This window comes from Gobio gobio, assembly GCF_949357685.1.
Source record: "Gobio gobio genome assembly, chromosome: 18".
NCBI classification, from domain to species: Eukaryota; Metazoa; Chordata; class Actinopteri; order Cypriniformes; family Gobionidae; genus Gobio; species Gobio gobio.
The window spans coordinates 2,103,402-2,175,490 of record NC_137111.1 but is presented as its reverse complement, the minus strand read 5'-3'; the positions used below and the strand labels follow the sequence as shown (position 1 = coordinate 2,175,490).

At 44.6% G+C, this 72,089-nt stretch overlaps 3 protein-coding genes and 1 long non-coding RNA gene across 4 annotated transcripts in view; 3 read left to right on the top strand and 1 right to left on the bottom strand.

Moving 5' to 3' along the window:
- Window positions 1–10,481, top strand: part of LOC307142559 (GTPase IMAP family member 8-like) — a gene marked incomplete at both ends in the record, with an annotated part of 10,566 nt that extends 85 nt beyond the window's left edge. The window contains 3 exons of the mRNA XM_079843528.1: window positions 1–561; window positions 9,128–9,665; window positions 10,427–10,481. The exon at window positions 1–561 is cut by the window's left edge and continues 85 nt beyond it. Coding sequence (XP_079699654.1) covers window positions 1–561; window positions 9,128–9,665; window positions 10,427–10,481 — 1,154 coding nt within the window. The remainder of the gene's footprint in view (window positions 562–9,127; window positions 9,666–10,426) is intronic.
- A 13,783-nt stretch (window positions 10,482–24,264) lies between these two features.
- On the top strand, window positions 24,265–25,156 carry LOC307142678. Its single transcript, XR_013818504.1, has 3 exons — window positions 24,265–24,403; window positions 24,482–24,561; window positions 25,035–25,156. It is a non-coding gene; the product is annotated as an uncharacterized lncRNA (long non-coding RNA).
- Window positions 25,157–36,466: 11,310 nt separating this feature from the next.
- On the bottom strand, window positions 36,467–41,016 carry LOC307142558 (uncharacterized protein; the record flags this gene model as incomplete). The annotated part of the gene is made up of 4 exons (XM_079843527.1): window positions 36,467–37,228; window positions 37,323–37,440; window positions 37,966–38,476; window positions 40,944–41,016. 4 exons carry the CDS (start codon window positions 41,014–41,016, stop codon window positions 36,467–36,469), a joined length of 1,464 nt encoding a protein of 487 aa, XP_079699653.1.
- Window positions 41,017–43,639: 2,623 nt separating this feature from the next.
- On the top strand, window positions 43,640–50,853 carry LOC307142557 (A-type potassium channel modulatory protein KCNIP1-like; the record flags this gene model as incomplete). The annotated part of the gene is made up of 8 exons (XM_079843526.1): window positions 43,640–43,958; window positions 46,578–46,702; window positions 46,903–46,972; window positions 47,135–47,205; window positions 47,428–47,535; window positions 47,651–47,755; window positions 50,273–50,335; window positions 50,806–50,853. The coding sequence occupies 8 exons, from the start codon at window positions 43,640–43,642 to the stop codon at window positions 50,851–50,853; spliced, it is 909 nt and encodes a 302-aa protein (XP_079699652.1).
- Window positions 50,854–72,089: the final 21,236 nt, after the last annotated feature.

The window sequence follows — 72,089 nt, the reverse complement described above, 5'->3', positions numbered from 1 at the left end:
TAGGTCAAAAGAGTTTTAGGCAGGATGCTTCACTTGTGTCCATTACTAAAACCTGTGAGAGTGGAGAAGTGCAGACTGAAGAAAGAATCATCTCAGTCGTCGACAATCCAGGCTTGTTTGACACGGAAATGTCCAAACGGAAACTGAAGGAGGAAATAGAGAAGTGTGTCTACGTGTCTGCTCCTGGTCCTCATGTGTTTCTGATGGTGATCAGACTGGATATGAGATTCACTGAAGAGGAGAAAAACACAGTGAAATGGATTCAGGAGACCTTTGGTAAAGAAGCTGCTCGATACACCATCATTCTGTTCACTCACACTGATCATCTGAAGGGAAAACCATTAGATGTGTATATCAGAGAAAGTAATGATCTCCAGGCTCTTGTTCGTGACTGTGGAGGCAGATTTCACTCATTCAACAATGAAGACATGAAGAACCGCTCTCAGGTCACTGAACTGCTGAGGAAGATTGATGTGATGGTGGAGAAGAACGGAGGAAAGCACTACACTAATGAGATGTTCCAGGACGCTCAGAGAACGATACTAGACAGAGCCAAGTTCTGTAAGTGTGTTTAAAACATAACCCTTACCAAAAGAACATATTTATGATCAATGTATTAAATGGTATATAGTCCTGCATCAGTCACTGTCTGTTTCACTTCATATTCTATTAATTACATTACATTTAGTCTACGTGTGAATTGTAATCAATAGTTCCCTTTCGTTCAGTCACTCCGACGTACGTCAGTGACTGACGAATGGGGGTTTCGCCTAGAAGCCAATTACCTTCGAGGTGTTTAGCAGCGCCCAATGGCGTGCCAGTGCCATGGGCATGTGGAATTTGCATGCGTAACTCCGCCCCACCTCGTGGGTATATAAGGAAGTACGCTAGCAACATCGCATTATGTTTCTGCTTTGGAGCCAAGAGAACCTCTTCACTCCTTCAAGCCTGCTAACTGAGTCTTTGTCAGCCTTCGAGACGAACAGCTTTCCAGAGGCGTTGGTGTCTACGGCGCGTTCCAGTGATCGCATACTGCCTGCCTGCTGATCTGCGCAGTGGTCCGTCTGACAGCTGGTGTGTGGTCCCTGGGCGCTTCGGCGTTCTCTGCGAAGCTTCCTCTCTAAAAGAGCTTACACATGGCACGTCCTTTTCAGGATGTCTCGCCCGTGTACTTCTGGGTGTGGCCGGTCGCTGACTTCCTTTGATGGGTACAATCTCTGCTTGGTATGCTTCGGCGTTCAGCATGCTCAAGCAGCGTTCGTGGATGAGTCATGTTCCCACTGCGGGAACATGACCATCGCGGTGCTGCGGTCGAGACTTAAGGATCTTCGTAATGAAGTGAAAGTCCCCTCAACCACACCCCGATCTACCGTTCCCCCCGTGGTCGGTACTTCAGCTGGTGGTCAGGGTGACCTGAGGGTTACGGTGTGGAACAAAGCCCCGACGCTCATGCCTCGGGCCACACCCCCCTCCGCAACCTGCGAGTGTCCAGGCTGAAATCGCGGGGCCGGCTCCGGCTCCCCCGCGCATTTCGTTTGGCGCTCCAGAGGATGATGCGATGTCGGTCACCGCATCACAAGGTGGGCTCGAGTCCTCTGAGGATGATGACTCGGCTGTGCTGCCGCCTTCGGGCGCGCCAGCATTGCCCGAGTCGGACCCAGAGCTGACAGCCATGTTGTCTCGGGCAGCCGCGAGTCTAGGGCTAGAGTGGAACCCTCCACCCTGTCCCGAATGCTCGCGGATCGATGATTGGTTTTTGGGGGCCCGCGCTGACTCACGTCAGTCCCCGCCCCCAATACCTTTCTTTCCCGAGCTGCATGAGGAGATTGCCCGGTCCTGGAAGTCCCCGTTGTCTTCCCGTGATCGGTCTGCAGTCTCCTCCGCCTTCTCCACCCTTGATTGCGAGCGAGCGCGCGCAGTCTCTGCTGACTTGCCTCCGTCAAGTGTGCGAGAGCAAGAGTGCGGTACCACTGAAAAACTTTCAGAGGCTCCTGGGGCATATGGCATCTGCAGCCGCGGTAACGCCGCTCGGATTGCTACATATGAGACCGCTTCAGCACTGGCTACGCGATCGAGTCCCGAGATGGGCATGGCAGTCTGGCACGCTCCGGGTCCAAGTAACCCAGGCCTGCTTACAGACACTCACTCCGTGGTCGAACCTCAGCTTTCTACGGACCGGCGTGTCCTTAGAACGAGTTTCCAGGCATGTTGTTGTATCAACAGATGCCGCCGCCACGGGCTGGGGTGCCATGTGCAATGGACAAGCAGCCGCGGGCTCCTGGACAGGACCCCAGCGCCTTCTGCATGTCAATTGCCTCGAGTTGCTGGCAGTACGGTTCGCCCTGCACCGCTTCCGAGCGTTGCTGAGGGGTCAACACGTACTTGTCCGGACAGACAACACGGCCACTGTAGCGTACATCAACCACCAGGACGGTCTACGCTCCCGCCGTATGTCTCAACTCGCCCGCCATCTCGTTTTATGGAGTCAGAAGCACCTGAGGTCCCTTCGTGCTGTCCACATCCCGGGAGAACTGAACCGTGCAGCCGACGAGCTCTCGCGGTTTCAGCCTCTCCCGGGAGAATGGAGACTCCATCCCCAGACGGTCCAGCTGATTTGGGAACAGTTCGCCGACGCACAGGTAGATCTGTTTGCCTCCCACGACTCTTCCCACTGCAGCCTGTACTATTCCCTGACCGAGGGCACGCTCGGCACGGATGCACTGGCGCACAGCTGGCCCCAGGGCCTACGCTTATATGCGTTTCCCCCAGTGAGCCTTCTCGCACGAGTACTGTGCAAGATCAGGGAGGACAAGAAGCAGGTCATGTTGGTCGCCCCGTATTGGCACGGCCTGACCTGGTTCTCAGAACTACTACTCCTTGCGACAGCCCCTCCCTGGCCTATCCCTCTGAGACCGGACCTCCTCTCTCAGAGACGGGGCACTCTATGGCACCCGCGTCCAGCGCTCTGGAAGCTCCACGTGTGGCTTCTGGACGGGACGCGGCAGGTTTGAGTGGCCTGCCACCTACGGTGGCCGCCACCATCACTTCCGCTAGGGCAGAGTCTACACGACACCTATGCGTTGAAGTGGAACCTCTTCGTCACCTGGTGCTCTTCCCGCCAAGAAGACCCCTGGAAATGCCCGATCGGGTCTGTGCTTGAGTTTCTCCAAGAGGGGCTGGAGCGAAGGCTGTCTCCCTCCACCCTGAAGGTGTATGTGGCTGCAATATCTGCCCATCACGACCTCTTGGGAGACAAAAAGGTAAGTCAGCACGACCTGATCATCAGGTTCCTGAGGGGGGCGAGGAGACTGAATCCTCCTCGCTCTCCTCTCGTTCCCTCTTGGGACCTCTCAGTAGTCCTAAGTGCTCTGCAGAGTTCTCCCTTTGAGCCTTGCGGTCGGCCGATATTAAGTTTCTGTCGATGAAGACGGCTCTGCTGACCGCATTGGCCTCAGTCAAGAGGGTCGGGGACCTGCAGGCATTTTCGGTTGACGAAGCGTGCCTAGAATTCGGGCCGGCTAACTCTCACGTGATCCTGAGACCCCGGCCTGGATATGTGCCCAAGGTTCCTACCACTCCCTTCAGAGATCAGGTAGTGAACCTGCAAGCGCTGCCTTTGGAGGAGGCAGACCCAGCCTTGGTATTGCTCTGTCCAGTACGCGCTCTCCGCGCTTACGTAGACATGACGCAGTGTTTCAGGACCTCAGACCAGCTCGTTGTCTTTTATGGTGGAGAGCGGAAGGGAAGAGCTCTCTCAAAGCAGAGGTTGTCACACTGGATAGTGGACACCATTGTTTTGGCTCACCAGCAGCAAGGTCGACCATGCCCCTTGGTGTGAGGGCACACTGCACTCGGAGTGTCGCCTCCTCTTGGGCTCTAGCGCATGGCGCCTCGCTAACAGACATCTGCAGAGCTGCAGGCTGGGCGACACCCAACACATTCGCCAGATTCTACAATCTCCGAGTGGAGCCAGTGTCCGACTATGTACTCGCCCCCCCGAGGGGCCGGTAATGGACCAGGCTCTGGTGTCTTCGCTTGCTCGCCACTCCACTCCACGGACTGGATACGTGCGATATTCTCCTCAGGTGAGCTCCCCGAGAGCCCTGAGCTCCTCCAGCACTGCTTACGCCGACATCAGTTCAGTCTGCCCCTTCGAGCCCAGACCCTCATATCCGGCCAGGTGTCACGTGTGCATGGTTCCCTCCGGCGACCCCCACACGAGTATTTCCACCGTAAGCCTCCTCAGTGAGCAGGTGTCTTTCCCTTGGCAAGCCCCTGCCACCCCTAGGGTTAAAAATCCACCTTCGGCTGGTACCCTAGAGTTTCCCATATGCAGCCCACAGCGGGTCATATGTGTACTCTCTAAGTCCTCCCTACGGTAGGCATCATTGGCATTCCCTCACTGGGATATGCTTCCCAGTGTACCTTGGTAATCCTGTGATAAGTGGGAGTCCTACGGCCTTAAGTGGCGGGATCTCACACTTACGCAGGGCACTGGATGACAGCTGAGTGGCGCGGTTATACTGGAACCCCCATTCGTCAGTCACTAACGTACGTCGTAGTGACTGAACGAAAGGGAACGTCTCGGTTACGTATGTAACCCTCGTTCCCTGAGGAGAGAACGGAGACGTACGTTCCTTAGCCACATCAGCTGTGCTACTGGAACGCGGAGTTCAGATCTTGGCTCCGCAGCAGATACATAATGCGATGTTGCTAGCGTACTTCCTTATATACCCACGAGGTGGGGCGGAGTTATGCATGCAAATTCCGCATGCCCATGGCATTGGCACGCCATTGGGCGCTGTTAAACACCTTGAAGGTAATTGGCTTCTAGGTGAAACCCCCATTCGTCAGTCACTGACGTACGTCTCAGTTCCCTCCTCAGGGAACGAGGGTTACATACGTAACCGAGACGTTTCTTGTTTTTGTTAAGTAATGTGCGGAATGTGATTGTCCCAGTTATTCCACAAGTTGACACGTATCTTCTGATCCTGTATTCATCACTAGCAGTCCATAGTTTCCTTTGACAGGATTTATTTTTCAAGTCAACAAAGAATCACATTTCATTCAGTCTTCATACATCATAACCCTTTTAACAACTTGTTTGTTGAGATACCATACTTAATAACCACTTGAGAAACCACTTTACCAAAGCTTTGTGTTCTCCTGCTGTGCATCTTAACTCATCGCATATGCATCAATATATATATAATGAACAATACAATGCATATTCATTCAAAAGTAAAAATTAAAAAGCTATAACTAAAGTAAAATATATATATATATATATTTTATTTAACCTTTATTTAACCAGAAAAAGCTCTCTGGTGTCCTGGCCAAAATGTGCAGCAATACATACAGTTCCATCACAAATAAACATCACACAAACAGATTAAAAAACACTTAAAAGCAGTTGCATAATGTTAGATCAACTTCCATTTGCCGGATAACTGATTTGAAACGATCCAGAGTCAGCAGATTTTCTAATTTTAATTTAGATTGGAGGAGATTCCAATCAAACGGCGCTGCGTACATAAAAGACTTCTTACCTAACTCAGTTCGAGTAAAAGGAACAGAGAGAGTATAAAAGTTTTGCGAACGAAGAGAATAATTCTTGATAATTTTCTGCTGCATAAAACAACAGAGATAAGAAGGCAACAACCCCAAGATGGCTTTGTAAATAATTAAGTACCAGTGCATTTTTCTTCTGGTAGACAGAGAAGGCCAACCTACTCTATGGTACAAGGTGCAATGATGGGTTGAAGATTTACAATTTGATATAAACCTTAGAGCACCATGATAAACGGCATCTAAGGAAGAAAGAAGATAAGAAGGTGCAAACTGATATACAACATCACCATAATCAAGGACAGGGAGGAAAGTAGCAGAGACTAATTTCTTTTTTACATTAAAAGAGAAGCAAAACTTGTTCCTGAAATAAAACCCAAGCTTGATTTTCAGTTTATTCTTCAGTTGAGTGATATGAGAACTAAAAGATAGGGCATCATCAACTATGATGCCTAGATATTTGTACTCTTTTACTAATTCAATCACTGTACCTTGAAAGGTCTGAAGAGATACTGAATTATTTTCAAGTTTTTTTGATTTGGTAAATAACATATACTTGGTTTTATCAGTATTCAGAACAAGTTTTAAACTGTGAAGCCTTAACTGAATAATATTAAAGGCTGACTGAAGCTTAGACATGGCTTGCTGTCCAGAGGAAGCACTGCTATACACGACAGAATCATCGGCATAAAAATGAAAGTTGGCATCCTGAATGTCATAATCAAGGCTATTTATATAAATGGTGAATAATAGGGGCCCCAGCACTGATCCTTGGGGAACACCTTTGAAGATCTCCAATGAATCAGATTTTTTACCTTCGGCTTGAACACACTGGGTTCTTCCACTCAGATAATTTTTAAACCAAGGAATAACGTGACTTGATAAACCAACAACCTTCAATCTGTGCAGCAAGATTCCGTGATCCACTGTATCGAAAGCCTTTGATAAATCAATAAAAAGCGAGGCACAAAATTCACCATTATCCATTGACCCTACAATATCATTTAAAACTTTCAAAATAGCCGTTGTAGTGCTATGTTTTTTGCGAAACCCAGATTGATTGATAGACAACACCCTGTTTGCATTCAAATAGCATGTCAACTGTTCACTAATGAGGCTTTCTAATATCTTTGATAAAACGCAGAGCTTTGAGATTGGTCTGTAATTATTCATTATAGTGGGACCCCCCCCTTTTAATAAAGGAACAATAAATGCTGATTTCCAGATTTCTGGAATAACACCAGTATTTAAAGAAAGATTAAAAATATAAGTTAAAGCAGATGTAATATAATCTACTGCTAGTTTCAGATACAAAGGCTCCAAACAATCAGGACCTGAAGATTTGTTTATGTCAAGCAGACAAAGTGCTTTATAAACGTCAGTTCTCTTAATTTGTTTAAATCTAAACTCTTCCTTTTTCTGTGGTCAGAATAAAATCAGAATCAGAGCCTGTAAGATTTAGTGGTTGAAATAGAAACCCAGAGGCAACAAAATGCTTATTAAAGCAATTGAGCATATGTTCTTTATCTGATATGCTAGTGGAATCCATTTTTATACATGATGGAAAGCTAGACTTGTTTTTACTACCTGATATCAGTTTTATATTCTGCCAGAATTTCTTGGGATTATTTGAGTTAATAGTGGTTTTTTCAATAAAATAATCAGCCTTTGCTTTTCTAATAGCGACTGTGCATTTATTCCGGAGCTGCCTAAAACGAATCCAATCGGAGCCAACATCAGATTGTCTAGCTTTTGCCCAAGCCACATCCCGCTCACGAATTTGGACAGAAAGGGCTTCAGAAAACCAGGGATTATCCCTACCTTTAACACAGAATTTTTTAAAAGGTGCATGCCTGTTGATGATTGATAAGAATCCATTATAAAAGTAATTCCAGGCAGACTCAACATCGGGAATAAGAAAAATCCTGTCCCAATCATAGCGTGCTACATCAAAAAGAAAGGCTTGTTCATTAAAGTGCCGTGTACATCGTCTAGTGATAATACGTGGTTTGTGCTTGGGTAATTTGGTATCTCTGACTATAGCAACGACGCAGTGACCACTAACATCATTAGCAAATACAGAGGCCAAAGAGTACTTATGAGGCAAATTACTGAAAATAAGATCAATTAATGTGGACTTTTTGTAATCCTTCGAGTTGGGTCTAGTAGGTGTCTCGACTAGCTGAAAGAGATTTAAAGAGTCACAAATTGCTTTGAAACAATCAGATACTGACTGTAGCCAGTTCACATTAAAATCACCGAGGAGAACAAGCTCCTTGTAGTTCAAAGATGTCACCGAGTGCATCAGAGAGGAAATGGCATCAGTACTAGCTGATGGGGGTCTGTAGCAACCAACTACAGTAAGATGTAAGGTCTTGGTCACGATAAGATTTAAAGCTAATAGTTCATACTTTTTAACTACTGACTCAGAGAGCAACACAGTAACTTCAAAACTGTCCTTAACATAAATTGCTACCCCCCCCTCCCCTTTTTGGTCTATCAGTCCTATAAACGGTCTAACCATCAATGTCTATGGCGTTATCTGAAACTGTTTTTTTAAGCCATGTTTCGGATATCACTATAACATCAGCACTGGTGTTTTTTGCCCAGATACGCACCAAGTCCAACTTAGGAAACAGGCTTCTCACATTCATATGAATAAAACCTAGTATAGTATATAATAAGTATATAATAAATAGTATATAATAAAACAGTACCAGCGGACCATAACAAAATTATAATAGACAAAAGAAAAGGTATACAACATCATCTGCTTACAATGGTATAATCTCTAATTGCCTTTTTACTTGTGCAATTAAACAAAACAGAACAATAAAGCGTGACATTTTTAAAATTAGGTTTCATTTTATGATTTCATTTTATTGTGTATTATATTTCTAATGTAGTTATGTGAGACTCTATTTTGTAAAATATTTACAATAAATATTTTACGCTGTAAATTTTATCTGTAAAATGTAGATCTTTCTCTTGTGATGTATTTCTCAGAAGCATTGCATCCATTACAACAGCATATTCCTTAGGTTTAAGCGGTAGTTTATTCAAACATTCCCTATATGTTAATCTATGTATATCTATCTATGAAATCTCTATATGTTAATACATTTCCATTGTTGTTTAAAAGCTGAATAACTAATATAATATTGTTTTCAAAACAGTAATCAAAAAAAGAGATTTAATTTTGTATAGGATGTCTTTGTTGTTCCAAATACAATTTTTGTAGTGCATGTGAAAAGTTATTGACGCACATGCATTTGGAATTCCTTTCCCAACTATCAATACTCAAGCAACTCGATGACCTTTCATTTTTATTTTCATAATTTCATAAACAAGCTATCATGGACACTTGCCTATAAGCATAATTTTTCACCAAGGAGATATGACATGCGCAGTAAGAACAAATGTAAACCAAAGAAATGACTAATGTATTATACCAAATTTACACAATAGAAAATGTAAATATACATTCTGAAATCTGAAATATGGCTGTTACACTCAATATCTGGATTGTAATTGTTTTATTTGAAATTATGATTGACAGGGTCTGGGCAACCTCGGATTGTGCTGCTGGGTAAAACTGGATCGGGAAAGAGCAGTGTGCTTAAAACCATTGTGGGTTCTGGTGGGAGAAGTTCTGCTACTGAAGCCTGTGAGCAAGAAGCATATGTGGGGGGGAAGATCATGAAATTAATCGACACTTCAGGACTGATTGATGCACCAGAAGAGAAGAGGAAGAAAAAAATAAAGAAGTTTGTTGTGAAGTCTGCTCCTGGTCCTCATGTGGTTCTGCTGGTCATCAGACTGGGATTCACAGATGAAGAGAGAAACCCAGTGAAATGGATTCAGAAGAACTTTGGAAAAGAATCTGTAAATCACACCATTATTCTGTTCACTCACTATGATCATCTGATGGGTAGATCATTAGATCAGTACATCAGAGTGAGACCGTTCCTACAGTCTCTGGTCAACAGCTGTGGTCACAGATGTATCTCATTCAACCTCAGTGACAGAGACGAGCCCAACCAGGTCACAGAGCTGCTGGAGAAGATTGAGAAGATGGCAGAGGGAAATGGCTGGAGGTACTACACAAATGAGATGTTTGAAAACATTTTAAAAAATATGAGAAGGTGGGAAAATTTTAAGAAAGTGTTAGGTGTGGTAGGTGGCATTGCTGCCGAATCGGTACCGGGAGTAGCCATGGTCGCTGGAGGCATTGCTCTGGTAATAACAGAGGCGGCCTTTATACCATCACTACTGATTGCAGGAGGTTTCATGTTCTTTTATTTTGTCATGGCTCGGAATCTAACCAACAAAAATGATTAATATACTTTTGTAAGCTATTGTTGTATATGATTGTTGTGATGCTCAATGTTTCTGGATGAACAAGATCACTAATGTAACTGTGTAATTCCTCATTTCCACCTAAGGGCTGTTGACATTATTACTCTCTAAAAAAATGTTGTTTTAAGCAAACATTTAACCCAACCGCTGGGTTAAAACAACCCAAATGCTGGGTTAAAACAACTCAATTGCTGGGTTAGTCCAATTTCAACCCAACTTGGGTTATTTTTAACCCAGCATTTTTTAGAGTGTAATGTGCATAATTATGTGATGGATTCTGCTGTGTAATGAATCAGAATGACAAAGAATGACACAACACAGATAATAGAAATATATAAAAATGTTTTAAAAAATACACTGCAAAAACAATGCTTTTCTATTTTTTTTTAAAAGTTTTTTTGTCTTGTTTCCAGTCCAAATATCACAAAGTTTTTACATTAAGAAGCATTTACTATAGACAAGTGATAATTATTTCTTTATAATCTCCTTGTGTTTGCAGTCCTGTGCTGGATCGTTGTTTGCCTTCTGCTCCCTGTCTTTGTTCCCGTCCTTGATTCATGTCCCTGGTTTATTTTGTGTGATGCTCTGTTTTCCCCCTCGTGGGTATTTTGTTTTGTTTTATTTGTTTAATAAATCTAATTCCTCCTGCATTTGAGTCCTCGCTCCCTTTTCTCCCAACCGTTCCTGACAGTGTATGTATATATACAAATGTAAGGGAATGCAAATAAGAGATATGGTGTGCTAAATAAATATGAGAGTATAGTGTTCTGAATTGTATGTTTATTGACCAGTGGTCAGTGGTGGTGTTTAGAAACAGTTCCTATGCCTACACAGACGGCAACATAGTGTCAGCTCAAGCTGTCGTCCGTCTCTCACATTTATTGATACAGAACGAACACAAACGCAATCGCACGCCATAAAGCATGATGACATCGTCAGTTATAACCGTAATTACACTAAACTATCCCTGTTCTCTCTTCATCAGCAGATATTCTCTGGCTCATCTTACCCCACACCAGCGCTTTATGGATTAACATGACAGAATATGCTAATCAATGACTGAAGATGGTTAACTCATAAACTCATCAACTATCCCTTCAGAAAGGTCCTGTCTCATTCTACATGTTGTCTCTTCTTCTGGAGTATCTCCATCATTGTCCGACTCCGGTTTGATTAAAGGCTGAACAGTTTCTCTGTGTGTGTGTGGTAATCAGAGCTGCTAACGCAAGATATTGAAGCTCCGCCCTCTTCCTGAAACTCATTTGCATTTAAAGTGACACAATTGCCAATATTAACATGCTATAAAACATGATCTGTGGGGTAATTTGAGCTGAAATTTAACACACTCTGGGGACATCAGAGACTTATTTTACATCTTGTATATAAACCTATTTATAAAGAGCATTCGAGTCATCTCCCACCACAGGTGTAATCCACGTCTTGAGAGTTGTCACTATCCCACTCTTTACTGGGGATACAACTTACTATATTTATGCCACTTTGGTATAGCGATCACTTGAATATACAGCTTCAAGTTATCACGCTAAAAGCCCGTCAGTCCTGAATGAGCACGTCTGCCTGCTGATTGCTGATTGGCTAAAAGTGCGTTCTCGTCAGTAGCGTTAACACCAACACCAGCCGACTCTGTGCTGGGCCCGTATATAGTAATGTCATTGTGATGGCCGACAACATGGCGGTAACTAAACCACATAAACAGACATGCACACACACATCTCTTTTGTTTGTTTACATGTTATTTTGTTTGTCCTTTTAGTATATTTCATAATTAAACATTTAGTTGCAGATCACCCTATATATATTTTTATAATAAAGACAAACACAGATTTGGTTCATTTTCTCCACTTTATTTCTAATTTACACTTTTACCGTACATGGCTAGTTTGGGTGCACACTTTCTAGTTATGAGTTTTATATTTCTTTTGAGTTTAAGTTACCTAGGTGTGGAAAGCGGAGGTTTGATGCTGTTTGGGCACTGTGTAGGTCCGTTCTAATAAAGGACCGGCTGGCATCAGTGGCCGCCATTTTGTTCCAGTGCTTGAGTCCATGTTGCAGACAGGGTTGCCAGGTTTTCACAACAAAACCCGCCCAATTGCTACTCAAAAAAAGCCCAATCGCGTTTCAGGGGGGCTTCCCCGGTAAAAATCACATTTGGGGGTAAAATATGTGTTTTTTGGCATGGTTGCCTGCTAAAATTCGTATTCCTGGGGCTAAATATCACATAATTGGGGTCGCTTCAACCCGCGGGAAAACCGCAGACTTGGCAACACTGGTTGCAGATTAGCTGTGTTATGATCCTGGGCTTCTCTTCCCTTTCTCTCTGTCTCCCTCTTGTGGTCACTCACGCACTCACTCACACATTACGCTCACTCATCCTCTTCACTGCTCATTATCTCTTACAGCTGTTTCCCCTTCCGCTCCGATTTCCCACCTGTTCCCTCTTTTCCCTTGATTTCCTCAGCTTCTTATTCCCTTTACTTTCTTGTCTTGTTGTCGGATAATTAATTCTCTACACCTGAGATACGTTTGTATTACGCTCTGTCCTGTCCTGTCCTGTCCTGTCCTGTCCTGTCCTGTCCTGTCTGCAGACTGTATAATGTTTGTAAGCTGACTGCTTCGCTACTACATATCATCCAGCTTTGCCGGTTTGCAGAGTACCTGCCTTCTCTTACTGGCTGTTGCTCGTGGCTGTTCACCCTCACTGCTGCAAAGGACTTCCCTGACCGGTCGTAGGAGTCTCTGGGATCCTGGCCTTCGTCCTTGTGGGATCTTCCGTTATCCTCCGTTATCCTCTCCCTGCCATTCGGCAGTTTCATTTCTGGCACTGATTGTTGCCCTCAGTTTGTACTTTGTTTTTGCCATTAAGGACGATTGTCTAAGTTTATTAAAGACTGTGGATTTCACCTCTCCCTGGTCTCCCATCATCCTTCCCCTCTAACAATCTGGGGGGATGTAGGGTTGTTTGTTTATTTAAAGCCGCTGAACTGACCCCAAACCAGGTCAAATTTTGTCCAGCCGTTTTTGTCAAACCCATTTTTAGCTGCATAATCAAATTCAAAACCGCCCAATCTGGCAGCGCTGGCCACACATCCTCTTCACAGACCCAAAATGCAGGATGATGGATGTGTGGAGAGAAGATCAGAACAGGTGTGGGGTGTGAGATAAATATAAACGAACTCATTCAAATCATCGGCCAGTTGTTCATTCGACACAGTGCTGGGGGACGGTGTCTTGTAATTGGTGATGTCTTTCAAGCCTTTCCACACTGATGCAGGGTCACTGGCTGAAAATAGTTTTTTCAGCTTTTCAGAGGAGTTCCTCTTAACCACTCTGATCTCCTTTGTTAACGAAGCTGTCTGAGTTTTGCAGAGAACCACGGTTTGTCATTGTTGTAAGTTAACCCTCATCCTCTCCTCACATCCTGTAACAAATCCTTCCCTCGAGGGTCAAAATGACCCGAAGCCCTAACATTATGGGCTTTTTTTGTCCAGAATGTTTATATGATTTCATTTTTATAATATTTTTTTCTATTTTTTTTATACATTTTTTATTACTATATTGTATCAATAAGTAATATAATTTAAGTACATTGATCACATTCTTTCAACTTAAATATAAAATAACTCTCCAATACATGCATAACCAGGTCAATTTTGGTGTCTCTGCTGATCTCTTGTGGAAATAAAATAATATAACATTGAACATATTTCATGACTCTTGATGGCCTATAACTCTTTATGGGTCGTAAAGTCAGTTTCTCTTCAGAATGCATTCAGATACACATGTGGACATTATAAAATATTTTTTTTTGGCAAAGTTTGAGCATTTTTAGTTTTAATTTTGAGCATTTTGGGGGAGAAGCATTCCTCACCTTCTATTCATTCCTAAGGGGGTCAAATTGACCCACAAGGGAAGGATTTGTTACTTTTTTAAATTTCAACCCAAAAACCTCTCGAATCCAGTAAAAAAAATGTTTGCGTATCCATGGTTCAAGTGCGACAACAGTCCTTCCCAGACAGCAACATAGTGTCTGCCCAGATCTGGCCCACGTCTGGTATGCATTGTATGTTATGTTGCTGTTTGAGTAAGGGAACTTAAGCAGTTCGTGGAAATTTTCCCATTCATTTAAAAGGGCACTTCAGCGCTGGGAAGATGAATGTGTATTTAAACTGTGTCATTTATGTAGTAGAAATGTGAAATTATTTTTGAATTTGGTGCCTTCTAGACTGAGAAAAGACAAAAATTAAATGTTTGGCTCATGTGGATGAAAGACAACATCTCCCAGAATGCACTTGCTTCACTGCCCTATGAGGCCACTCCCTACACCGCCCCCAGCGCCGTTTTGATCTTCATAATAATACAATAATTTTGTTCAGTTAGAGAATAAACTCTACAATTAAAAACTGAACGTGTCTTTTCAATAAAGTGTGAGTGAGCCGAATGAAAGGCACAGGACAAACACAGCAGGAGTCAGATCATTCATCACGAGAGGGAAGTAAGAGCTGAGGTAAGCACGGCTGTCATTCTCAGCACGTGTCCAATCTGGCGCGTGTTCTGATCGCATATGGAAGCTAAACTTTCATAGGGATTCATTGAAGAGTTGAAACACTCACTTTGCTCTGCACCGCTCCGTTATGAATGCCCGAGGCCGAGCCGAGCGCATTTACATGCTGTGTGTGAGATCTCTCCCCTGTGGGCGGGTTGATAACATGCGGACCAGCTCCCTCTAATGGCTGTAAAATCTGGCCAAAAAATCCTCCGATGAGGATACATTTGCGTCATCGGAGGATTTTTTCCAGAAATAAAATGCATAATTCTCTCGTCTCAGGGGGATATGAGGGGGAAAGTACCATAATTCAAATATACTACGGGGTTTCTACTGATACAAAGCTTAATGCTAAATCACTGAAGTTACCCTTTAAGGTGCCATATGACATGTAAGCACTCGGTGGGCTTGCTGCACCAAATGGACGACCCATTTCTCAATCGAGTGCATTGTTAAAAGGACACTTTACCCTTAACCATGGTAAGGTGGGGTAATAGACCTACTGACTCATGGTGGACACCTCTGGGGGCACTCTTGCTCCATGGGGGACAAAGTGCCTATGTGTCCCCTGGCTGTATATTCTTCATCCTTTTGTCCACGAGTAGCCAAAAGTGGCCCCTGACTGCCTAATCTTCACCGTAGTCTTCCTCTTGTTCACAAAGTGCCTACATTTTCCCCTTCCTGCCTACTCTTCATCCTTTTGTCCACGAGTAGCCAAAAGTGCCCCCTGACTGCCTTACCTTAATTTTTTTGTCCACGTGTAGCTTAAAGTGCCCTCTGACTGCCTAATCTTCATCCTTTTGTCCACGAGTAGCCTAAAGTACCCCCTAACTGCCTATTCTCCACCATAGTCTTCCTCTTGTTCACGAGTAGGCAAAAGTTACCCCTGACTGCCTAATCTCTGCCTAATCAAGGGTCCCTGTACACAGTGAGTGTACAATGCATTAATGGGTCATATTTTATATTTACAAGGTGTTGACACAATACAACACACTGATAAGCATTACATCTATTAATTACATCCTGCCATGTTTTCACCAGATGTGAGGAAGTTTAGAAATCCACCCAACACCAACACCAGAGTTTACAGGAATCCACCCGCTGTCATTTAACTGAGCTATATAAATATGTGTAAATACACACATTCATGTACACAATACAACACAGTGATGTACATTACAGCTATTAATTATGCATCATTAGCCTAAAATTGAACCATACACGGACTGCATACAGTGGCGTTGAAGAATAGATCAGAGGTGGGATGATTCAGTTGGTCCAGGATGGAACTCTGATGGGATGTATCTCGGGAAGCAAGCCGAGTTGGGGCTCCATTCTCTGGGGTTATGGGGCTCCGATGGGTACCTTCCCATGCCCGGATTCTGGAGCTCCAACTCGGCTTGCTTTCCGAGATACACTCGGTCAAAGTCCCATCATTTTACCGGGCATAACTCTAAAGCCAAGCCGAGTTGGGGTTCCATACTCTGGGGTTATGGGGGTCCCTTGGGTACCTCCCCAACCCCGGACTTTGGAACTTCAAGTCGGCTTGCTTTCCGAGATACGCCCGGTCTAAGCTGGACCGGAAGTGGCCGTATCTTGGAACCGGAAGATCCCAGGAGCTGGCGACGGTGGGGGTGGAAGGGGCCATATGGGACTCCTCCATGCCCAGAAGCACGAGCTCCAACTCGGCTCGACTCCCGAGATACACCTGGTTATACATATGGGACTTTTGGAGAAAACCGTCCATATCTAGGAAAGATATTTCAGGACGGGGGCCCTAGAAGCTCGGGCTAGGGTGCGTCGGAGAGGGCCTCCGAGACCCTCCTTTGACCGTCCTTTGGTGCCTCTAGGCAACTTGGTGGCGGAGATGTAGCCGTTTGAAGTTTGGAGCCTGGGACATGGGGCGAAATTGGCCGAAAGGGGACAAATTCCGTGGCTGGAAGCGGATGAATTCTTGGAAACCTTTTGTCTGATTTTTGGAAGACATTATCACATATGGTAAAGTACACCTTTAACTTACTTGACAGGGTCCCTGTACGCAGTCCGTGTATGATGCATTAATGTATCTGACCTTTTGACCCCTGCTTTTCCAATTAGGCCAATTAAGCACGAAAATAGGCCAAAGGTACACGGAACTCTGGGCACAGTCCCAGGGGCCCGAGATGAGACACATATGTCAGTCTCAGGGCGATCTGACTTTTCCATCCATTGTACATGAAGAAAAATTAATGGTACAGGTTGTGTGTGTCCATTGACCCCGTTCGGCCCACAAGGGCCCGGGGGACCCCAAACTTCACGTGCTGGTTGTCTAGGGGCCCCACCATAGAATATTAGGAGGATGAGTCTCTAGAACGCAGGGGGGGGGGGGGGGGGGGGTTGACTGGCTTTGTTAAAATCTCTCACACATGCCTCTTGCTATCATAGGCAGACAGACCCTCTTGAAAGTTCACATTGAACCAAAGTGAGAGTGAGGAGAATAGTGTATGGCAAAAAAAAAAACCCGGAACCGATCTAGAAACCTGGAATCCAGGATCTAGAACCAGGGGCCCCTGGGCTACCGCGGTGTCAAATTTTGAAGGCCCTGCGGCCTTTTGACCCCTGCTTTTCCAATTAGGTCAATAAAGCACGAAAAAAGGCCCGAGGGACACGGAACTGGGGCCTGAGACAAGACACATATGTCAGTCTCAGGACGATCGGACCTTTCCTTCCATTTTACACGAAGAGTCTATGAAAATGAATGGGATAGGTTGCGTGTGTCCATTGACCCCATTTGGCCCCCAAGGGCCCAAAGGGACCCCAAACTTCACGTGCTGGTAGTCTAGGGGCCCCACCACAGCAACTTTGGAGGACGAGACTCTAGAAAGCAGTGGGGGAAATTGGCTGGCTTTGTTAAAATCTTTCACACAGGCCTCTTGCTATCACAGGCAGACCACCGTGGCTGGAAGCGGATGAATTCTCGGAAACTTTATGTCTGATTTTTAGGAAACATTATCACATATGGTAAAGTACAACAGTAACTTATTTGACAGGGTCCCTGTACGCAGTCCGTGTACAATGCATTAATGGGTAACATTTCATATTTACAGTGGTTTCATGAGGTAAAACCTACTGTTGTAGGTAAACACTGATGTACAGTACAGCAATTAATTAACAGCTATTAATTATGCATCACAGTGGTGCGAAATAGGCCAAAAGGGGACAAATGCGCACTGTGTGGACGTCCCCGCCCAGCCCATGACTCCGGCCAATGGCTGGGGGCTGGAGGCGGGACATGGGGCCAAATAGGCCGAAAGGGGTCAAATACGCACTACGTTGACATCCCCGCCCACCCCAAGACTTCGGCCAATGGCTGGGGGCTGGAGGCGGGATATGGGGCGAAATAGGCCGAAAGGGGTCAAAAACGCACTACGTGGACGTCCCCGCCCACCCCATGACTTCGGCCAATGGCTGGGAGACGGAGGCGGGACATAGGGCCAAACAGGCCGAAAGGGGACAAATACGCACTACGTAGACGTCCCCTGCCCACCCCATGACTTCGGCCAATGGCTGGGAGACGGAGGCGGGACATGGGGCCAAATAAGCCGAAAGGGGACAAATAAGCACTACGTGGACGTCCCCGCCCACCCCACGACTTCGGCCAATGGCTGGGAGACGGAGGCGGGACATGGGGCCAAATAGGCCGAAAGGGGTCAAAAACGCACTACGTGGACGTCCCCGCCCACCCCATGACTTCGGCCAATGGCTGGGAGACGGAGGTGGGACATAGGGCCAAACAGGCCGAAAGGGGACAAATACGCACTACGTAGACGTCCCCGCCCACCCCATGACTTCGGCCAATGGCTGGGAGACGGAGGCGGGACATGGGGCCAAATAAGCCGAAAGGGGACAAATAAGCACTACGTGGACGTCCCCGCCCACCCCACGACTTCGGCCAATGGCTGGGAGACGGAGGCGGGACATGGGGCCAAATAGGCCGAAAGGGGACAAATACGCACTACGTGGACGTCCCCGCCCACCCCATGACTTCTGCCAATGGCTGGGGGACAGAGGCGGGACATGGGACCAAATAAGCCGAAAGGGGACAAATACGCACTCCGTGTACCCCCAGTCACAACCTATTATGCACCCGTTGAATAGGCTAGCGATGTGACTTGGTGCTGCCATCTCGTGGCCGCAGCCCGAATTCGCACCGGGGGGCAGGGGACCTTTGGGCCCCCGCTGCAAGGCCCCTGGGGGGGCCAGAGGCCTGGGAACTCCTCCCCTGAAAACTGGTCAAATATTGGGTGATGTGTACTACCGAATGTTCAGCAATTCTTTCTTGGTGAAACTGACTGTAGAAATATAACTAAAGACAGGACAAACTAACAAAAACAGTAAAACAACTGTGGAGCACCACACTGAAGCATCCATCTTGATGTTGCTGTCTGAGACAGCAGAGAGTAGCTAGTGCTCTGTAGAGAATTTTGTCCCTTTAGGGCTACTGTAGAAACATGGCGCCGCAAAATGGCAACTTCACTTTAAGGGACAGGCAGTGTGTGTAGATAGAAACGGCTCATTCTAAGGTAATAAAAACATAACGGTTCATTATGTAAGGTCTTTATACACCACTGAAAACATAGTTATGGATATTATATTGCATTTCTGCCAATATATCCTCATGAATATTACACACTGCACTTTAAGTGTCTTATTTCTTTGTAGTTTAAAGGCAGGGAAGGCGATTTGTTCCAGAAAATGTTTTTTTATGCCGGTTGAAAGTCTCTTCACATCCTGTTAGCAATCACTAAATTAAGTGGTCTAAATGTATTTATATGTATACAAACGTCATCTGTGGAAGGCGTGGTAGGACCGTAAAATGTTCCTTAAATCATTGAATCCAGTCCGAATGCGTCAGAGCATCTCATGCTATCAGTCAGACAGACGTCAGTCACTGAAAAAGCAGCCGCCTTGTACAGTTCCTCCTGAACCAGAACATCTAGCTTACTCTGCGTTCACACCATAACTACTGTCCTGTGATGTTATACTCGGAGCGGTTTGTGACTATGGTAACACTATCAACACTGAAATTAATCTGCAGCAGTCAGGTCGTACAGGCCAGCGCTCTGAAAGGTGTTTATTTTCATTATTATTGTACTGTTATGTGCTTTGAGACATGAGGTAGATTAGCGCCGTCTCTCATGATGTTCTGGAGGCGTGGCTTTGGAAGGGAGGGCGGGATCTCATGCCTTCAAAGCCAGAGCCGTTGAAAAACAGTTACGACACTCCCATAGACTTCCATGAGAACTGATGAATGCGGAAGAAAAGCGTGTCACGGAGCGACCAATAGTTCCAAACAACCAATAGTTCCAGTATTGAACTGCATTCATTTCAGTGTATCTCAAGCACACTCGCTGGCAAACTGATGAAATTACTGCATATTTTGAGAATAATTTTTAGACAATAAACATTAATTATAACACGCTTCATAAAATACCACTTCTATTAATATTCCTGAGAGATCAACTAATGCCATAAGCATTAGAGCTATGTTGTCTGAGAACCAAACTCTAGTCGGCCAACGAAGTGCCACCAGAAGCAGGCTGACCCCTCGTTGACGCAGCCTCGGCCACGTCTGCACCATGGCATCCACTCCCAGCGGGGCTGGATGCGTGAGAGAAAACCACAGTGGGCAGTGGGACGTCTCTCGAGTTGCAAACAGATCCACTTCCAATGGGCCGAACCTCTCGCACATGGCCTCCAACACCTCTGGGTGGAGCTGCCACTCTCCGGGCCTCAGGCCCTGCCTCGACAGGACGTCTGCTTCCTGATTTTGGACCCCCGGGACATACATTGCCCTGAGTGACAACAGTTTCCCTTGGGACCACAGTAGGATGTGATGCGCCAGTCTGCACAGAGGGCGCAACCTCAGACCCCCCTGACGATTGAGGTACGAAACGACTGCTGTGTTTTCTGTTCGTACCAAGACATGGTGACTGCAGAGGTCCGGGAAAAAACTCCTCAGAGCTTTGTAGACCACCATCATCTCCAGGCAATTTATGTGCCGGGAGGAATGATGGCCCTCCCACTGGCCTCTCGCAAAGCGGCCGTCCATGACCGCGCACCAACCAGTGAGGGAGGCGTCTGTTGAAACGGTTTTCTGGCAACAGGACGCTCCCAACACTGGCCCCTGGGACAGAAACCAAGGTTCCTTCCATATGACTAGGGAACGAAGGCATCTGCGCGTTACCCTGATCATACGGAATGGATTCCCTCTGGGCGAAAACCCCTTGGTTTTCAGCCACCACTGTAGGGGTCTCATGTGCAGCAGGCCAAAAGGTATCACGTTGGGCGCTGCCGCCATATGACCCAGCAACTTCTGGAAGTGCTTTACAGTGATGCTGTGGCCTAGCATTATTCCGGAGACCGCGCGGGAGACATTTGTGCCCGCATCGTCGTCGAGTCCCATACAATCCCCAGGAACGTGGTTCTCTGGGAGGGCGTCAACACACTCTTTTTCGTGTTGAGTCTCAGCCCCAAGAGCTGAATGTGGGCCAGAACGAATTCTCGATGCCGAACTACCATCTCGTACGACTGGGCCAATATCAGCCGATCGTCGATGTAATTCAGCACACGGATGTCCTGGAGTCTTAATGGAGCCAGAGCTGCATCCACGCACTTTGTAATAGTGCGAGGGGAAAGAGCTAGGCCAAAGGGAAGCACTCGATATTGGTACGCCTCGCCCCCGAAAGCGAATGATGGGAATAGTGAGCATCTTGAATCTGAACCTCCTCAGAGATCAAATATATCAGATCTAGAATGGGACGCAGCCCTCCATCCTTTTTGGGAACTATAAAGTACCGGCTGTAGAACCCAGACTCCCTCTCTGGTGGAGGAACATGCTCTACGGCCTCCTTTACCAACAAGTATTTTACTTCTTGTTCCAATACCCAAACCCGCTCTGGTACCACTGCAGTCCAAGTCACCCCGTTGTATTCTGGAAGAGGGTGACCGAACTGCAGTCTGTAACCTTTCTCTACAGTACGCAGGACCCATGTAGAAATATTCGGAAGGCACTCCCATGCACCGAGATAATCTACTAAGGGAACCAGCCTCTCCAAGCTGGCCTCGGGTGTTATACGAGCCTCGTTCGAACAATTTTCGGTGTGCGGACGCGCAAGCTGCCCAGCCTCAGGTCTTTCCAGAGGCGGCTGTAGCAACGTGTGTTCGCGGGAAATCGATGTGGCCCTCGATGTGGATGTGGTCTGTTACGGCAGGATTACCACATCGATTTCCCCAGAGCGCCACGGAGGAAGCAACCTCGGTTGCCCCTGCACGGGGGGGACCGCTCTTAGAAGCCCAGCCAAAGCCTTCCTCGCCTGAAGGACATTCCTCAGATCACCCTTGGGCACGGAAGACTGCTGGTGAGAGCACCACCTCTGTTGCCAAGCTCCCGGAGGAGGGGCTCTAGAGGTGACGCTCTCTTTCTGCACCTGCCGGTGCGAGGAGCTGGCGGACGGGCAGCCTGCCCAGGCTTTGAGCGGCGAGGGAGATACTGGCGGAAGGCTGCTGACTGTTTCTTCGCCTCCTGAAATCTGTCGACGCCGGTGTTAACGGCGTCGCCGAACAGACCCGAAGGCAAAATCGGGGAGTCTAGGAGAAAGGTTTTATCCTTCTCCTTCATCCCCGATAAATTCAGCCATAGGTGTCTCTCCACAGTCACCATTTATGCCATGGAGCGGCCGATGGCATGGGCCGTCTCCTTGGTGATGTGGAGAGACAAATGAGCAGCCTTCCGGAGCTCCAGTACATCCTCCGGAGAGGGATCCTCGCCCTCATCAAGCTCTTTAAGGAGGTCAGCCTGGTAGGCCTGCAGGATGGATAAAGTGTGCAGGGTACTACCAGCGTGCCCAGCCGCCATATAAGCTCTGCCCACCAATGATGATGTGTCCCGACAGGGTTTGGTGGGCAGAGCCGGGGCTTTAAGGGACGATGCAGAGTCGGGCGAAAGATAGCTCGCGAGAGCTTCCTCCACCCGAGGCATCGTCCCAGCACGTTGGCATAATCCAACACTGGGGGATTTGAAACATGCGCTGAATAAAGGCCAATTTATACTTCTGTGTCGAGTGCACGCAGAAGGTACGGCGTACCATACGCATAGACGCGTTGGATACGCCGTACCCTGACGCGCACCTCTAAAAATGTAACAACGCGTCAATTCTATGCGGACCGCAAGCGCTGTGATTGGTCTGCCAGAACCTCCCAGGTCAATAAATAAACAAAAAATCTGCGATAGGAGTGTGTGTGTGTGTGTGTGTGTCAAGAAATGGGATGATAGTTCCTTATGTCTGCTATAACACAATATTTTGTAGTCCAGTGATTCTTTATGGTAGTAAATAAATACATAGATCCGCTGAGTATAGTTTATTTATTTTCTCATTAAAACCAAAGATGTTAATCAGTAATTGTATATCAAGAACAGGGACACATTAGGGTACATTTCGTGAAGGAAGTCTCCGCAACAGCAATCGATTGCTCGAGCCACCGCTACTGTAAAAACAGCGGCCACGAGCTCTGCATGATTTCACAAACACATTCCAGCGCCAGATCACCTTATTTAACTTTACTAATCAACTAGAGGTACTTAATTTGTATTAGATACAACAACTCAAGCTGCCAGAAAAGCCGCTCTCTAACTGCTGCTGATATTCCGACATGAATGAACAGATTCTACACAACAAGCTGCTTCTTCTTCGGCTGTTGTCTTGATTACACCAACATGCTTGAGGACACTGCCTACTAGCGTCTGCATGTGTAATGGGCTTCATGCACACTCTCTTCCGCATTCCAAGTCAGCCAGCTAGGTCACTTCCGGTGCGCGTAGCGTCAATAGCAGCTATGGCGTTTTTCACCCGGTCGCTTCAAGATCTACCTAGGATGACGGTCAACGATGAGAGTCGAATAATCCAAACACTGTGTCATACATCGACAACAAAGAAGGAGAAGGGCTTCAAGCTATACGTTTCAAGCTACATTCACAATTATGAAGGTAAGATCTAACGTTAGACGTGTAGTGTTTATATTCCCTTAGCATACATGCTATGTAACGCTAGCGCAGTAAGTGAAAATTGTATGTGTCTGTCTCGGTCTGTCTAATATTGTGTGTCAATCACGTACATTTTCCTAACACCATTGTCAATCTCAGTTTCAAACAAGGATTCAAGCACAGGAGAGGTAACCATTAGGGCTGAGTGCTACCGATCAATGAGGAAAAGCCAAAAGCCTCACAGCTTGAGTGTAAGGGAAAGTTATCCTGCAGGTTCAGAGGAGGCTAGTTTATGAGACAGGTTCCGTTCGTCAGATCAAGTTTCTGTGAATCATCGCATGTGATTCTGCTAAAAGCTATTTTAAATACATATTTTGATTCATATACCATCAATAACACTGGTGTGTTAGAATATTTATCAATATTTAAATATGTACGCTAAGCACTGGGATTCACAGAAACTGAGTTCTGTTTTGTTACGTCTTTGACACACGTTCTGTGTCCCTTGTTATTTAAATGAGTAGAGTGAGAATAATAACAATAATAATAAATAATAATTTGGCTACAATTTTTACCTCCCCCAAATTTAGTTGTTTTTTTATTTTGCTTTGTAAACATTCTCACTGTACTCATCCATTCTCCTTTTAAAAAACTGTACTTTTATTCTATTGTAACATATTTTTGTATTTTCACAGATTGTGTTTAGGGATGCCCGTCCTGTACAGCTAGAAAGCTGCCAGTGTAGCTGTGGGGCAGGTACAGCTTTGTGTAATCATGTTGCAGCTCTGTTGTACCAGACTGCACATTATTGCCAGCTGAGTATCACCTCTGTTCCCCCAACACACAGCTGCACAGAGACTGAACAAAAGTGGCATAAGCCAAGAACCATGGTAACGTTTCTAAAAGAGTACTTTGATTAAATTGATGAAAATGTGTGTTTATTGATATCCTTTTTTGTTTACATGCAGGGTGTTAAACCTGGTCTGGTCAATGACATGGTGATTCTTTCAGCCAGACCCAAGGAACGAAAACTGGTAGAAGGCATCAGGTTAGTACTGTTGATATTATCATAAGTTGGCTTGAACTTCTTCCTACTCATTTTTGAACATGGGAAATAGTTTTTACTATTATGTACAATAATTTTGGAAGCTTGTACTGAGAAGTCCATGTACTTACTTATTTGTTATTTTAATTGTATTGTATATATGTAGGTTTGTATGCTTTATGTATATTCATTTTTTTTTTCATGTTCAAATAAATAAACTAAACAATAAACAATCATTAAAGACTTTTTCTGTAGTAATCATATCAGTGAGACCTCAGATAAAGTAATCGTGTGATACATTGCATTTCAACATTCATTGTTAGCATTTTATGCTCTCAGTTGTTCAAGCAAGAAAGTCAAAAACATCCCTTCAGACTTTTTAAACATAAAAATCATTAATTTATATTAATTTAGTTTGTTGGTACAACTTATGTATAACTAACTTAATGGCTCTTTTTTTTTTGTCTTTTCCATAGGAGCAACTTGTATAAGGGTGTCAGTTCACCTCTGCCTGAACTTTCCACACTCAGGGTGGATGAAGTGTACCGTGATCTTCCAAGTAATGTGGCTCCGCTAATAACAACTATGGCTATGGACATGAATGTTCCTCTGGTTGACTCTGCATTTGGAAAAGTGCAAGAAGGAAGCGTGCTATCTTATCACATGCCAGCAAAGAGAGTGCCGAAAACATGTCCACACACAGATGCTCCTTCTCTCCCACAGCTCCCACTTCATGGTTACAGGCTGGGGCCCTCTACCTGCTCTTTTGTCTGCACTGAACATCAGCAGCACCACATGATGTCCTTGGAAACAACATTAGAGACAGCACACAAAATTGGCTATGGTACAAAAGAGCAGAGTTCCTGCATTGAGTGGCACCAACTAAGGCGGCCCCGCATCACCTCCTCCAAATTCAGAGAGGTCTGTCACACCAGGGCACAGAGCTCTGCTGAAAATCTAGCAAAAAGGCTTCTGAGACCTAGCCATCAGACTGCAGACATGCGGAGGGGGCTTGACATGGAACCTGCAGCAGTAGAGGAGTACTGCAGAGCAAGGGAGGTTAACCACTATCCCTGTGGCTTCCTTATCCACCATGACGCACCCTGGATAGGGTCATCACCTGATGGCATTGTGTATGATCCAAAGGGGCAGTCTGTGTTTGGCCTTGTTGAAATTAAATGCCCCAATGTAGCAAGCTATGTTGACTGCCCATATATTAAGATCAGTGAGGGTACACACACATTGAGAAAATCGCATGCATATGTGGCAAGGCGGGTTAGATTCCGCCCTGTGATTTGTGTTGAGTGACGGGGGTGACAGCCTATCGGCAGCCACCTCTGGCTTACTTAAGGCGGAGTTCAGGTTACCCGGTTATACGTCATCGTCAAAGACTTTGTTGTTGTGCGTGTGCAGTTCCGTGGGAGCCAGGTTACTGTCCGAATTAGTGCGGCGTTGCTTGTGGGTGCAGGCTGTCCTTATCCGAGGTATGTTTATTCTGACAGACTAACGTGTGTTTTGATGTGATCTCCGGTAAACCCATGTTTCTATCTTAGTGCGGCTAATGTGTTTGAACGGATGTAACATCTCTGTACGCTGGCGGGTTGCCTATTGTGAATGAGACTGCGTGTGAGTAACGTAATCCTCTGTGGGTCTAGCGATCTACTATGGGGTAGGTAAATCTAACCACTTGAATAACCGGAGGTGGGTGTTTTTTTATATTCATTCATTAATCGTTTTCTCTTTTAGTGCAGTAAACCACTTGTGAGCGGTTCATCATTGTGGACTGGAGGCAAAATGCTCCATTGATAACGTCGCTAAGACGGCACTGTTGTTTTCTGCTGCCATTTAATGTCACTGTGATCATCGTGATTCATTCTTTGTTTTGTTAGCTTACTTTGCATCTGCATATGATTGTAAATGCTTGTTGTACTAGTGTGTGTGTGGCTAGCTTCCGAGCTGTCCGTCCATGCATGACGTAGCCGCATGTGATGGTATAATTCAGCCTCACTTAATGTATAACCACCAGCCGTTTGGTTACCCTTGAGCCCTTTGCTCTGTGTGCTTCTCAAAGATTGCGAAGTGAGCCACATTTTTCTGTGTTGTAAGCCTGGTTTTGATTTCTATGATTTAATGTTTACTTGTGTTTTTGTGTGGTTAATTTCATTTTTGCTCATAGCCGTTGGCTGTTGTAACGTGGCCACATTGTGAACTTTTTAGGTCACCACCAGCCAGGCTAACCACTGAGCTCAGTAAAATTCATAAGTTTGCAGCCAACTGTGAATGTGTATTATATTGTGTTTTTGTTTCTTTCAGGAGCTGAAGGCCCGCCCTGTGCAGAGGAGCTAGCTGTCTGTCCTCTTTTGGTGGTGGTTCCTTCACAGAGTGTTTTGCCGTGGGCACCTATGTGTCTTTCACCCAGTGAGTGTGAGTGTTGCGTGGAGTGGAATTTGATGAGTGGTGTGATCTTAGGACACTCCCTGTCCAGCTAGCTCCCTGCTGGCAAGCCTCAGCCCCAAAAGTGTTTTTGTTTTTTATTTTTTTGTTTTTCTTTATTTCTGGCCTGGTGCACACTTAACAGTGCAAAACTTGTCTACCTCAAAGTTTTTATATATTAAATTATTGTTGAGAAAATAAAAAAGAGTATTTTTGTATTTTGATCCACGTCTCTTGTCGTCTGTGGTCACGAACCAGCGTGTCTTGTATAAATTTCTCCGTGTAGTGAAACGGGGTGGCGTAGTCTGCTTTTCATTTAATTATACTTTTCCTCTTAAGTGTAACTGTAATTTACCTGATCCATCACCTCGCCACATTTTGGCGTAGTCGGCAGGGTTTCCACTTTGAGACAGAGACGTGGGTTAATTGTACAATTGTTTGTTGTTTTTTTGTTTGTCTTTTCTTTTTTTTTCTTTTTGTATTTTAGGATTGACTTTTCCTTGGAGTGGCAGCAGAGCAACAGTGCACGTCTTGTGTATAAATTCTAGCCCTTATTGTGGGCTTATTCTTCTTTCATTGGTAAGTGACTTTGTAGTTAAAATATGGAAGAGGAGTTACAACAATTGAGGGAAATGATTAATCAGCTTAAAGCAGACAACGAGAGGTTGCGTCAGGAGCGTGTTCCTGTGCCTCCAGGTCCTGTTGATGCACCGCCTTTACCTGGGCCTTCTGTTCCTTTGCAACACAGTAATGTTGATGCCACCCGACCGGACCGATTTGTTTTTGTACCACGAGACAGAAAGTGTCCAAAATTTAATGGCAGGGTTGGCATTGGCATTGAAGAGTGGGTTGAGGAGGCCCAGGCTTGTATGCGCGTTCGTCACCTTTCTGAAACCGATAAGGCGTTTTATTTGTTTGACCACTTAGAAGGGGAGGCAAGGGAAAAGATCAAGTACCGCCCAGAAGTGGAGCGTAAGGACTCAGGGAGGATTATTTCAGCTTTGCGAGAATTGTATGGTTGCTCACAGTCATATGTTTCATTGCAGGAGGCTTTCTTTTCGAGAAAGCAACAGGAAGGGGAGAGCTTGTTGGAGTTCTCCCTTGTCCTGATGGGTCTCCTTGAGCAAGTGAAGCAACAGTCTCCTCACGGTATGCCAAATTCGCATGTTTTACTGCGAGATCAATTTGTCGAACATGTTTTTGATAGCGCCCTCCGTCGCGAATTAAAACAGTTGATTCGTCAGCAACCTGCGTTAACTTTGTTGGAGATTCGTAGCGAAGCCCTTAGATGGGAGAGGGAGGGTATGCCAGGAAGCACAAGGGCCCGAAGTCACTCTGTTCCCTCTGCTCATGGGATCCAATATGGGGTGCAGGGGAATCCTTTTGTTGGCATCCGTAGTTCACCGGGGAGTTCGGAGATGGCTGAGTTGAGGGATATGCTTAAAAGCCAACAGGAGCAGTTAACTAAACTTACACAAAGTTTTGCCCGGTTGCAGAACCCCCAGTCACGGAGTCAACCTCCCCGGCAGGGACCTGTAATATGTAGAAGGTGTCAAAAACCTGGTCATTATGCTCGGGATTGCGACGGGGAACGTGCTCCTTCTCACGCTCAATTTCTCTCACGCTCAGTCGCGTCAGTAGCTGGAAGAGGACAGCCTGGCCCACCTGCAACGTCGGGAAACTAGTTCCCACCGTGATTCAGGGCCATAACACGGATGGGGAATTAACTGGCTCAAAACTTTCAAATATGTCGCATTTAATGTCATCTTGCCCGCACCTTGACGCATTGATTGGCGGAGTTCGAGTGTCCTGTCTGGTGGATACTGGCTCCATGGTAACCACGATCACTGAGAGCTGTTTTCAGAAACATTTTGAGCCATGGGGTCAGGATCGACTTAAATCGTGCCAGTGGTTGCAGCTTCGAGCTGCTAATGGTCTTTCAATTCCCTATATTGGTTATGTGGAATTGGACATAGAATTGTGCGGCCTGTTGATTTCGGGATGTGGCGTGCTTGTTGTACGGGACCCTCCTGGTGGCTTGTGCACTCGGGTCCCAGGTGTTCTGGGAATGAATGTGCTCAGTCGATGCTACCGTGAGTGTTTTGGACAACATGGCCCGGCCCTTTTCGAATTGCCTTTGACCATCGAGGTTCCAAATTCTGTTCTGCAGGCGCTGCAACATTGTCATCGAGTTGATAACCAGCCTCCTGAGGTAAGTTCAGGAAGGGTCAGAGTGCGAGGGAGGAGACCATGGCGCATCCCAGGCGGTATGATGAAGTTTGTGGCAGCTACCTGTTCCGAGCAATATGCCAACAACACTGTTCTTTTTGAGCCTCCAGAGTCTGGGTTACCAGCTGGTTTGTTGGCTTCTCCTGCATTAGTGCAAGTTACGCGAGGTACTGTTTATTTACCCGTGGTAAATGTGGGAACCACCGACGTGTTGCTCTATGCTAACACTGTCCTTGGTACATTAAATAATGTTTGTGTGGTTAGCTTGCCATCAGGAATTAGTGAGGTCAGGTCTGTAGCTGCAAGGGTGGGTTCTGTAGCCCCTGAAGCGAGCCCTCTTGTTCAGGAACAAATTGAAGCACTTGATTTGACTGTTTTATCGGAAGTAGAACAGTGTCAGGTAAGGGATCTGCTTTACAGATTCCAGTCTGTGTTTTCTATGCACGAGGGTGACTTGGGATGTACAGGTTTGATTTCTCACGACATTCCCCTGTTAGACACCGTTCCTGTCCGGCAACGTTACAGGCGTATACCTCCGTCAGAATATGAAGTGGTGAAGTCTCACATCAATCAGCTTTTGGAGGCGGGAGTTATAAGGGAGAGTTGTAGCCCGTACGCGTCACCAATTGTCCTTGTTAAAAAGAAAGACGGTAGTCTACGCATGTGCGTCGACTATCGTCAACTAAACTCAAAGACACGAAAGGACGCGTTCCCTCTGCCTCGCATTGAGGAATCGTTGGACTCCTTGACCGGGGCTTGCTGGTTTTCCACTATGGATTTGGCAAGTGGATACAACCAGGTCCCGGTCACTGAGGGAGACAGGCCTAAAACCGCATTCTGCACCCCTTTTGGGTTGTTTGAATGGACTCGCATGCCCTTTGGGCTTTGCAATGCCCCAAGCACCTTCCAGCGTTTAATGGAGCGGATGTTTGGGGACCAGCAGTGTAGGTCTTTACTTCTGTACCTTGATGACATCATAGTATTCTCTTCCTCGGTATCCCAGCAGTTAGAGCGGTTGGAGGTGGTTCTAAGTCGTTTAGAGCATGAGGGCTTGAAGGCTAAATTGAGTAAATGTGCATTTTTCCAACGGGAGGTAAAGTATCTGGGACACGTTATTTCAGCACAGGGAGTGTCAACCGATCCCGGCAAAATTGAGGCAGTGGCTAATTGGCCACGCCCCACTAATGCCTCAGAGCTGCGTTCATTTCTAGGCTTTGCAAGCTACTATCGCCGTTTTGTTGAGGGGTTTGAAAAACTGGCAGCCCCGCTTCATAAAGTGGTTGCCGCATGGGCTGATATTAACCCTAGGACTCGAGCAGGGCAGGGTTTTTCTAGTGCTTGGACTGAGCAGTGCCAGCAGAGTTTTGATGAGTTGAAGAATAGGTTTACCAGCGCCCCAGTACTCGCCTATGCCGACTTTTCCTTGCCTTTTATCCTGGAGGTAGATGCTAGCCATGGCGGTCTAGGGGCTGTCCTTTCCCAGGAACAAGGAGGTAAGGTACGGCCAATTTCATATGCGAGCCGCAGTCTTAGGCCCACTGAGCGCAATATGTCCAACTACAGCTCCATGAAGTTGGAGTTTTTGGCGCTCAAGTGGGCCTTGACTGAGAAATTTAGGGAGTACTTGTTAGGGCAGCAGTGTATTGTGTACACTGACAATAACCCTCTCAGCCATCTGGCCACTGCAAAGCTCGGGGCTACCGAGCAGCGCTGGGCTGCGCAGCTTGCAGCATTTAATTTTGAGATCCGGTATCGGTCAGGAAGGAGTAACCGGAATGCCGATGCACTTTCCAGACAGGACCCTGCTAGCCATGGGGCAGTGAGAGGGTTGTTATTGGGGACTGAGGTTCCATCGGAAGTGACGGAAGCATCAGGGGTAGATCTGGGGGTACAAGCTACCCAGGCTGTAGTTTCTATTCTACCTAGTTTGGTGGGCGACATGAGGGAGTTACAGGAAGCTGATTCGGTGATTGAGGAGGTTTTGGTGTTCTGGAGACTGGGAACACGCCCTACTTTTGAGGAGCGTCGACAGTTGTCCAAACCTGCCCGGGTCCTGTTAGGTCAGTGGGACCGGCTACTAGAGAGAGAAGGGGTTTTGCATCGTCGGGTGTTCCGTTCCAATGGCGGCGAAGAGATTCTCCAGGTAGTTCTCCCTGCGGCCTTGCATAAGGAAGTGTTGACACAAATGCATCAGGGGCATGGGCATCAGGGGATCGAGCGGACTACCGAGCTTGTGCGGCAGCGTTTCTATTGGCCAGGCTTGACATCTGATGTAGCCCAGTGGTGTCGGGAGTGCGAAAGGTGTCAGGTCGCCAAGGATACACAGCCAGTTGCCCGCAGCTTTATGGGTCATTTGTTGGCCTCCCGGCCAAATGAGATCTTGGCCATTGATTTTACGCTGCTAGAACCCTCTCGCTCGGGGCTGGAAAGTGTCTTGGTGATGACTGATGTGTTTACCAAGTACACTCTTGCAGTCCCTACTCGAGACCAACGAGCTGAGACTGTGGCCCGCATGTTGGTGGTGGAGTGGTTCTATAAATTTGGTGTACCTGGTCGCATTCATTCTGACCAGGGCCGCAGCTTTGAGTCCTCCCTAATACAACAGCTCTGTCATCTGTATCAGGTTGAGAAGTCTCGCACTACACCGTATCACCCGGCAGGCAACGGGCAGTGCGAACGTTTCAACCGGACTCTGCATAATCTTCTGCGCACCTTACCCCTCTCCCGAAAGGCAGATTGGGTTTCTGCGCTCCCTCAGGTACTTTTCTGCTATAATACCACCCCGCATCAGGCGACTGGTGAGTCACCTTACTTCCTGATGTTTGGCCAAGAGCCCAGACTCCCTATTGATTTTCTTTTGGGTAAAAGCCAAGAGATGGCATCCGGAAAGGTGAATGAGTGGGTGATAGAGCACCAAACCAGGTTGTTGGTGGCCTTCGAAGGGGCCCGAGAACATTTAAAGGTAGCGGCAGATCGTCGTAAGAAGCAGCACGACCCACATGTTCGAGATGCACCATTGGGGGAGGGTCAATTGGTTTACCTTCGGGATTATGGCGTGAGAGGGCGCCATAAGATCCAGGACCTGTGGAGCCCAGTGGTGTATCAGGTGGTGAGAGCACCGCAGGCAGGTGGGTCTGTGTATACAATTGCGCCGGTGGATGACTTGAGTAGTGTAAAACGGGTCCACCGCTCCCTGTTGAAGACCCGTGTACGAAGGGACTCTCCTGTTGAAGTTTCTACAGGCGGCCCTTTGGTGATTGAGGCACCACCATCGGAGGGATCTCCATTGGAGGAGGTTGATCTGTGGGTTTTGGTACCTGAAACCCCACAGGCTGTTAGTGGGCCGGCTCCTCGATGTTTAACCGAGAGCGTTAGCCCTACGGCTTTACTGACCCCTGGACAGCTTGGTGCGGTCGCTCCAGAACCAGCATTGGTAATGGAACCCTTGCCTGTGGACCAACCTGGTAATGGTGAGGTTACCTTGCGAAGGACGGGGCGAGCTAATGCTGGTCATCATTCGAATCGACACCACCTCCCTCGGGCACCGGAAGTTGTGAGGGATGACTCCTCTAGGGTGGCCGCTGTGTCTAATACTGTCTCTGCCCTCTTTAGGCCCTGGCACTAGGAGTCGCTTAGTGGTAGTGTGACTAGGTCCATCGTCGGGGCGACGATGCAAAAAGTTGGGGGTAGATTGTGGCAAGGCGGGTTAGATTCCGCCCTGTGATTTGTGTTGAGTGACGGGGGTGACAGCCTATCGGCAGCCACCTCTGGCTTACTTAAGGCGGAGTTCAGGTTACCCGGTTATACGTCATCGTCAAAGACTTTGTTGTTGTGCGTGTGCAGTTCCGTGGGAGCCAGGTTACTGTCCGAATTAGTGCGGCGTTGCTTGTGGGTGCAGGCTGTCCTTATCCGAGGTATGTTTATTCTGACAGACTAACGTGTGTTTTGATGTGATCTCCGGTAAACCCATGTTTCTATCTTAGTGCGGCTAATGTGTTTGAACGGATGTAACATCTCTGTACGCTGGCGGGTTGCCTATTGTGAATGAGACTGCGTGTGAGTAACGTAATCCTCTGTGGGTCTAGCGATCTACTATGGGGTAGGTAAATCTAACCACTTGAATAACCGGAGGTGGGTGTTTTTTTATATTCATTCATTAATCGTTTTCTCTTTTAGTGCAGTAAACCACTTGTGAGTGGTTCATCATTGTGGACTGGAGGCAAAATGCTCCATTGATAACGTCGCTAAGACGGCACTGTTGTTTTCTGCTGCCATTTAATGTCACTGTGATCATCGTGATTCATTCTTTGTTTTGTTAGCTTACTTTGCATCTGCATATGATTGTAAATGCTTGTTGTACTAGTGTGTGTGTGGCTAGCTTCCGAGCTGTCCGTCCATGCATGACGTAGCCGCATGTGATGGTATAATTCAGCCTCACTTAATGTATAACCACCAGCCGTTTAGTTACCCTTGAGCCCTTTGCTCTGTGTGCTTCTCAAAGATTGCGAAGTGAGCCACATTTTTCTGTGTTGTAAGCCTGGTTTTGATTTCTATGATTTAATGTTTACTTGTGTTTTTGTGTGGTTAATTTCATTTTTGCTCATAGCCGTTGGCTGTTGTAACGTGGCCACATTGTGAACTTTTTAGGTCACCACCAGCCAGGCTAACCACTGAGCTCAGTAAAATTCATAAGTTTGCAGCCAACTGTGAATGTGTATTATATTGTGTTTTTGTTTCTTTCAGGAGCTGAAGGCCCGCCCTGTGCAGAGGAGCTAGCTGTCTGTCCTCTTTTGGTGGTGGTTCCTTCACAGAGTGTTTTGCCGTGGGCACCTATGTGTCTTTCACCCAGTGAGTGTGAGTGTTGCGTGGAGTGGAATTTGATGAGTGGTGTGATCTTAGGACACTCCCTGTCCAGCTAGCTCCCTGCTGGCAAGCCTCAGCCCCAAAAGTGTTTTTGTTTTTTATTTTTTTGTTTTTCTTTATTTCTGGCCTGGTGCACACTTAACAGTGCAAAACTTGTCTACCTCAAAGTTTTTATATATTAAATTATTGTTGAGAAAATAAAAAAGAGTATTTTTGTATTTTGATCCACGTCTCTTGTCGTCTGTGGTCACGAACCAGCGTGTCTTGTATAAATTTCTCCGTGTAGTGAAACGGGGTGGCGTAGTCTGCTTTTCATTTAATTATACTTTTCCTCTTAAGTGTAACTGTAATTTACCTGATCCATCACCTCGCCACACATACTTTTGGCAGATCCAGGGCCAGATGTTGATTTCTGGTTTGGACTGGTGTGACTTTGTTGTCTACGCACAGGAAGACATGTTTATTCAGAGGATTCCCAGAGACATTGAAATGACCAAAACAATGAAAGAAAAAATAGACCATTTCTTTTTTTATTGCTACCTCCATGCTTACCTAGATAATTAGGCTATTAACATCTATCGCACTTTAACAACCTTCTGTAAATATTTCTCTTACTGTCAGTTCTAATTATTTCATATATATTTGTACATATGTTTGGTTCAAGTTTTATTGTTCATTTTTAGAAATCTATACACAACTGGAACTGATACATATTTTTGTCCATTCCCAGGTTTGGGTGTTTGTTTTTTACACCTTCAGTTTCTGACACATCAATGAGAGGCATGTAATGTATATTATATTTCATAGTACTGAAAATATTGTAGTGTGTGTATATATTATTAATTCATTAAATTACATGTTCCTTCCTATGAATGTTATTTTGTTGTTTTTTTAGGTAATGGTTCATAACAACATGAAGCGAATTTAACGCAAGTCAAATCATTGTAACTATTTATTATGTAAACATTAATCAGTTTATTATACAGATAGCTTGAAAGCACAGATGAACAAAAGTACATATAAAATACAAATGATTCAGTACTTATATTCAAAGAGTATGTGCAATGTACAGCAGTGCATAAATAACATGAGGTACTATAAAATGCAATTTATAAAAAGTAATATACAAAGGTACATTTAAACAAAGTGGTTATAAAACTTTAATAAATAACCTATGGCCATTTGTATACATTTGCAAAAGTTAACAATAAACTGATTAGATAGATTTCTAGACAAATTGTGGTCAATTTTATACATAAAAAAAAAAAAAAACTATTTACAGACAATGGGCCCTATCTTGCACCCAGCGCAATTGACTTTGTACACCGACGCATGTGTCATTCCTATTTTGCACCCGCGCAAAGCGTGCTTTTCCCTCCATAGAAGCACGTCACTAAACTAGTGAATGAACTTGCGCTACCTGGGCGGTTCAGCGCAAAAAAGGAGGCGTGTTCCGGCGCAAACAATCCCTGGTGCTATTTTGCTTTTCCATTAAACAATTGCGCCACTGACCAGAAAAAACCTAGTCTAAAGTCAGTGGCGCGTTGCGCGTTGTTCATTATGCTATTTTAAGGGCGCATGCTTGACCATAATGTATAGCGTGCACAACGCGCATACACTTTGCTCATGTAATCTACACAGATGCAACAGTTATTTTTGCAAATCATAAATTGTTACACTAAAAAATATTAACACATGAGATGACGGAAATCATTGTGGTGTGCCACGAAGATGTGAAAAAATAGGCATAAATCTAGCTTACAAATTATTCAGGCTAATTGTAGTCTAATAATTAAGGAGACCTGTTTGCCCAATAGTGGCAACTTCTGGCAAGACATACTGTATATGTATATAAGGACATCTAACAAATTGGTTTGTCCGTCAAGGCACTTGCGGCACTGGTGCAACGTCCTGGGGATGCCAGCTGATGAAACAATTGTGGCTATTTCCTCCCACGCCTGTTTAACCGACGCTATTTTGGGTGGGTTTCTCCCATCCCCATACAACACAACTTCTCTGTCTTTCACTGCTCTTACAAGCACATCAGTCTCCTCGGCTGTGAACCGCTCCTGGCGTGCGCCTGGTAAATACGCCATAATAATAGCAATCCATAATGGAACTTGCGCACCTGCTTTTACAGGGAATGTTGGATGACGCTCTGATTGGTTTATTCACGTTACGCCCAAACCACACCTATGAATAATGAAGCTACTTCAGACCAACCCATTTTAGATTTGCGCCGGGCGCAAGAGCCATTTATCCCGCCGGGAAAATAGCAACAGCGCCGAGACCCGCCCACAAAGTTACTTGCGCTTCGCGCTTTGACACTTGCGTTTCAGATCGTTAAAATAGGGCCCACTATGTGTTTCTCACAGAACAAGTGCTATGCTGGTTTCTTTGCCCAAGCCTTTACAAGAGGCCCGTTTTCATAGTTTGTCAGGAGACAAGCAACAGCATACAGCTGATTAATGTTGCCAAAAAGCCGAAGTGGAATCTCTGTGTCAAAGAACTTGTGTTCCTTAACACGGCGTATTAGACGCTCAACATGCACCCTGAGGCGTGCAATTGTTTGAGTCTCCCTGACATCACAGGCAGACATCTGGGACCTTCCAGAGAGAAATGCTGGCCTATAAATCTTGCAAGGGACAAGGTCATCAACAAGGAAACCTCGGTCAACCATAATGGCCATCCCAGGTCTCAAAAGGGAGAGAATTCCAGACTCTCGTGTGATTTGTTTGTCACTGATGGAACCAGCATACAGTGGAGAGATAAATGTGACCGCCCCATGTGGAGCCACTCCGAGCAGCCCTTTCAGCGTACAGTGGGACTTGTATGCAGAGAACAGTTCACTCTGGAGAAGAGGTGATGAAGGGCACTGGCACCTCAGCTCCGTACAGTCCAGGATGACTGTAGTGTCTGCATAGTCCTTGAACTCAGCTGGCAGATGTTCCCTTATTTTCTCCTCTGGTATCCAGATCCTCACAGACCCTAACACAGTGTACAGAAAGTTGCTCCACGTTGTGATGATCCGACTGACTGTGGACTGGTGGACTCCATACCGGTCAGCAAGGTCACGTTGTTTTGAACCCAGCGCAAGGTAGTTGAGAAACAAGAACATCTCATCAATGGGCTGCAGGGAACGAGTCTGTTCAAAAGAAAAAAATTTACATATTGAGAACAATGTTCATTATCCCTGAACTTTAAGTTGTATTGTATGGTCCATGTAAATAAGTACTTACTACAGTGGAACTCGGCTCTGTAAAGGTGCCTCTCTGTGCTTGAGTCACACTGACCATAGATGGCAGCGAGGGTTCTATTAAGGCCCAGAATCTCATCAGCAGGTCATAGGATGCAAATCTAAACGAATACAATTTAGATATTAGCATTTACATCTTGTATCATCATTTATCATTTTATATTTTATCATTTTTAATTTTCAAATAGTTTGTCATATATCGGGACTTAAATCATGTTTATCAGTCATTCTGGGAGACACATTCAAGTGAATAGGGAAATAAATTATACATCAATATTGCTATGAAATATTAGATATTATGAAAATGTCAATTATTACTCCCATTATTCTCTCTCTCTCGCACACACACACACACACACACACACACACACACACACACCACTACACTATCTCGCGCTCTCGCTCTCTCTCTCACACACACACACACACACACACACACACACACACACACACACACACACACACACACACACACACACACACACACACACACACACACAACCATATCTGTTGCTGCAAAAGTACTACAGAACAATCAGTATGTTTGACAATAACACCGATGCAAGGATACTGACAAAAGTTTAGACAAGTCAAAGTTTAGTTTAGTCCATCTAGTTACATCTTACCTTGTGAAAAAACGTATGTCCTTGTCTGAGGCAGCAAAACGATGAATCCCAAAGCGCTGACTCATTGTCAGCTTGTCGACTTGTTCCCTCAGCTTCAGGATCTCCTCTCTGAGAGACATGTTGTCCTCAAGGGCTAAATCAAAAACTGCAGGATCTGGAGCAGAAGCGTAGTCGTGGTTCATGAGGATATCAGCCACCTTGCACGCTGTGTTATCCCGCGACACCGCTGGCGGCGGCCGCTCTCTCCTCTCCCATACCCCCGGTCTTGAAGTGGGAAGGGTGAAATTGTTCCACTCAAACAATGCTGGAACAGCTCCCTTAACTAATAGCCATCTCCCTGTCTCGGACCCTGGCTCACGAACATCCTCCTTTTTAAAATGCCGGCTACATACTCGGGTATGGGGAGTAACTGTAAAGTTGTCCCTCCGGATAGCGACAAGCCATTTTCGCCTTATTTCCGCATCAGATGGAAATGTGTGAAAACTAAGTACTTTGTTGTACTTACTTGAGGCTTGACACAGAGGCACACAACAATGTTCAGCTGTAGTGCTGTCGGTTCGCTGAAATTTAAACGTTTTCTTTGCCATAACGCTATCATTTGGGCCTTGGGGACAAAAAAATCACCTCAGCAGTATGAAAGCGGAAGTAGCTTAGCTGGCGGAGATTTTAGCGGAAGTACGTAATCGCCTGCGTGTGCATATAGCCTATTGCACATTGACGCAGACAACAGTGCAGGAGTATAAATGCTCGCGACGGCGTCGGCTACGCACGTAGCCTACGGCGTACACTACGCCGTACTCTCGACGCAGAAGTGTAAATGGGCCTTAAGCAGTGATAGTTTTGCCATGGCATAAACGAAACTGTCTCATATCTTCTGCATGTGTTGAGTGATTTAGATCAGACTTGAGCTGTATGTTTGGTCACATGGGCTGATCACATGGATCATGTGACTATTGCAAATCACAGTCACTTATATTTACCCAAATCACTTCAGACCTGGTCAGAATAATGTCAAGACTCAGCTGGTGTAAAACTGACAAAGAATGTCTTAAATAGTGTTTTCATCAAGCTGGAGAATTTTCAGAACTTCAGTCATTAGCTCCGACCTAGTCGGCCATTTTGGAATTGAATGTGAATCTTCTAAAAAGTGCACACTATGTTCCTCCAAGGGGATTCATGCGATTCTCCCCAAACTTGGTAAAGATGATTCCAAGACATTGAAGATGCTAAACTGCGAACAGATTTTTGATACCTTAAACGGTGTTGCCATGGCGATGGATTAAATTAATGACAAAAATGGGAAGTGCATTGTCTGATTTAGATCAAATTGGTGTCATATGTTTTCTCATGAGGGCTGATCACATGGATGGTGCTATTGTAGATCACAGTCGTAGCGCCACCAGCTGGCAGCCGGAAGTGTGTCACTTACAACAGGCCTTGAAATTTGCTCCGAATTATATCAAGACACGGCTGATGGAAAACTGTCAAAGGATTCTTGATATCTTAAATAGTGTTGCCATGTGAACTAATCAAACCTTACATTTTTCAGGTGTTTTTGAGGTTACACTCACCAAACTTGGTACATATATTGTTTTCATCAAGCTTCACAATTTTCTAAATTACTATCATTAGCTCCGACCAACAGGAAGTTGGCTGATTTGGAATTAAATGTGAAGCTTTTGAAAATTGCAGACTATGTTTTTTTTAATACTCCAAGGGGATTCATGCTGTTCTCGTCAAACTTGGTAAAGACGATCCGGTAACACTTTACTAGAAGGGGTGTGCATAAGACTGACATGACACATGTTATGAATATGAAGGAGTTTGTATGCATGTTTATGACAACTGTCATTAAGGGTCATTCGCTCAATTATGTCATTTTTAATGCAAAGATGACATTATTTGAGATGTCTTGACATAAACCAATACATCATAACCTGTCAGTGTCTTTGTCATGACAACTTGACATTACCAAGACAACATAACCTGTCATAAACATGACATATCCGATTAATTATCAAACTTAAGAAACGACTTAGCTTTATGGGTTAACATTAAACTGTCATGTGGTTGGCTTTGACGTTGGCTGTCATGAGACCATTATAATGTCATGAATTTTTTATGACCACTTTTTTTCAGTGGTACAAATTGAATTTGTCATTAAAATGTCATTAAGTGTCAATACTCTATATAATTATTTTATAACAGTGTCATGAATATTTTTCTTCACCTAAACTATGGCGTCATAGAGGAAATCGTACTGAGTCATTGAAAACCTCAGAATGATAGAGTGGCAGCACTGGTCAGGTGTACGCCGTTATGATGGTGTCTTAGACTTATCCATGATGTAAAGAAGCATTTGAGGGAAATATAAATGTGTGGGATGCTGAAAGGAACTGTTTTAGCAGGGATATGGACCAAACGCTGCATGGCTTAACCCACCATTGTACTGCTTTCATTTAATTTTAGGTGAATCAGTCTCCAAAGGCAATTGTTACATGCACGCCAGGCTCCACCCCCTCACTACCACAACGATCCCTGTCACCTGAGTACTGAGCACACACACCTGCACATCATCATCACTGCAATCACCACCTGCACTTAAGCCCCACGCTCACACTCAGTCACTGTCCGGTATCGTTTGCACATGACCCTACATGCTTGACTCACCTGACTACTTACCTGATCTCCATCGAACCCTGAGTGTCTCCTCGTCTCGTCCTGTCTCCTGGTCCTCGTCTCCTTCGATCCATTGTTCCTGTGTTCAAGATCCCAAGACGTATTGTATTACCAACCATTCCAGCATTACCGTATACTCTCACTCAGACTCTCACCTCTGCTTTCACCTGCCTCTGTTATCCGTGTCTAACTCTGTTTGTAAAAGAATACCGGACCAACACAGCGCACCAGGATGAGCACCCCGGATCCATTCCAAGAGCTCGTCGACGCCGTTCGGCGAGCTCTTCCCACCAGCGCACCTGCACCTTCACCGGCGAGCACTTCCGGGATCCACACAACCACTTCTTCGCCCCCCGAGTACGCCAGTCCCATGGCCAGACCGGCGCCCTTCTCTGGTTCAGTGGAGGATTGCAACGGATTCCTACTGCAATGTTCGCTGGTCCTGGAGATGCAGCCACGCCTGTACCCCAACGATCGCGCTAAGGTAGCGTTCATCACTTCTCAACTCTCCGGTAAAGCGCTCCGTTGGGCGGAATCCATGTGGTCCACAGACAATCCAGTGATCCAGAGCCTGTCGGGGTTCCTAACTCACTTTAAGGAGGTCTTTGGGAAACCATCATGGGATTCGTCGATCGGAGAACAGTTATACCATCTGAAACAAGGTACCTCCACAGTTAATGAGTATGCTCTACAGTTTCGAACCCTCGCTGCTGCTAGTGGATGGAACGAGCAGTCCTTGCTTACGACCTACCGACAGGGTCTGGATCCTCGGGTGCGGCTGCATCTCGCTGCATACGAGGATACCAATCCTGAGTGCAATCATTCCTTCACTCTCTAAAATAAAGCCACTCACCACAACTGTGGAATCTCCCTTTCACTTACTGCCCTCCTCGATTCTGGGTCAGCCGGGAACTTCATCTCGGGAACCCTCTGCCGTCAGCTCAATCTCCGCACGTCTGCAACTTCGACGATCTACCAGGTCCAGTCGGTAAACGGGCAGACCACTCAGTCGGAGGCAGGTTAGTCGCTCTGTGGGCCCCATCGGAGTGCAAGTCAGAATCCTCCACATGGAGCGACTACACCTGCTGGTTCTGGAGGAATCCACCGCTGACATCATCTTAGGGCGCCCGTGGTTAGAGCAGCACAACCCCGTCATCTCCTGGAAGACAGGAGAGGCCCTGAAGTGGGACGACAGCTGCTTCCCGGAATGCTTCCCATCTCCACCGATTCGTCCCTCTCCGCGTCCCCAAGATCTCTCCGTCTGTGCCACGTCCATCAAGAGTCCGGTAGAGAGACGATCGGTGGATGTCCCCTCCTGTTACGCCCCCTTCAGAGACGTCTTCTGTCCCCAACGGGCCTCCAAGCTGCCTCCCCATCGGCCATGGGACTGCGCCATCGATCTGCTGCCAGGTGAACCAGTGCCCAGGGGGAAAATCTATCCCCTCTCACTCCCGGAGGAGTAGGCCATGGAGGAGTACATCAAGGAGGCGCTGGAGCAAGGCCACATCCGTCCATCTACCTCCCCTGCTGCTTCGAGCTTCTTCTTCGTGGCAAAGAAGGACGGAGGCTTGTGGCCTTGTATCAACTACCGGTCATTAAACAACATCACCATCAAGTTCCGTTACCCCCTTCCTCTCGTCCCAGCTGCCCTGGAACATCTCCGTGGTGCCACTGTGTTCACGAAGTTGGACCTCCGCAGCGCCTATAACCTCATCCGGATACGTGAGGGGGGCGAGTGGAAGACCGCCTTTGTAACGCCCACTGGTCACTATGAGTACTTAGTGATGCCTATGGACTCGCCAACGCCCCCTCCGTATTCCAGGACTTCATCCTCGAGGTGCTCCGGGAGTGTCTCCACAGGTTCGTGCTGGTATATATAGATGACATCTTGATCTACTCCCGGAGCATGGCCAACCATCGCCGTCACGTTGCGGAGGTCCTACAACGCCTGAGGAACTACCAGCTCTACCTCAAGGCCGAGAAGTGCTCATTCCACCAGCCCACTGTGCAGTTCCTCGGGTACAACATAGATCACAGTGGCATCCGGATGGATGAGAGGAAGGTGGAAGCCATCCGGTCTTGGCCAACTCCCACCTCTGTGAAGGAATTACAACGCTTCCTGGGTTTCGCAAACTTCTATCTACGCTTCATACAAAACTACAGCTCCATCGCCAGTCCCCTCACCAGCCTGCTCCGCAACAAGCCCAAGTCTCTGTCCTGGACCCCATCTGCCACCCAAGCCTTCCAGACCCTAAAGGACACCTTCACGACAGCTCCCCTCCTGGTCCATCCTGATCCCGAGCTTCCCTTCGTCGTGGAGGTGGACGCCTCTACCACCGGGGTGGGTGGGGTCCTTTCTCAGCAGCAGGGGAACCCCATCCGTCTCCATCCATGTGCCTTCTTCTCCCGCAAGCTCAGCCCGGCGGAGGTTAACTATGACATCGGCAACCGAGAGCTCCTAGCCATCAAGCTCGCACTGGAGGAGCGGAGGCACTGGCTAGAGGGCTCAAAACATCCATTCCTGGTCCTGACTGACCATAAAAACCTGGGGTATCTCCGAGAGGCAAGACGACTCAACCCCCGACAGGCTCGCTGGGCACTCTTCTTCACGAGGTTCGACTTCCACATTTCCTACCGGCCAGGGGCCAAGAACATCAAGGCGGATGCCCTTTCCCGCATCCACGGCCCAGAGGAACGTTCCGAGGAAGAAGAGGAACCCATTCTCCCCACGAAGCTCTTCCTCAGTCCCATCACATGGTCAGAAGAGACCCTGCCCTCTACCAATGCCTCCACCAACGTGCCGCCGGGCTGTCCTCCGGGCTTGCATTACATCACTCGAGCACAACGCATCCCTCTGATCCACTCTTCACATACATCACTGGGCACTGGTCACCCTGGGGTCAATGAAACCCTCTCGCTGCTACGCCAGCGCTTCTGGTGGCCACACATGCCAGCTGATGTCAGAAGGTACGTGAGGGGATGCCGGGAATGCGCCATGGCCAAAAGCCATCGTCACCTGCCAGCTGGGAAACTCCTGCCTCTGCCCGTTCCCAACCGTCCGTTGTCACACCTAGGGGTGGATTTCATCACAGACCTGCCCAATTCAGAGAACTGTACGTGTATCCTCGTAGTGGTCGATCGCTTCTCGAAGTCCTGCCGGCTGCTCCCACTACGAGGACTTCCCACAGCCCTAGAGACCGCGGAAGCCATGTTTAACCACGTCTTCCGGTATTATGGCATTCCCGAAGATATCGTATCTGACAGAGGTCCTCAATTCATTTCTAAGGTATGGAAGGCCTTCTTTGCACTCCTAGGTGTGACCGTCAGCCTCACGTCCGGATACCATCCTCAGACGAATGGGCAGACGGAAAGAAAGATCCAGGAGATTGGCCGTTTCCTCCGTACCTGTCACGGCCACCAGGACTCCTGGAACCAGTTCCTAGGATGGGCCGAGTATGCACAGAACTCACTTCGACAATCCACCACCGGCCTGACACCTTTCCAGTGTGTACTCGGCTATCAACCGCCCCTCTTCCCCTGGTCTGGGGAACCCTCCGACGTTCCTGCGGTTGACTACTGGTTCCGGGAGAGTGAGAGGGTCTGGGACTCAGCCCATCACCAACTTCAACTGCTCTGACGCTCCGACATTCCAGGTGGGGCAGAAGGTCTGGCTGTCCACCCGGGACATCAGACTGCGTCTGCAGTGCAAGAAGTTGAGTCCCAGGTTCATTGGCCCCTTCGAGATCCTGCAGCAGATCAATCCGGTGACGTATAGACTCCAACTACCACCTCAGTACCGGATTCACCCCACTTTCCACGTGTCTCTCCTGAAACCTCACTACCCCTCTGTTTCTGTTTCCCCAGAGCCTGGCGTTACTCCGGAGCCTCCCTCTCCACTTCTAGTTGATGACGGCGCAGCATATCAGGTCCAGGACATCTTGGACTCCCGGCGTCGTGGTGGTCAACTACAGTACCTGGTAGACTGGGAGGGGTACGGCCCTGAAGAAAGATTGTGGGTACCCAGGCATGACATCCTTGATCCGAATCTACTAGAGACGTTCCACGCTACCCGCTCTGATCGACCGGCACCGCGGGGTAGAGGTCGACCACCACGGCGTCGGGGTCCTCGGCCCTCAGGAGATGGCCGTGGATGGGGGGGGGTAATGTTACATGCACGCCAGGCTCCACCCCCTCACTACCACAACGATCCCTGTCACCTGAGTACTGAGCACACACACCTGCACATCATCATCACTGCAATCACCACCTGCACTTAAGCCCCACGCTCACACTCAGTCACTGTCCGGTATCGTTTGCACATGACCCTACATGCTTGCTTCCTCGGACTCACCTGACTACTTACCTGATCCCCATCGAACCCTGAGTGTCTCCTCGTCTCGTCCTGTCTCCTGGTCCTTGTCTCCTTCGATACATTGTTCCTGTGTTCAAGATCCCAAGACGTATTGTATTACCAACCATTCCAGCATTACCAGACACTCTCACTCAGACTCTCACCGCACCTGCTCACTTCCTGGTTACGAAATAAACTCTGCTTTCACCTGCCTCTGTTATCCGTGTTTAACTCTGTTTGTAACAGCAATAACAAATAATTTTATCCATTTTAATTATTATTATTATTATTGGATGATTGATTTTATTTCTCAAACACCTATTCATATTTTTAAGACATTTGAAATTGTCTATTATCTGACCTTCTGTTGGAGCTGGAGGAGGAAACTTAAAAAAAACAAAAACATTATGAACTGAAAAATATTCATGACGCTGTTATAAAATAATTTGACAGTGTATTGACACTTAATGACATTTTAATGACAAATCCAACTTGTACCACTTAAAATAGTTCATGACATTATAATGGCCTCAGTCAACATCAAAACCAACCACATGACAGTTTAATGTTAATCCATAAAACTAAGTAGTTTCTTAAATTTGATAATTGAGCTGCTGTGTCATGTTTATGACAGATTTATGACAGGTTATGTTGTCTTGGTAATGTCAAGTTGTCATAACAAAGACATCTCAAATAATGTCATCTTTGAATTAAAGATGACATAATTGAGCGAATGACACTTAATGACAGTCGTCATAAACATGCATACAAACTCCTTCATATTCATGACATGTGTCATGTCATTATTAAGAAGGTGCCAGTCTTATGCACTGATCCCAAGACATTGAAGATGCTAAACTGCAAACAGATTTTTTATATCTTAAACAGTGTTGCCATGGCGATGGATTAAATTAATGACAAAACTGGGAAACTGGAAGAGTCTTATATACTGTATAAGTGCATTGTCTGATTTAGATCAAATTGGTGTTGTATGTTTGCTGATGAGGGCTGATCACATGGCTGTTGCTATCGTGGTTCACAGTCATAGCGCCACCAGCTGGCAGCAAGAAGTCTAAAATTATTACTTATTATTTTTTTTACATGAATTAATTTGCACCAAATATTGCATATTTTGGAAGTAAGTTTGGTCACTTTAGATTAGGGTCCAATTCTCACTATTAACTAATTATTAACAATGACTTTTGCCTCAATACACTCATAATGGCTGCTTATTAATAGTCAGTAAGGTCGTTGTTAAGTTTAGATATTGGGTAAGATTAAGGGATGTACAATATGATCATGCAGAATAGGCATTAATTTGTGTTTTTTAAGTGCTAATAAACAGACAATATCTTAGTAATGTGCATGATAATAAGCAGCTAGTTAATAGTGAGAATTGGACCCTAAAGTGTTACCGTAACTTTGATTTGTCACTAATGTGTTAAGCACCACACTATAAGAAAATTTACTTCACCTCAGATCATCCGTATGCACCATTAACTTTCTTCATAGCATTTTCTCTAAAATAGATTAAAATTGATTAAAAAAAAATCTGTGTAATGAGATGTTGTTTCTCTTGCAGAGAGCAGTGAGGATGATATTGAAATTTCCTTTGTTTGCCATCGACCTGAAGGTCTGGAAATACTACAGGAACTGACCAAATTCAGCAAGAACGAGCTGCAGTTTCTCTACAGGGCCTTCAAAAATGTGAATGTTCCTCTACTAACATAATATAAGGTAGAAAGCCAGTACATCCACTGGGAATATCACCGTCACTGAACACAAATAATTCTCACTATTTAGTCTGCATTTAGATTTTTTTTTTCCAGAATGGGATTTAATTCATTGTAAATTGTATTATGTTGAATGTTTTCAGTGTTTATGTTTGGGACTGTTGTGTGTTTCAGGAATGTCCCAGTGGAGTGGTGAACGAGGATGTGTTTAAACTCATTTACTCTCAGTTCTTCCCACAGGGAGGTGAGACCGCATTAGAATTTTGAACTTGTGTTATTATTTTTTTCATCTCCTTGTCAGTTTTGGTTGTTTCCCTCCTTTTCCCAAACTGCTTGGACCCAATTGATAGTCTTGTGATAGTAGGCAGAGTAATTTTTTTTTCAAATTCCTTTTTCTCTCTCTCAGATTCAAGAAATTATGCACATTTCCTATTCGAGGCATTTGATACTAACAAGAACGGCTGTTTGAGTTTTCAGGTAAGCTGTAGCCGTTTGAGGTACTGACATGATAATGTGAGCATTTGAGAGCCAGTTTTCTTTCTAGACCAGCCCTGGTCCTATGTCTTCACATTTGATTGTTCATCAGCTGGTTAGAAAACTCTCCATAAACTCCACTAAGAGAGACCTACAATAGCTCTAGTAAAGCTTTATTTATTTAGCAGATTTATTTTTCTTCTGCTGTTATTGTTCATTTTACAGGAGTTTGTCGCTGGACTGTCACTCATCCTTAGGGGCTCAATGTATGACCGGCTAAATTGGGTGTTTGATTTCTATGACCTTGATAAAGATGGATTCATCACAAAAGAGGTTTGTTTATGGAGTCATTAGCATTCACATGAATATATCGCATTGGTGCGTTCAGAAAGACCAGTGTAAAAGTATCTGTGTGTGTGTGTGTGTGTGTGTGGTTTCGGTCTCTCAGGAGATGATGAACATCATGAAGTCGATTTATGATATGATGGGGAAGTACGTGTATCCATCTATACAGGACGATATTCCCAGAGAACATGTGGAACACTTCTTTAAGGTGAACACAAACACACAGGAAGTTCATTTCAATTCGTTCAATTAGTAACCTAGATTTTTCACTAATAACCTCCCCCATCAAGGAGGCGAGTTCTCACGCCTCAATAATAACAAAGTCCAACTGAAGGGCAAGAGGGGGCTTAGGTGGAGGATGCAGAGCAGGACAGGTGGAGACGAAGGTGGGAGGATCCAGGCCAGAATCCCAGCAGGAGGGCCAGGAGTCGAGGAAGGGAGGAAGCATGGTGGAGGCTTGGCAGCTGGAACCAGTAGTTCGATCTGCTGGTTGAAGAGACCCAGGCGAAGACAAACAGAAGGTGGAGCCAAGGTGCCGGAGGGCTGAGATGAAGACAGAGCGACTGAGGACCAAGGTAGAGCTGAAAGGAAGGAGGAGCCTGCCGGAGCCAGAGGGGTGGAGGGACGAAGCACAGCTGAAGTCCTGGAAGTTCATGGCTCAGGTAGAGCGATGACTGACCAAAGCGAAGCCAGAAGGGGCGAGGAAGCACGGTGAAGTTGTAAGGACGATAGTCCCAGATGGAGCCGAGGGGGTTAGGAGCCAAGGTGGAGCCGACTGGTCGACAAGCCAAGGTGGAGAAATGGGCATGGAAGTTCTAGGCAGAGATAGTGGGTTGACACCAGTGTTCATTTTGACAGGAAATTCTGATTTAGTTTTAGTCTTTTGACTAAAATGCCATTTAGTTTTAGTCATATTTTAGTCACCTGAATTGTTTTTAGTTTTAGTCTAGTTTTACTCGACTAAATATCATGAGTTTAGTTAAATTGTAATACATTAAGCATTTAAGCATTACATAACCGACTATTACTTGAACTGACATTTTGACATCATTTTGTTTTTGACATTAAAAATATTCAATTCACTTTTTTGTTGTTTTTTTAAAAACATCTATATAGTTTTTAAAACTTTGTATTTCTGTTTTAGTTAGTAGGCCATATCAGGTTAAGCTAAAGCTTCAAATAAGTTTTTAACATTTATTTAATTTCAAGTAATGAAGATTTTTTTAAATGGTTTTAGTGAACTATAACCCTGATACTTTATTGAAAGTGTGTCAAATACTGGTCTTTCCTCCTGACTATGAATAAAATGGGAATGAAATTAAATACAATTTATTGTGTAGCCAAAAACGAATATATAATGCGTGACTTTTAATTTTAAACATGCTCGAAATACCCATTGACTCTTATTTTGAAATGTCTGCGCCTCTATTGCAGTTTCAGGAGCTCGTTCAAGTTCAGATGAGGAAGATAAAATGTGTTGTTACAACCGTCTAAAACATATTACTATATAAACAATTGCCTGGCATAAATGTGCGCTGTTCATTGATTGTGAGCCGCTCTGGAGCTGGATTGGGGGTGTGTGAGCCTGTAGGCCGTGTGTTTTCCAGCGGTTAGATCAGTTCAGATCAAATGTGCTCATCTGTGACACAGGACATCAGTTCCAGCATGGATAGAGCAGAGTCTGCCGCTACGGGGCTGGAATGACTTGACGGGGACGGACAAGAGTCCTAAAGGGAGCGGAGGAGTAGCCTCCGTTTGCTGAGGCCGGAGCCTGCTGTAGTCCACCATGATGGGGAAGGAGCAGAGAATGGAGGACTCGCTACTGGCTGCCCGAACACAGAGAAGTCGTTGCCATTCACAAGGCATCAGAAGTCAGAGGACCGTCCACCAAGGGATATCCAGCGACACTGCCAGGCACTGTGGAGGAGTTCACCCAGCTGGTAGAGGACTGGATGGCAATGTGTTTTGGGAACCGGACCAAGGTTATCATCTCTCTCGTGTATCTTGTGTCTCTTCTCGTCCTTCTGTCTCCTTTTCTCTCATTTTTCTCATCTCTTGTGAGAACGGAGAGATGCCGGTGGTGCGATTACTAATGAGCGTCACCTGCATGCCACACCGGAGAGAGTGACGATAGTGAAGGATGAGAGAGGACCAGGCCTGGACTATTTGCGGGGTGTTTGCGGCAGTCATCTGTGATAGGACTGGGACGGATGATGTGGTCAGCTCACGCACCTGGTCAGATGTTTCTTCATGCTCTGGCTCCGGGATGGCAAAGTCCATTTCCTCATTGGTGCTGATATTGTGGTGGGCTCTGGCTCCGCCTCGGGCTCAGGTTGGTCTGTCACTGAGGTGGTGGCTGCAGCTGGCATGCTGTGTGTTACAGATGGTGAAGGGGGAATCATTGTGGAGGAGTAGCCATTCCACTTACTCCTAAGTCCCTAGAGGCTCCACTCTGGGCAAGCGAACTCTCAGCATTCAAGCTTGTTTAATTCATGAAATGTAACAAAAAATTGACTTAAAAAAAAATTAATTGAAACTAAATCCATACAAAGATCCAATGATAAAAGTTTCTATATATGAAGCGCCTGACAGAACCCTTTCTTCTAAGGAGTGAATAAAGCAATTGTAAGATAATGACTTTGACCTTTGTGCTAAATGTATGAATGTAAATGTATGACTTCAAGGCTAGAAGAATGCATCCTGAACTTGATTTTTTTTTCTCCAGAAAATGGACAGAAACCGTGATGGAGTGGTCACCATTGAGGAGTTCATGGAGTCATGTGAAAAGGTTAATCTCTATCACTCATTACTGTTATCTGAATGCAAAACAAACAAATTCAGAGATAAAATACTTCAAGGGAGAATTGCAGAAAGCAGGTTTAACTTACCATGACATTAATCCTGAGTTCATTAAACAGCAGGCATCGTCCCTTTTACTCATAACCAGAGGAACCATGAACAGAGGAAACTTAGGGCTTTAATACACACAAAGTAATCAACGGAACAAAGAACAGGTGTAATACTAATGAGTAACTATGAACAGGGAGGAAACAGGGAACAGAATGGAAACGAAACCAAAACAGAACAAGACCGTTAAAATTATAATTATAATAGTTGTTGAGTACTAACATACCATGAAAGTTCCTCCAGTTTGGGGGATAACCTACCCAGTTTAGTTGCTAAATCTGCTTTCTGTAATATCCCACAGGAAAATGTGACTCTTGCCAATTACTCTTCTTTCTTTTCTGTTTATTTGAGGATGAGAATATCATGCGGTCAATGCGTCTGTTTGACAGCGTCTTTTAGGAGTTTCTGCCCAGCTGTGGATTTCAGAACCACATTCTTCTCCCTCAATCAAGAAGTTATATATTTCCCATTCAGGCCTATATTTCTTTCTTTTTTCTTAGAGACACAAGATGTGGACTTCCACAGAGCCACTAAAATGTATAAAGAGCAGTGGTAAATAATGCTGCTTGTATTGAAAGTTTAGTCTTAAAGAAGTTATTGTATGTATTCCTACAAAAATTGTTAATTCATAAATATTCACAAGTGTTCAATGTCTCATGTCCTAAATGATTTAAGACAGATATGAATATAATTCAACAGAATATGTTGGAATTATATGATCATGTTGGCTCAGTTTCATTTGGTAAATCCATCAGGGTAATGGAATCTTTCATCACAGATGTTTGCTGTGTTCATTGTGTATTATGCATTATTATAATATTTATGTGGAGTTTACTGATTTTATCAGAGACATGGTGTGAACTTTAGGGAAACACACACCTGAGCTTATTTTAGCTTCTTATGTAAACATCAATGGGCAAATATATGTTTTGGTTTTATCCATACGGTTTATTGCATTTTTCAGTTTCTATTTAATAGTTCCAGACTGTCAGAGATAGTTAAACATAGTGGAAAAGGGTCATGCGCTTGTGTATAATACAAGAATATTCTGGTGAGTAGTATGGAGCTCATTGCTTTACCATGGTTCTGATGATCTTACTGTGTTTAGAAGTATTTGCTGTGTTTGAGTCTAAGAACGCTCATTGTTTTCAGAGTGTTTGGTGACTGATTATATGTGACAAGCTCATCCCCATTGAGTGCTGTTTACCCCATTGGCTGACCAGGAGAATTATTAATTCTATGGCTGTGTGCTCTGTCTGCTCTGCGCCCATGGTTTTAATGGATGCTCAGATCCAATGTCCTACCTGTTTTGGTATTGAGACAACAACGATTTGCGAGATTGGACCCTGAATTTCGGGGTGTTTACAAGTACAGCTCAGAACCTCCAGGCTTTACGGACGGGTGCTGTTCCAGTAAAGAAGCTGATGAGGAAGACATGTATAGACACTACTTCTCCATTATCTCACCATGGACCTGGCGCTGGCTGCAGTTTCTCTGGCTGTCCAGTTTCTTGGTCAGAAGATTTCTTGATGCTGGTTTGCCCTGACTTTACTGATATAGTTGTTTCTGCCTTTTGTTCAGCCCAAGCAGCCAGCTAGACTGGACTGGGTGGCATGTACATTGGCAGAGATGGCTGATGCACAGGAGATGGGCCTTGGTAACATGCTTCCAGTGGAGACATGTACAGTATATCCTCCTTGGTAGTATCCCCTGATAAAGCCCTCTAACAGAACCTTCAATGTTCCAACCCAGAATGCAGACATACCGATGACCTGTTAGTCAGGGTTTATAATACAGTTTCAGGATCGAGTCGGTGGGGAACTCTTTAGCCTACTTAATGCTTGCACTTCATTTATCTTTGATGACTAATGCTCAGAGCTGCTTGATGCTTTCTGCAGGCTTAAGGGTCAATCGCCTTTTCTAGTTGGAAAGCCCTTGGACTACTGGTGCAGGCTAGACGTCAGGTATGGATGGCACCAATCAGATTACTGGAGGAATGCCTCAATAGCCTTCGCCAACTTCCACTGACCTGGTCAGGTCTTTGGGTCAACTAATAGCACGTGCAGTAGTCTCTTTCCCAGCACCTTAAGCACAGGGGAGGTTATTCAGACAGCCAAACTGCAACTCGCACCCCATCATTTATCCTCGTCAGACCTACAGTAGTTTTGCCAGAATCTTGCCCTTCAGCAGACGTCTGAGCTGCTGAAGAAGAGGGCAATAAAACCTGTGGATACTCAGATCCATCCCAAGGGCTTCTATTCAAAATACTTCCTTGTTCTGAAAAAAAGGACAGCAGTTTCTGTCAGGACACGTGTTAGATCAGTCCAATTGTGTTCATGTCCATGCCGGAGTGCATGGCTGTCGTGTTTGTCCTATCACACAGACAAGTTAATTATGAGTATTCACCACAGCTATGGTGGTCATTCATCTAGGGCTGTTAAACCTCCGCCCATTTCAGAGCCGATTCCCATTGTCACCAATTCACAAAAGATTAACTCTGGTTCGCTTCACACATTTCAGACAGGAACTGTCAGGGAGACACATATTGGTGCGAACAGACAGTGCCACAGTAGTGTTTCTCATCAATCACCAGGGTGGAATAAGGTCTCCAACTGCCCCGAGTAATGTTGCTATGGGCGGACAATCACCTCCTGACGATCAAAGCGATGCATATTCCTGGTCAGAATGTGGCAGTCTTCCTCTCTCACTGCTACCCGAAGACCCGGGTTGAGTCAGTGGACCTCTTTGCCAGCATGACAACAACGCAATGGGTTTCAGTAGCACAGGAGCAGGGCATTAGGTCAGGATGCCCTAGCCCACGAGTGGCCAGATCTCCTGCTATATGCCTATCCTCCTCTTCCACTTATGTGGCCAGTCCTGACACATCTGCAGGAGAGACACCACAGGCTGATACTAATAGCTCCCCACTGGCCAACGTTCTCCTGTTAACCCTTACAACTGCCCCACCTCGACTGTTGCCGTTCAGGAGGGACCTACTATCCCAGATGGACGGGAAGCTATGGCACCCATTCCCAGAAAGGTTGAAGTTGTGTGTCTTGCCCCTGGGGCTGAACAAATGCTTTCAGAATGTTTAGCTGGGGTCAAGAAGACTGTTTTATTGCATATGCCAATAAATGGAAGCTGTTTATTTCAGATCAAGTTCTTAGTCCTTAGCTCTTAGTACTACATAGCCTGTGTTCAGCACCTTACAAGCCTCTCGAACAAGCTCATATTAAGCATCTCTCTATGAAGACTGCCTGAGTTACAGGCCCTCTTAGTCAGTCTACAAAGCCTTAGTTGGGGACCAGAGGATATTCATGTTATGCTTTGGCGGTGACGATGCTCCTGATCCAGCACTGTGTCCAGTACGAGCGTTGCGGCACCACCGACTAGTTGTTCATCTGTTTTGGTCTCTGTCGGAGAGGTGCATCCTTGCTTAAGCAACGTCTATCTCATTGGGTGGCAAACACCATTTCCAATGTTTATCACTTGTTAGTTTGCCCAGTTCCAGCGTCTGTGAAGTGCCATCCTGCTACTCGTGCTGTTCCCACTTCATGGACGGCCCTACGTGGTATCTCCCAATGAGACATATTTAGCAGACACATGGGTATCACCTTCCACATTTACAAGATTTTACAGGTGAAATGTTGCCTCCAGTTAGCTCTGCTGTATGTATGGGCAATGTTTAGGGTTCAGTCCTTGTGACTGTGGTATACACCTTCCACTATGTTTAACCGTCTCTGGCGATCTATGAGTAGTGGAAGACCGTCAGAGTCTGGTCACTCAGACTGATGAGAAGGACTGTAGATACAGACCAAGATGTAAATGGAAGCTTATATGTTCTCCGATATGTCATTGGTCATGGTCAGGTGGGACTGCATCAATATGAAATTCTTGTATCATACACAAGTTTTCCACTATGTTTAACTGTCTCTAGCGGTCTTCCACTGTTCATAGAACCACGGTTACACCACTAACCAGCGTTTTGACTCATTTAATCTCATTCTTTTATTTCTCATTAGGGCGAGAATGTGAGGGTTAATTGTATGTTTTTAATGGCATGTTATAATATGAAAAGGGGGGTGTCAGACCAGAGCAACAGACACACAGCTGAAAACACTTCTTTAGCATGAGCTGAAAAACATTTATTGTTTCCAATGATTGTAATTCCTGTGTAAATACACTAAATATTATTTGATGTGTATCTTTTGTACCACATTTGATGTTTCACATGCTTGCATTTCTCTGCTTGGAGAAAAAAACGAATGTATTTGAGTATGAGTCGAAAGCTTTGGCTACATAATCCAACACCATTCATATCACTCGCTCATTGTCTTTTTCTGTTTTCTTTCTTTTGAATCACTGAATGAATGAATCACTCACTGCTCTGGACTGAATCACTGAATGAATGAATCATATATTTATACAATTTAAGTGCTATAATTAATTCAAATTTTGGTCTTATTGCCCATGTCTTGAAGATAATTACGGAGTTTTCAGTGTCTGTGGAAGGTCAGTTGTTTAAACGATTCCTTGTAATTATTATATTAGGTATTTTTGTATTTTTAAAGTACAAATTACTTGTATGTAATTAAATATGTTTCTCACACCCGTTGTCACAGTGTGTTTTGGTTATGTTTCATGTTCTTAGTTTATCACGTTCACTGTCAGGTTTCCTGGTTATCATGTGATTCCCATGCCCTCATGTGTTCTTGTGTCATGTTGTCATTGGTTCATTGTTTAATCATTGTTCACAGGTGTCCCTTGTCTAGTCATTAGTCCTTGTGTATTTAAGCCATCTCATGTTTGACATATGTCTTTGTCTAGTATTAGTAATGGCAAAACGAGGCTTCCTGAACCACTGAGACCTCGCAGCCCATTGCTTCAGCAAAAGGTTCATTACTCGAAGCATCATTGCTCACTAGTGACACCTAGCGACTGTGCAAAGAAATAGCAGACAAATCCATTAATCCTGAGCCAATGACCTGAGAAGACATTTGTCCATTGCCTGGGTACAAAATAAAATATGCATCTTTCTCTGTCTGACTTTACTTGCACAAAGACAACTGTCAGACACACTGTTAATTAATTATTTATAAATTGTTTGGATAGTGACAGTATGAACAACAAAAACGATGCTGTGTTGAGTGAAGAGCTTATGGTGGAGGGAATGTAACAAAACTAATTGCAACAGAGCAGTCTGGGGTGGAAAAAGTGAAGAATTGTTACTGTTTTTTGTGTGCAGTGTGCACAGTTTATTGTGTAGTTTTAGTGTGTAGTGTATTGTGTAGTGACTATGGGTCTGAGGATATAGTGGAGCAAACTGCAGCTCAGCAGTTTGGGGTGGGTGAAGGAAGGATTATAATCCATTTTTATTGATGAACAGAATTTTTTTTAGACGATTCCTCTTCTTGGGCAAAACCTCTTCAGCCTGAGAAAAGATCCTTTCACAAGGAACAGAGGATGCGGTTGAACATAAACATGCCAGTGCCAGCTGGTATAAGTGAGGATACTGATGCTTCTGTTGAGCCCAATATTCTAGTGGATCCTCAGATCTTGTGAGATTTACTTCCATCCACTTCAACAGTAGCATCTGCTGTTGCACTTGAGCTCCTTCCACTGTGATCAACCGTGCGATCCAGCAGATGCCAAAGGTCACCTAATAATAGAGGAAAACTCTATTAGAGAAAAACGATCTAACCTAATAGTAATAATGTAGTATACTGTAGTATAATAGTATAATGTAATAATATATAGCCCTAACACATATTAACCACAATAATGACAATGACACAACTCTCTGGCACTCAAACTTCTACTCCTCCTGACACTTCTCTGAAATGCCACAACAACCACAAGGTGGCATGAGTTTCGAACCCGAAGCAACACTCGGACTGAACCGATGACTTATTCCACACAAACCGAGGCCTTGTTTGTCATTGGTCACGTGATTTCTCCGTTAACAACACAAGTCTCGAATCGGGGCTTCATCTGACTGGCACGCCCCTTTTATTCTCGACACAAGCTCTGATGCCTCGCCTCAAATGTCACATCACTATCTAGTATTGATGTTGTAACCCGTTGGTGGTGAGTCTTTGTCTGGTCCAAGTTTATGTTTTGGTTGTTGTCAAGATCAAGTCAAGCCAAGTTATTTTTTACTTTGTTGTTTTAAGTTAAATAAACTGCACTTGGGTTCTGAAACCTTGCCTCCAGTGGACTTGATGTTACAGAATACCAGACCACCAACCATGAACCCAGCAGTTGCCTTGCTTCGCCTCCGTCAAGGCCATGGCACAGTTGAGGACTATGTACAGGAGTTTTGTGGTCTCTGTTACATGGTGGAGTTTAATGATGCTGCCTTAAAGGGCATGTTTCTTAATGGCCTCAATGATTTTTTGAGTTTCCTGATGCCTGAGAGCAATGTCCCATGCACTCTGGTAGAGTATATTGACTTTGCACTTGTGTTGAGTGGTTCCTCGTTTACCGTGGGAACTTTGGAGGAACCCCACCATCCCACAGTGCCTGCCGCTCGAGTTACGTCTCCTGTCCACATCCAGAGTCCAGCGACCACCTCTCCTGTCCACGTCCAGAGCCATGTCCACGTTCAGAGCCAAGCCACGTCTCCTGTCCACGTCCAGAGCTAAGCGATGTCTCTTGTCCACGTCCAGAGCCAAGCGACGTCTCCTGTCCTGAGATGGCTCCAGCCCCTAAACAGCGTCCAGAGACGGCTCCAGCCCCTGACCAGCATCCAGAGACAGTCCACAATAACGCACAATAACAACGATGACATAACTCTCTGACACTCTCTGACACTTCTAACCACAAGGTGACGCGAGTTTCGAACCCGAAGCGACACTCAGACCGAACCGATGAAGTATTCCACACAAACCGAGGCCTTATTTGTCATTGGTCACGTGATTTCTCCGTTAACAACACAAGCCTCGAATCAGGGCTTCATCTGACTGGCACGCCCCTTTTATTCTCGATACAAGCTCCGATGCCTCGCTTCAAATGTCACATCACTATCTAGTCACGTGTCCCGTCCACGTCCAGAGCTAAGCAAAGTCTCCCGCCCACGTCCAGAGCCAAGCGATGTCTCTTATCCACGTCCAGAGCCAAGCGACGTCTCCTGTCCACGTCCAGAGCCAAGCAACATCTCCTGTCCACGTCCAGAGCCAAGCGATGTCTCTTATCCACGTCCAGAGCCAAGCGACGTCTCCTGTCCACGTCCAGAGCCAAGCAACATCTTCTGTCCACGTCCAGAGCCAAGCGATGTCTCTTGTCCACATCCAGAGACGGCTCCAGCCCTTGACCAGCATCAAGAGACGGCTCCAGGCCCTGACCAGCGTCCAGAGACGGCTCCAGGCCATGACCCCTTAGCTCCACCCAAGATATTTGTTTTCGGGGGGTCAGTGGGTACCTTGATGAGGCCACAAAGGCCGCGCCTCTGTGGTCCCATGAACTACCCAAGCCTCCATGGCTCCATGAGCTGCCCCATGGCCCAGGTCCACCCATGCCCCACGGCCCAGGTCCACCCATGCCCCATGGCCCAGGTCCGCCCGCGCTCCACGGCCTTTACAGATAAGTTCAAGTGGTTCCCCTATGATAACAGCGAGGAGGAGCTACATGTAAGCTCCACCCATTTTGATGTAATTAGGCCTAATGGGTGGAGCTAGAATATCCAACCACCCCATTAGACGTCATTTGACTCTGCGGTGAGAACCACTTGCTTTAAAGGGATAGTTCACCCAAAAATGAAAATGTGATGTTTACCTGCTTACCCTCAGGGCATCCAAGATGTAGGTGACTTGATTTTTAACTCCAACCGTTGCAGTCTGTCAGTCGTATAATGCATGTGAATGGTAACAAAATATGTGAGAGTTAAAAAAAAACATGCATATACAAATCCATATTAAACCCTGTGGCTTGTGACGACACATTGATGTCTTAAAACACAAAACGATCGGTTTGTGTGAGAAACCGAACAGTATATACGGTATATCAGGTTTTACCTCTAATACACCACTATGTCCAACAGCCTTGAGCGCGCATCACTTCCAGTGAGTGAGGTCAATGTACAATGTACACGATATGGCGTAGTTTATGCAAGCCCCGGAATGATCTCTCGCGCATATCCCACTGTGCCTCCTCGTTCCACTTTCACTCTGCAGCCAAAGTTCTAAACTCGATCATATAGTCGGAGACCCGCTACCGCTCGGTCAAAGACCCGTCTCATTTCCTCAGTGAGTGCCAGGAACGATCTGGAACAGTGGGCGATCTCAGCTGTTGAACTTGGGTAGTGAGCTCGGACACCTGCGTCACTGACACTTGCTCTGCCCGTGCTGTAGCTGTCACCTGTTCATCCTGTCGATCCATCTGTTGGTTACTGGTGGATAGATATTCTTGTAATTCGGCAACTCTCGCTGTATCCATTGTGGTCAGATCGTTCTGTCGGCTTAGCTGAAATTAAAACTGTAAGATCCAAAAGCGAGCTCAACAGTCTTTTATTATCCTCAGGAACTGACAAATGCAGAGCGCACAGAAAGTCCATAGACACAGGGAAACAGACAGAGTCCAATGCAGACAAAGGGCCCTATTTTAACGATCTGAAACGCAAGTGTCAAAGCGCGAACCGCAAGTAACTTTGTGGGCGGGTCTCGGCGCTGTTGCTATTTTCCCGGCGGGATAAATGGCTCTTGCGCCCGGCGCAAATCTAAAATGGGTTGGTCTGAAGTAGCTTCATTATTCATAGGTGTGGTTTGGGCGAAACGTGAATAAACCAATCCGAGCGTCATCCAACATTCCCTTTAAAAGCAGGTGCGCAAGTTCCATTATGGATTGCTATTATTATGGCGTATTTACCAGGCGCACGCCAGGAGCGGTTCACAGCCGAGGAGACTGATGTTCTTGTAAGAGCAGTGAAAGACAGAGAAGTGAAGTTGTAATGTTGTACATTATGGTAAAGGTGATTTCACAGTCTTTTTTTTTTCAGTCTTTCAGTTTTTTCAGTTTTTCAGTCGATTTTTTTTCCTGGTTCTTGACGGACAAACCAATTTGTCAGATGTCCTTATATACATATATGTCTTGCCACTATTGGGCAAACAGGTCTTATCCTTAATTATTACAATTAGCCTGAATCATTTGTAAGCTAGATTTATGCCTATTTTTTCACATCTTCGTGGCACACCACAATGATTTCCGTCATCTCATGTGTTAATATTTTTTTAGTGTAACAATATGATTTGCAAAAATAACTGTTGCATCTGTGTAGATTACATGAGCAAAGTGTATGCGCGTTGTGCACGCTATACATTATGGTCAAGCATGCGCCCTTAAAATAGCATAATGAACAACGCGCAACGCGCCACTGACTTTAGACTAGGTTTTTTCTGGTCAGTGGCGCAATTGTTTAATGGAACAGCAAAATAGCACCAGGGATTGTTTGCGCCGGAACACGCCTCCTTTTTTGCGCTGAACCGCCCAGGGAGCACAAGTTCATTCACTAGTTTAGCGACGTGCTTCTGTGGAGGGAAAAGCGCGCTTTGCGCGGGTGCAAAATAGGAATGACACATGCGTCGGTGTACAAAGTCAATTGCGGTGGGTGCAAGATAGGGCCCAAAGTAAACAGGTGAATCGAACCGCAGTGGCAGTGATGCAGGGACGCAATGGGCTAACTCCAAACCAGCGGAACATCCAGGAACAGGAAACCGGCAGCAACTCCCAGGAGAATCACAGACGGGAAACCCACAGGACAGTCTGCAACGATCTGACAACACAGGTAGGTAAGTGACACGTACTGTATAGGAAGGATAATCAGGTGCAGCAGGTGAAGAATCAGATCCTCTGCAATCAGTGACCACGTCCACACCTCCAACACAACCACACATATACAGATAGAGAATTGTGTTCAATAAATCCCACCTCCTTCGATTTGATTGGATATCTCAAATATTTTGACATTGACAAGCGCTTTTAGACCACTGAGACTGATTAGGCAAAATAGATTAGAGTTTTCCCCCTCAAGTGAGCCGTGCAGGCCAGTAGTCTGGGCTGACGGAGGGATATAGACTAGGCTACGTAAATATTATTGATTCTTCATATATATTTACATAACAAGGGGCTGGCCCACTTTGTCCAGCGGCCCACCGGGAAAACTCCCAGTGCTCCCGATGGCCAGTACGCCCCTGTTTATATGTATACATATTAGGGATGGGCATTTTTGTCAATTTCTCATTTCGATCATCGATAGGTCTCAAAAACAAGTACTCGAGTACTCGGGGGCGGGGCATGTGCAGGGGGCGGAAAACTGTTATGAAAATGGTTGTTGACAAATACAAACGTGACATGAAAACAGGTATATGAAAACATGAACATATAAAACAAAAAATAACTGCTAGATTATAATGCATAAATGTCTTTGAAAAAGAAACATCTTTATAAAATGACCGTCTCAAATAACCAAGTCAGTAATATCGAGCATTGCCTTTGAGCTGAAACAGTGAAATACCACCCTGCAGAGCTTGCTAGCTGGTTAATAAACTCAACCAAACGCACCCTATATCAATATTAGTATGAAGATTTTTATGAACCTATTACGACATAAATCAACACAAAAGGACGTGAATGCGCACGTGAACTTCAGCGTGCTAGATTTTACAGGCGAAGGGTTTGAAACGGAACATTTTGAATGCGCTCTTCCCTTAACAACGCTGATACACGGACAACGAAAGCACACAGACACAACATTTTATTAAAATCGTGTTCTCATTATAAAGCTTTGACAGATTGACTCTGCACTTCATTTTATTATTCATGATCGAAGTGTTTACAGACATCACTGCGCGATTTCGAACTCATAACGAAAAACAGCTTTAAATAAACTAGTCTACTGTTAAAAAATACGAGAACAGTATAGCACTGCTGCATTACTAATATCAATGATTCTGAGAAAGAAATAGCCTATGTAAAAGGAATATGACTGTCTCTAAACCATCATGTCGAGCATGAAATATACGTTTGAGCTGAAACTCAAGAGAATGAACAGCTGGTATAACGGCAGCCCTTTGCTAGTTTATTAAGCTCAACCAAACGCGTTTTATATTAGATTAATCAGATAGACAACATAAAAGTAATCTTACAACGTGCATCTGCAGAAAAGGACGCGAATGCGCACATGAACTTCACGCGCTAGTCTGAGTGTTCTCGTTTCTCTGTGGATCAGCTGATACACGGGGAACTAAGCACAGATCATTTACAGCATTCTATTTCTACGTCATTATAATGCTATAGGCTATGACAGATTGCCGCTGCACATTTTGCACTAACCATTGAATGATCAGTGATTCCAGACATCACTGCAGTGCACGCCTCAGTTTCACTTTATTTCGCCGCGGTCTGGAGGCTGTATAACGCTAACCAATCAGACCTCCGGTACCGCGCAAAACGAAGCAATAACCAATAAAAAAAAGAGACAAATATATTTTTTTCAGGGCGATCATCGTTCTCATGATCGATGATCGCTGTCACGTTCGAGTACTCGATTACTCGACCACTGTTGCCCATCCCTAATACATATATCATCTGTGGAAGGCGTAGGACCATAAAATTTTCGTTCAATCATTGAATTTTGTCCGAATGCAATCATACGATGTCCTACCTGCCTGTCGGCATATATATTTCCTCGGTGCACCACTCAAACATCACACTACATAAGAGTGTTTGAGTTGGATAGACGTCAGTCACTGAAACAGCAGCCGCCTTTTACAGTTCCTCCTGAACCAGAACATCCAGCTTACTCTGCGTTCACGCCATAACTACTGTTCTGTGAAGTTATTCTCTGAGCGGTTTGTGACCATGGTAACACTATCAACGCTGAAATGAATCTGCAGCAGTCAGGTTGCACAGGTCAGTAGTACAGTAACAAACATGTTATAATGTGCTTTGAGAAATTAGGGTAGTTTGACGCCATCTTGTGATGTTTTGCAGACTCTGCTGTGTGTTCATGATTTTGGAGGAGGCGTGGTTTTGGAGATGCTCAACCATTAGTTTGTTATGAGCAAATGGTGAGGAGGTGTAAGTGTGTTTCCTGTAAATGGTGGCGGTCCAGTGCTATGTACTTTCAGTTTGTAGATGTGTGAAAAAAAGGGGAACCTCATCAGTGTGAAAGTAGTGTTTGTTGCGTTAAATAATAATCCTCTAAATAATCCACAAAAAATTTGGAGTTACAGTAGTGAAGGCTGTGGATTCTGAAATCCACTGCCGATATATATATACTCAGCTAAAGGATTATTAGGAACACCTGTTCAATTTCTCATTAATGCAATTATCTAATCAACCAATCACATGGCAGATGCTTCTATGCATTTAGGGGTGTGGTCCTGGTCAAGACAATCTCCTGAACTCCACACTGAATGTCAGAATGGGAAAGAAAGGTGATTTAAGCAATTTTGAGCGTGGCATGGTTGTTGGTGCCAGACGGGCCGCTCTGAGTATTTCACAATCTGCTCAGTTACTGGGATTTTCACGCACAACCATTTCTAGAGTTTACAAAGAATGGTGTGAAAAGGGAAAAACATCCAGTATGCGGCAGTCCTGTGGGCGAAAATGCCTTGTTGATGCTAGAGGTCAGAGGAGAATGGGCCGACTGATTCAAGCTAATAGAAGAGCAACTTTGACTGAAATAACCACTCGTTACTGATGAGTCTCGATTTCTGTTGAGACGTTTAGATGGTAGAGTCAGAATTTGGCGTAAACAGAATGAGAACATGGATCCATCATGCCTTGTTATCACTGTGCAGGCTGGTGGTGGTGGTGTAATGGTGTGGGGGATGTTTTCTTGGCACACTTTAGGCCCCTTAGTGCCAATTGGGCATGGTTTAAATGCCACGGCCTACCTGAGCATTGTTTCTGACCATGTCCATCCCTTTATGACCACCATGTCCCCATCATCTGATGGCTACTTCCAGCAGGATAATGCACCATGTCACAAAGCTCGAATCATTTCAAATTGGTTTCTTGAACATGACAATGAGTTCACTGAACTAAAATGGCCCCCACAGTCACCAGATCTCAACCCAATAGAGCATCTTTGGGATGTGGTGGAACGGGAGCTTCGTGCCCTGGATGTGCATCCCACAAATCTCCATCAACTGCAAGATGCTCTCCTATCAATATGGGCCAACATTTCTAAAGAATGCTTTCAGCAGCTTGTTGAGTCAATACCACGTAGAATTAAGGCAGTTCTGAAGCGAAAGGGGGTCAAACACAGTATTAGTATGGTGTTCCTAATAATCCTTTAGGTGAGTGTATATATATCCTAATGAAATTTATAATCAAAGCTTTAATCAATATTTATCCTCCTAAATGATTTATATGATTTCTTCTAGTTAGATTTTATATTCTTCTTCTTTTATTATTATCCAGCTGGTAGTGGAGGCTTCTGTTGAGACAACAACATGCCTGGACACTTGCTCCAGGGGAACTCCTGCCCGTAGAAACACAGGGTCTGACCACAGGCTGAAGGTTGAGCGACAGGCCGGGGTGATTGTCACCCGGTGAGTGCATTTTGAACAGGAACTTGTGAAGGGCCTGATTCAAAACTCACAGCTGGTACAATGAAGTAGGGGCTATAGAACCCTGTCTTCATATTGGCTGGAGGGTCCAACTCTATTGCGTCCTTCGCCAGTAGGACTGCGACCTCTGCCCGTAAGACAGGAGCATCCTTGTCCAGCATGGTGGTGAGCTGAACTGAATATGGGGGGACGCCGGCTGATTGTCCGAATGAGCCAGCAAGACTTGCTGGGGAGCGCCAGCCAGCCTTCCAGAGTCCGTACAAGCAGGACCTAAGGGACCACAGACGTTTAGGGAGCGAGGTGGAGCGCAGGGACCCGATTCGGAAGGCATAGCGTCCTGAAGTAGGGTCTGAGTGTGCGGTGCAACACTTACCTGGCTCCACAGTTGGGAAGGGGGTGCGTGAGAAGGCTTCACGTCCTCGAACCGCACACCGCTGACCCCTGGCGATAGGAGAGGGGGATGAGAGTGGCTAGGCATACCATTGCACACTGCCATCCACGTCCTCTTACTGAGAATTCAGGTACCACTGGCTGCGACGCCAGTGGCGGAACAAAAGATTTTCTGTCTGGACTTCTTCCTGGGAAAGACAAGCTCCGTCCATCTCCAGGTCAGGGGTGGTGTTTCACTGACCACTTGGAGGATTTAGTGGTAGCTGAGACGGGCATCATCTTCCTGCGGGGAGGCCTGCGCTGGGACTTAATCACGGTCAGTCATCATGCACAGTTCCTGCATCAACCATGGCTCAGAACTACCTTTGTGCATTTGAGTGCTTTGGCTTAGTAGACTTGCAGGGTGCCATCGCATGCAGGGCGGAAGTGGCCTGACCGTGTTGTCTCACAGGTGTTGGACGGGAGCTGCGGATGACCCTACCAGGTGGCAGCACATACACTCCACCTGGAGAAACCACACAAACCCCCTGAGTGCCCCACCATCGAAGGTAGCTCCCTGGATTCCCGTTCATCATTTACTCTACCTTTTTATTGAACTCACTTTCCTGCACTCCTTGTCCGTTCTCGTTGTTGTTATGTTCAGTTTTGGTTGGTGTTGCTTGTTTCTACCTGTTGGACATCATCCTCTAAAATAAACCCGTCTATTTTTGAAGTCCTGTTCTGACTCTTCCCTGCTGCACCCAACGATTGTAACATTCACAAGATAGGCACGCATTTAAAGCAGAAGTGAGAAAACTACAGAAGAAAGACGATGTGAGTGAGTGGCTTATTTTACCAGTGGTGTTTCTCTATTGAGGAGAGTGAAATCTTCAGAGACCCGTGACAGCAGGACGGCAGGTTTGTGCTCATTTGGTTAACTTTTTAATTAACTAAATTTATTTGCTGATTTTCACTGCAAAAAATGCTTTTCTTACTTAGACTTGTTTCCAGTATATATATATGTGTAAATTCTTGGTTCTTGGTAAAACTTTAAATTACGGGCCGGAAAGTACTGCATAAGTAAAGACAATTTACAGCATAACTTTCTGTAATTATAGTGTAACTATAAAGTAAGTACGGGTAGGTATAAGGGAACAATATGTAATATTGGGGGAATAAAGGGGTAACTATCAGGAAAATTAACACATTATTTATACTGTAAGTATTTTTTAATTAAGGGGTAATTATCCGTGTAGTTACAGGGTAAGTATGAATCTACGGGCTGTAAATTAAAGTGGTGTTTGTTCCCCTCTTGTTTCGTGTAGTTACAGGGTAAGTGCAATAAACAACATATACAAAATCTAATATCACTCAGAAATATTTATTTGGAAAAACAACTTAATCCAAAACAGATTTGACACTTCTTATTCATTTTTTTTTTAAAATAAACTTTTCATTTCAAATAATAACGTCCTGACAGAGAGGCACGTTTTGTCCCTTTTTTGTTTCTCTTGCTTGTCTTCCTCTTATTTGTTCCTCTTCTTCTTTACTTCTTTATCGTTATTTCCACTGATGGATCTTAAGAGGAATCCTATGTCTTTTGATATTTTGTGTTTATATTTATTTAAAGAAAAAGTACAACAAGAAATGCTCTCATAATTTACTAATCTTTTCGCATCAATCAGCTGTTACCAGCGCGTGAATGAGTTAAGAAGCTTCAAGCTTTCATGACGTTCTCGCGCCAGTTTCATCTGAAACACACGCGAGAACTGGCGCCTCTGTCTTCTAGTCTTGTTTGTTTCTCATTGCTATTATCATATATTATGTTATTGTTTGTATACTGTTGTAGCATTAAAAAAGTAAAAACTGACAGCATCCGACATCTGCATGACCAGGTTCAGGTCATGAATCAGAAGAAAAGACAACATCCCAATCCCATTTAATTAACTTTTTTATTTCCTGGTAATCAATTCTAATTTAAATCATTTTATTTCTAGTTCTTACTTTTTTAATAGCTTGTATTTTCTAAAATGTTTATATAAAGCACTTAATTACCATATATGAAATTTGGTATATAAATAAACTTGCCTTGCAATGAAGCTAAAATATAAATAAATACATCATCATGTTTATATATATATATCCCAGAGTTTCTCGGCGCGCTCACATCACGCTTTAAGTTACGTCAAAAGTGAACTCAACCCTTGCATGCACACGCAGAAGACTGCTGGTCAGAAGCGATAGTCTACTTCATTTTAAAATGTAAAATGCTGTTATTCTTATCGTTTCACTTCAGAAGATTGATTCATACATTGGGATCGTATGGATTACTGTAGTTATTGCTGTGTGTGCTGTTTGATGCTTGAACTTTTAGGAACCCAAAGGAGTTTTCATTAGCAGAGATTATTTATTTTTCTGTGTTCTGTTAGAATAATGATGAAATTAATTATTTTATTCCCAATATATACACAGGAATAAGGCCTGATGTAAGGAGGTCTTACTCCCAATGTGTAACCAAGGATGATGCCAAATGTAAAGAGGCCTATGTTAGCCACACAGATATGTTATGAATGGTTTTATGATGTTGGAAATATATAGAAAATGTAGTGGAGGTTTTATAGAGAACCTTTATACTGGACTTTATAAGAGCCACATGTAGAACAGAAGCAGCAAAGTGAAATAAAGAAGTTGTTTATATGGCCAAGAAACTTTTATAAGAAGTTTTTATTTTACAACTTTTATGTATAAGCTGTTTATAAGGCCGAGGAGCCTAAAGGAGGTTTTTCTTATACAACTTTCATAAATGACTTTGTAAGCATGGAAAAACATGACAACATCATATTGTAAAAATGTTCTACTTTGGTTCATAGCAAGAATACAGACACATGGTTTGGTGAAAATGTTTTATTTGGTTTTATAGTAAAGACATGGAGACAAAGACTTTGTAAAAGTATTTTATTGAATAATTGAAATGAACACGCTGAGATATGTTTTAGGCAATCTGCTTTATTAAAAAGATGAAGAAGAACACTAAGTCATATGTATGAAGGTCATTTATTAATGTAACAAAGTATTGAATGAAGAAACAGGTTTTACCCAGGATGATGTCTTGCAGACGAGACGAAGGAGGAGATTAAGGAACCAAGCCAGAAGAAGAAGAATGAAATAATACAGAGCATTATATACTAAAATGTTGAAGGAATTGAGGGAGTTGACAATCGTTCAACATCTAGGATTGGATGAACTGTGCCTATGTAATTGAATATGTGATGAAGAGGTGTGATAATGAAATAGTATATAAGGTATTGATCTCTGTATGAACACCAGAAGCTGAGAGCGTTATGCTGCTTCTCCATTGCTTGATGATCTGAGCCTGACATCTGCTAGTGACTTTTGTGAACTGCTGCTTTTTGTTACTTAAGACTTTTTCTTTTTATAAACTTTTATTTGATTGTATGTAAAACTTTTTGTGAATAGAAAAATAAATCTACTTATAATTGATTTATAAAAGAAACCGTTTGCCACGTCTCTGCTTTCTAAACGAGTTGATCTGAACCAGACACGGAGGGGGTCTGTTCTTCTAGAAAGTGAGTATAAATATATATTTATGATCTAGTTAAGGATTCGACCTGCTTTACCTAGCCTGAGGTTGTAAACTAAAAATAGGTAGAAGGTGTGTGGGATCTAGACGGATTGTACACCGAATAACAGTTCATATGAAGAAATAAAGTCATATACGCCTCGGATGGCATGAGGGTGAAAGACGAGTAAATGGTGAGGCCATTTCTGCATGCACAGTGTGTAACAGTTACATAATACAGAATAGCTGGAGACATAGGATTCTTTCTTAATATTCATCTGTTGCAAGGACGAAAATTAAGAGGAACAAGAGGAGGATGAAGCCAAGCAAGAGAAACAAATAAGTTTCATAAATCTGTTTTGGATTAAGTTGTTTTTCAAATAAATATGTCAGAGTGATATCAGATTTTGTATATGTTGTTTATTGCACTTACCCTGTAACTACACGAAACAAGAGGGGAACAAGCACCACTTTAATTTACAGCCCGCAGATTCATACTTACCCTGTAACTACACGAAACAAGAGGGGAACAAGCACCATTTTAATTTACAGCCCGCAGATTCATACTTACCCTGTAACTACACGGATAATTTATCTATATAGCACCTTAGTCGAAGAACCTCTGAAGAACCGGTGAAGAACCGCTGAAGCACCAAAATTGGTGCTATATAGTACTAAAAAAGGTTCCCCTATGATTACGAGCCAAGAACCATTTTTGGTGCCATAGAACCTTTTTTTTTAGAGTGTATAGGGTTGTACTTAATCGACTGTTGTTTGATCTGTTTAATGCTCACATGTGTTTGTGAAACTTTAAAAACTCTGGAATATGACATCTATCTCAACCTTTTTGTTATAAAAAGTTGAATGTGAACTCTCTAACTTTTTTTGCCACACAATACCTTACTACACCTTTTATATTTTTAACATTATGCGTTGTTTTTAAACGACTCCAGACTCCCCCTGAAATTGCCTCATCGCACGGCATCCTCAATAAACCCGTCTCCGGCGTGTTGACTCCGATCTTTAGAATATTCCGATCTATTATGACCCCTGACCTGTAAAATTGTCAGAATAATAATCATATGCTGTTTGTTAATTGGCCAGAGGAGAACTGCCCCCCCGACTGAGCCTGGTTTCTCCCAAGGTTTATTTTCCTCCATTCTGCTCCTGATGGGGTTTTGGTTTCCTTGCCACTGTTGCCTCTGGCTTGGCGTGCTCAGTTGGGGACACTACATTTTTCAACTAAATAGCCAAATAAATCTAATTATTAAACTAAATTAAATACATCAACTAAATTACTGATCTTCCCACATTGTCACTGTGGGGAATCTTTTTTTTAAATAAAGACATTCCCTTGATTACCGTGTTTGTCATCCAAATACATTGTCACACATTTTAAAACATATTGTTTTTTAACAGTTTCAAAGATTTTTCATTCATAAATTTTCCATGAATAAATGTGAAATGTCAACTTGTTGATCATTCATGAAAATCACACCATTGATTTGTATGTTTTTGTTGAGTATTGAACCCCCGATCCAAGATGGCTGCACTTGTGTGTTTGTATTCATTTGTCTAAAGTTTTTTAAGTTTCACTAGTTGTTATTGATGTGTTTATGCTACCTGTTTTATACTCCTTTTATTTTTTGGTTTTGCTTATTAACGCCAGACCATCCTATGCCAAAAAAATTTGGGTATATATGAAGAAATGCCTACTTTGTTTCATGGTGTGGAGGTTGGCGTGAGCAGCGTGTCGTCTGCTGTTGAGCGGGATGGACGCGCACCTGAGTTTTGAGATGTGTCGTGGAGGGATCTTGAATTTCCCTTCTGGTGGACTGTTTGGTCACGAGATTCACCACAAGGGTTACACTGCCTCTTGGTCAGAGGAAATGGAAAATTGACCCATCATGCTACATCTATTTGAAAGTGGTTTGTGCTTGTGCTTCTGCTGTTGCTTTCAGGTAACATTCACCCCAACCCTGGCCCAGAGCTGGCGCAGCTTCAAACACCAGAGGAACTTAAATCAAGCAATGATATAAGATTTCTTCATCTTAATGTGAGAAGTTTGATAAATAAGATGGATACAGTGCGAATCTGGGTATATTCGACTGATGCTGATATAATAATTCTCACAGAGACTTGGCTGAAAAAAATCAATTACAGACGAGATGTTACACATTAATGGATATAATGTTTTTAGAGCTGATCGTAGTTAAAAAGGAGGAGGGGTTGCAGTTTATACTAAAGTAAATATTAATTGTATTTATAGTCAGTCAGTTAGTATTTTAAAGTGTTTTGAACTATTTTTACCTAATGGGTCTGAAATGATGGTGGTCGGTTGCTACCGCCCGCCTTCAGCTTCAAGTGAGGCAATCTCATTGCTTATGGACATGCTGGACAGTTGGACTAACTCTGATTTAGACTTAATGGGGGATTTAAACTGGGACTGGTTATCTCCGTCATCAGACTCTTTTAACCCTTAATCGTCCCTTGGGGTCCAGCTGACCCCAATGGACTTTTCCTCCATTTTTTAAAAGTGTTCATCTCAGGGCCATGAGACTCGGTGACTTTTCCTAAATAATCTATCTAAACATGCACAAAAAATCTGGGCTTGATTTGGTTGTTCTAAAGGTGTGTAAAAAAAAAAATTACCGTTTAAGTCCCTCGGGGTCAGATTGACCCCACATTGAAAATGAAAATCACTTTAGGAAAATAGGAAAGTGTAAAAAAAAAAAATCACTTTTTTTGTCAACAAAAAATTAACTAAATCCAGTATAAATCTGAAAATGTCCACATTTATATCAAGGTCTGGTCCTAGAGCATAAACACAAAGTAGAACGAACTTTCTATCTCATACACACACGCACACACACACACACACACACACACAAACACACACATGTGTGTGACTGCAATAGAGAGTATTTTTATTGAAATTGGCAAATAAAATCAACAAAACTGGCATAAATCTGAAAGATTTTCATACATAAATGAAGTAATAACACTAGAGCACAAATGCAATATGGAACAAGCATGTTCACTCACACGCGCGCACACACACACACACACACACACACACACACACACACACACACACACACACACACACACACACACACACACACACACACACACACACACGTGTGTGGAGCATTTTTTTGGATTTTGGCAATGAATGGGAAAATGTAAAAAATGCTTTTTTTTCACTTTGTTTGTAAAAAAAAACAAAACTAAATCCAGTATAAATCTGAAAATGTCTACATTTATATCAAGATCTGGTCCTAGAGCATAAACACAAAGTGGAACGAACTTTCTGTCTCATGATGCACACACGCACACACACACACACACACACAAACACACACATGTGTGTGACTGCAACAGAGAGCATTTTTATAGAAACTGGCAAATAAAATCAACAAAACTGGCATAAATCTGAAAAAATTCCATACATAAATGAAGGATAAATATTAGAGCACAAATGCAACATGGAACAATCATGAGAAAGAGAGGGAAAAGGGCAAATAAAAGAAAGATGAAAGGCAGCTTAACTTCTGCTTAACTTCCCTCTGGACCTCTAGTGGATAATGTGCTCATTGCACTCTCTTTCTCTTTAACTATAATTCCTAAAGTTTTTCCACAAACCTACAGATGGCGGTATTCTATCCCTAACACATAGAGCAATGTCCAAAAACTATTTATATTTATTTAAGATCATCATTCAAGTGATTTTTTCATAAAAAAAATAATTTTAATGAGCCAATTTAAGACATAGTTAAGTATTTGTGCAGTAAATAGGTAAAAAACTACCAAATACCCACAAAAACACAGCATAAATGTATAGTTGAGAAGTAAATAAAAAAAATGATATATAGTTTTCCATGTAAAAAAAATATATTTCCTTATGCAATCGCTCTGTAAAAGTCTGGGGTCTATCTGAGCCCAAGGGACTCAAACGTAACCCCGACTTGAGGGACGATTAAGGGTTAAGGACATTTGTAATTCCTTGTGTCTGGATCATTTTTTTACGGTCTATGGTCTGGATCAATTGATAAATTCACCAACTCGCCTAAATGGAAAGGATATGAGCAAATCATCCTTGATTGATGTGGTTT